The 72,089-nt window shown below is 42.3% G+C and overlaps 1 long non-coding RNA gene across 1 annotated transcript; it reads right to left on the bottom strand.

The window, feature by feature from the left end:
- Positions 1 to 26,482: 26,482 nt before the first annotated feature.
- Positions 26,483 to 44,733, bottom strand: LOC138629801 (uncharacterized). The gene is made up of 3 exons (XR_011311582.1): positions 44,654 to 44,733; positions 27,576 to 27,618; positions 26,483 to 26,554 (listed from the first exon to the last, which is right to left on the bottom strand). It is a non-coding gene; the product is annotated as an uncharacterized lncRNA (long non-coding RNA).
- Positions 44,734 to 72,089: the final 27,356 nt, after the last annotated feature.

Here is a 72,089-nt window from a genome sequence, read left to right as displayed (position 1 = left end):
TTTTTATCATATTTTAGACGACATGCTATAGTATGACTTTTTTTTTTTATCATATTTTAGACGACATGCTATAGTATGACTTTTTTTTATCATATTTTAGACGACATGCTATAGTATGACTTTTTTATCATATTTTAGACGACATGCTATAGTATGACTTTTTTATTATATTTTAGACGACATGCTATAGTATGACTTTTTTTTCATATTTTAGACGACATGCTATAGTATGACTTTTTTTTATCATATTTTAGACGACATGCTATAGTATGACTTTTTTTTTATTATCATATTTTAGACGACATGCTATAGTATGACTTTTTTTATCATATTTTAGACGACATGCTATAGTATGACTTTTTTTTTATCATATTTTAGACGACATGCTATAGTATGACTTTTTTTTATCATATTTTAGACGACATGCTATAGTATGACTTTTTTTTATCATATTTTAGACGACATGCTATAGTATGACTTTTTTTTTAAATATTTTAGACGACATGCTATAGTATGACTTTTTTGTCATATTTTAGACGACATGCTATAGTATGACTTTTTTTTTATCATATTTTAGACGACATGCTATAGTATGACTTTTTTTTATCATATTTTAGACTTTTTTTTACATGCTATAGTATGACTTTTTTATCATATTTTAGACGACATGCTATAGTATGACTTTTTTTTATCATATTTTAGACGACATGCTATAGTATGACTTTTTTTTTTATCATATTTTAGACGACATGCTATAGTATGACTTTTTTTTATCATATTTTAGACGACATGCTATAGTATGACTTTTTTTTTATCATATTTTAGACGACATGCTATAGTATGACTTTTTTATCATATTTTAGACGACATGCTATAGTATGACTTTTTTTATCATATTTTAGACGACATGCTATAGTATGACTTTTTTTATTTATCATATTTTAGACGACATGCTATAGTATGACTTTTTTTTATTATATTTTAGACGACATGGATAGTATGACTTTTTTATCATATTTTATAAAATAAAATAAAAATAATTTTAAAAAGAAAGTTCTACCTTATACTTGTGGGACTGATTGCTATTTTCTTAAAATTGGGGAGAACAGGACCCCCCAAAATGTTCGTGGATAGGCCAATGCAATTAGTTATTCCTTCTTTGTTATTAAAATTATTCGACATAACACTTAACATGTCCAAAATCATTCCTTTAATCTTAACCGAGTGCGTGTTAGTGCAAACGTGACAACATGGTTCCCTGTTATTTCAACACGAATCATGATCGCTCCTTAACCTCAGGTAGTTATTTTAAGAAAGCTATATTCCTAACCAATTTGTTTTAATTCTAAAGCATTACCTTAACAATACCACCAACACTTCCATGTTGTAAGTATGAAATGAGAATTTGTGACCGTTTTAGATGGAACTGACAAATGATGAGGTTCTGCAAATCAGAGCGTCACTTCACAGAAGCAAACCTTCTGTCTGCTGTGTTTTGCACACAACCAGCTGTGTTGATCTTTCTGTGGTAAGAAAGTGCTGCACTTTCTAGATTTGAAAAAAAAAGTATTAATAATGAAGGTAATAATTGTGTTTTTGTCAAAAAATATCTGTCAAAGGAAATTAGTACTGCATGACCATGTTTTGTATGTAGGTAAGGGGATCTTTAAAATGTTCAAATTCATTGCACCCATTGTGTGTGTGTGTGTGTGTGTGTGTGTGTGTGTGTGTGTGTGTGTGTGTGTGTGTGTGTGTGTGTGTGTGTGTGTGTGTGTGTGTGTGTGTGTGTGTGTGTGTGTGTGCAGATTTGGTTCTATGTTTTGGCAGATTGGATTCAACTCCCTTCTCATTACTTCACACTTCAATATACGTACACTGCATCCAATCTGCTTTCCCAACAAAGCAAAAAGGTTTTATTTGACGCTGTCCTCTTCCCTCATCTTTTATGAAAACACAATCTGACCCTCACCACCCTCCATCAGCAGCCCCACTGATCAAAGACACTGACATCACAACTAAATTTAGAACAAGCACCTTCGACCACTGTACTGAAAGTGTGTGCATTATGTTTGTTTGTGCATATACAAGAGCATCCATGTGTAGGCCACTAGATTGTCGGTGTGACACGCACACAAGTATTGTGTTTTTTTGTGTGGCACAAATTGCATCTTATTGTCACAGCAGCTAAAGGTATAGCACACACACACACACACACACACACACACACACACACACACACACACACACACACACACACACACACACACACACACACACACACACACACACACACACACACACACACACACACACACACCATCATCATCGAGGAGCTGCTTGATTTCTATTGAATGGAATTAAATGTTACATATTTTGTGATATTTTTTTCTGTATTTCTGAAAATAATTTTTTTAATGCAGCAACTAGAACAAAGTTGTGAATTGGCCAAGAAATAGTCAGAGCTTTTTGACATAATCTCATTTGAATCTCATGTATGTGTATGTGTGTTTGTGAATGTGTCACTTCAACCGGTGACACGTTGGCAAAGGTCTTATGAACTTGGCCTCCACTTCCATGTAAATGCTACTACTCATATTTTGGGTTGCCAGGGCAGCCAACTGAAACCAATTCATAGCTCCCCAATATTCTTTTCCCGCAGAGTAGCCATTGTGCACTCACAAAGCGTACATGCAATTGAATGACCTTTCTAATCATGACCACATTTAAAGATGAATTGGCTGTACTCCTCATGTCCGTGGGTTGTATTTGGCTGAACCACTCCAGTGGATGGAGGCCTCCTTCTGCTGTTTTACTGTGTTGCTCTTTTGCAAAGATGTCTCTGAAGAACCTCAAAAACATCTGGGCCCTGTAAAGACAGGTCTGACGATATAAATTAATGACAAGTAGTGAGCAGGTAGGTTGTGTTGTTGTCCTGGATAAAATGGGAATATGCTTGCTCGGATGGTGGAGTGCTTTGCCCACTGAACGTAAGGTTGGTGGTTCAATTCTCCTGTTCACATGCAAGGTCGTTGGGCACTTAGCGCCAGAGCTGCTCCCAATGGCTGGAGAGCACCTTGCATGGCAGTTCTGTTACCATTGGTGTGAGTGGGGGGCAAATTGTAAAGAGCTTTGGGGCCGCTAAGACAAAGTGGTGCTATATAAGAGCAGATCATTTACTTTTTAGTAATTTATAAATAATTCTTTGATAATGATATAAAAGCGACTTTTAAAGGAGTTAATGCTGTTAATCTCTGCCGTTATATAACTCCTACTTTTACAGACAATGGATCATCAGATTTGACTTGCATTGAATTTGACAGCATGTATCTGTAGCCTGAGGTGCACAGAGTAGTTGACCTGACAGAAAAACTCCCAGTACAAATTCTCCATATACGTGAATCTGAAAAATCCTACATATCCTGTGAATGGCCTTTACTCAATCAATGCTGGAACTTCCAGCCAAATGAGACCTTTTAAATGGTTCACAGGGATAGAAAATGGATGCATGGATAATGCAGATTTATGGGAGTATGGTGGCTCAATGGTTGTCACTGTTGCTTCACTGCAAAGGCATCTTAGCCTCAGGTTTGCATGTTCTCACTGTGTTCTCATGGGTTTCTCACGGGTCAATTTATTCAGCCCTGCTGCCAGACAAGAAATGCTGATCACAGTTTTTTTTTTTGCAGATTTTTGCAAAATCAAATACATTAAGTTACAACTAACGTTAGGGGAAGACTATGGTCATGACTAAATGGAGTCAACTGCAGGTCAGTGACAGAACTTAAACTCAGCTTTTCTGCATGAAAGTCAGGCATGCTAAAATCCACTCCACCATCCTGACCTCAACACCTTTACTTTACACCTTGCTACATAAAAGGCACATTACTTCCTGAACTGGCACTGAATGCAGGCAGTGGATGTAAATTATGAGGTGTTGAATCAGCCAATACAATTTAGTTTATTACAACTTGTCCAGAATGTTACCCGCATAGACTGAATATAAAAGATGATTGGTTATACTGCACTTAGCCACACTTGAAATGTGAGGCAACATAAAATTAATGAACCTTTATTTTGATGATTACTTTCAAATTTTTTACGGGTGAGAACAAATAATACTATCACTGTTTCTACCAATGTTACGATTAGAGTAGATCCTTTGTGTCCTGGGAGTGCTATTTCATTTATTGTAGTCGTGTACTGCACTATATGAATACAAAACCTTCTGATGGCCAAAGAACTAGTGAAAATAATTTCCTTTACTACCACTACCATTAGCATGATTCTAAATCTACTCTGTTTTTCTCCTCCCACTAAGGTGGCACATGAGGGAATGAGAGTGAAGACGAGCAGAGTGGCAGTGAGCATACAGGAGGCTAAAAGCATGTTCCTTTCCCCCACTCCTTGTCTTCCTACTTCAGACCTTGGGGAGATAATGAGGGCCTTGGCTTTGTAAACATTATTTCTGGCATATTGCAACAGCAATCAGCTATTATTTATGGCCTGAATTTTAATAATCTGGGAGCTAATATGCTTCAGAGAGAAGGAAAACACACAGTGAAGCCCAACCTGCAGCCAAACATTGCTTTCCTACCCTCAGCAAAGGAGGCCACTCAACAGGAACATCAAACGCTCGCTCTCTCGTGCCTGGTTCACGTTAATTGCACATCTATTGTTCCCACGTAGGTTCCTGGGAAACCAAAGAAGGAGAAAATGGGCAGAGGCAGAGAAAGGGGGAGAAAGAGGGAGCGCGAGAGGTGAGATGAGGCTTAAGCTGAAAAAATACGTTCTAAAACAATATCAGACCGACAAATGTCGTGATAGCTTCCTCTGAGCTAACTACAGCATGTTAACCCCATTACTCACCTAAATGACAAAAGATGGCTTCTTAGAGCAATGTGTTCTACACGTTTGATGCACATAAAATTGTTTAGCTCATGCATCTATTAGTAAGTGGCTTAACTAGAATGACCATATACAAACCAGACCAGTGAATATTTAAGTGAAAAGATATCTGGGCTCTGCGAATGTGACAGAATTCTGACCAGTCCCAAATAAACCCGTTCAGTCTGTTTGTACACTGGAAAAGAAAGTGGAAAAGGATCTGAGTTGAGTCAGACTATTTCCTTTTACATTGGTCTGTTTCATTCCTGTGGAGAAATGTGACATAGTTGATCTTTTCTTAAAACAATTCCTTAAAAACTTGGTTAGGGAAAGGGAAAGTGTGTGGTTTGGGTTACTTTGTTAAGGTTAGGGAACATTTGTTGTAATGGATTCAAATCATTTGGTAATGGAACAATTGCGGCCTTGGTCAAAATAAAAGAAATGCTGGCCTTCCTTGGTAGTGTCCCACATTTTGTTGACACACACCCCAGCTCCAACAGAAAAAAATTCATAATCACTATAGCCACTAGAGGGCTTCGTAAGTTAAAGTCGTAAACTTTAGAGAATTTTTTTTTTTTTTAGCCACTGTGTCTACAATGAGAAGTCAATGTCGAAGTGCTGTAAAGTGTAATACCACTGAGCGCCACGGAGGTCTAAATTAGGTCTGAATAATGTGTAAATTAGGTCCCGATAAAGGTCTAGATACGGTCTAAATTAGGTCCGGATCAGGTCCAGATAAAGTGTAAATTAGGTCTGGATCAGGTCTAAAAGGTCTAAAGGTCTCAACAACAGTAGTTCACAAACTAGTGGAGTACATCACGGTATGTTATCAAAAAGATACAACATTGTTTTTGTTCAATGCACGAGATTTTTTTCAATGTACTACAATAGCAACTGAAAGTCAAAGGAAGGCTTTTGCTAGCTTTGCTCTGCTAAAGAGCCACTTGAGGTGCCAAAAACAAAACTGCCTACCCAGAAGACAAACCAGTAAATAGGCAGCTGCTTGTTTCCCACTCTGCCAAGCAGGCTGCAAGCGAACAACCCAACAGGCAGTCGGCAGCAGGACGAAGGTGACTGCAAGTTTAAAGGGCAGGGTTCAGAAAAGTAACCGACCCTGTCCTGCCTCACACACTCCCTTAGCTGTCCATATTTACGAGGTGTAATTTTTATGTGAGCGCCAGGCAACAACAGGTTTAAGAGGGCCAGTGTAACCTTCCTGGGGCCCGGGGTGACCTGCACCCTGGCTACAATAGGTTCCCTGGGCCACAATTAGGACCAGGGCTTCACTGAGTCACCCGAGCGTCATGCTTCTATGGAGGCTCATTCTGGCTCCGACTCCCTCCAGCCCGCTCACTTTGCTGGGTTGAAACTGTCACATCTCTCTTCTCTAACTAGGGAACAATTCATACTTCAGAAGAAAACCAAATGGCAGCATACCGCTTTTAACCAAAAAGTACGATAAAGAGTAAAGAATGACCAGTTAGACTTTGCTTCACTTCTTCCTCCCATCCATCTCTGGTTTTCCTCCCCTTACTGCCCCTTTCACTACTTCTATCTCTCCGGCTTGGTGAGCTGTGACAGTTGCTGCGATGCCCTGCGACACAGTGAATATGCAGCAGGGGCTCGCTGGGTCTGGCCACGCAGACTTGTCACCACCATTCATCATCAAACCCCAAACTACCAATTAACTCCTGAGCCCACCCCCACCTGCCTGAAGGCACAGTGACCTGCCCCCCTTCAGTCTGCTCCGTTCCACACAGCGCTAACCCCCACCGCCGCCCAACCCCGCTCTCTACTCCCTAAACATGCCCCATGACTCTCTGACATACAAATGCTCAAAGATATTCTTCCCCATCTGCGTGTGTCTGTCTGTTTGTCAGACCCCTGAACTTTAGAAGGAAAAAAAAAAGAGGATAAAGTCAATTTGTCTGTGCTCGATCCAGACGGAGCCCACTGTGGCTCTAACAACTTATCCTTTGAGGGGTAACAGAGAAAAACATGCTGGCTTTAGCACTGAGGCTACAGAAGCAGGCAGAGTCCAGCACAGAAACAAGCTGCAGTGCATGAATGTGTCAAAGAAATTCAGGTCCAGGTGGATTAACTATAATTCAAATGGAAGGTATTCAATCTAGCTTGAATGCAAAAATTGATTTATAAAAATCACAAGTGTAGTGAAAAATAGCTTTTACTTCAAAATCTGTCCTTCAGCACATACCTGAATACAAAACCTTTTTTTCTGAAATAAGTAAATAAAAGCCATTACTTGAAAATGTGTGGTGGAGTGTGGCCATATCGCAGGTTTCACATTATACCTGTGAAACACCAGACTGGTGTTTGTAGTTTAGGAGCAGAATCTTTGTCCGGCTTTCATGCGGTGTTTCTTTCTGCTCTACCTGGTGATTACAAAAGTAAAGTAAAAAAAAAAAATCAGAATCTCTTCATTCTAGTCAACTCAACAGTACAGTTTGTAACTCAGTTAAAAATAAAGTTTTATATGCTGTTTTTTGAAATGTGTGACCCAGTAAAGTTGAAACAGATCAAACACAACTCACAGTAAAAGTTCAGGGGCTTTCATGTATTTGACAATGAAAGCAGAGCAGCAGGCTGACAATAAATTGTGGAGGGAAAATGGAACAAAATGAGGAGAGAATTACTGCATCAAATATATTTATCAGAGGGAAATGTCCCTCCTACAATAACCCATGTTTTACCTTCTCATAGCTCACCTCTATTTTGGCCGCCAACCTTGAGGCAGAGTGGCAAACGTATTTGAGAAAGCTGAAAGCAGAGACCATAATAAAGTCTAATGCTTCAGTCAAACTAATATTGCACTCTCTCATGTTTAGCTGCCTCGAGTGGCCACACCAAACATAAGGCCTTGTTCAGTTTTTATTTGGGCGTCCGTCCACGGACTGCTGTCTTCATCCTTAGCGCCAAAACTGACACTCTCTTATAGCACTGCGCTGTTGGTTGCATTGATTCTGCTCACTCTGTCACGCTGAAAAATTACGCCGTCGTTGTGCATCGCAAGTGTTGCAAAAAATTCGATCATTCGTCAGAGCATCCGGAATAAGATGCACTTGTCGAAATCCGAATGGAAATCGGATTCTACAGATGGAGACTCTCGGTCCAGACTTTCAAAAGTCAATCCAGGTACAATCTGGATATGATAATTAGATTGATTTGGGCCGGCAGTCTGAACAAGGCCGTCGACATCAGATGTTAGACACACCTGTTTTTAAAAGGGATAAACTGGCTAAGTAATAGAGACAGTGTCACCCATGTGAAAACTACTTAGAGAACGGTAGTTTTCCGCTCTGTAAAATAAAATAGGCTTACATCAAATGTACTCTAGCTGAGAGTTAGCTGTGGCTCTCTACACAGATTCTGTGAAATCATCAGCCTTGACTGCTGGGAGGAGAATATTTCACGTAAAGTATCATGAGCAAACCGCTGATTCTGCAAGTCTACCGGGTTCAGTCCCTTCCCTGTCCCTCGGGGGACATTTTGCATTAACATGGACACGTCACATGACTGAAGATGACAAACTCCCATAGCCGCAGTACTGGCGGCAGCTTGCACGTCCCTCCATCCCCCAACATCCAGGAGGTCATCCCCGTAGCAATCAGCAATCACTTTCACCCTCTGTGTGGCCCTAATTACAGGATCTCTGGGTTTGAAGAAATGTGTCCTCACTGAACCATGTTGGAACCACTCAGTCCTCCTCATATTCTGATATTTGTTGAGCACAAAATCAGACAGCATGATTGCTTTAATGTGGGTTGTGTAGAACATATCTATGTACATGTTTGTAGAGTCCTGTAATTTTTCATGTGCAGCCACGGTTTAAATTTATTTGGAGAGTGTCTGTTGAAAGGCAAACTGGTAAAATCAATATTGATGAGTGCAGAAAAAAATAGGGTTTTCTTGATGTCATCCATTAGCCAAGCTTACAGTACCCTTACCCGTCTACATTCACTGAGCAGATAAAAAAGGAGGGACAAGAGAAGCACTTGAAAGGGCATGCTGTAAACAGATCACTAGAAATCTATTCCCATAAATGATTCTATTTCTGCCACAAATGTAAATGATTGCCTTGTTTTGGGTTCATGTCTGAGGCACTGTACGCCTCGTATAGTGCAGGTGGATGGTTAAAGCAAATGAGCCACGATTTCACAATTTAACTATAGGTTTATTAAACTTGTATCATCATCTGACTCAGTTTGTTGCCCCATCCTGTTATTATTTCCACTGTAATACATGATGGCTATATAAAAAGGGCCAAAACTGTAACAGACATGATGTTCTATTGTATTTCTTCAGTATGGCTATAGTAGTGACCTTTCCTGCACTGATTATATATCCGCCTTTATCTTCCCCACAAATGTGTCCATGTGATTCATAGGAGACATGTGTTGGGTCAGTTGTTCACAGTGAGCTGAGATTTGTTTAGCTTTGTGACATAAGGGTCTGTCTGCTGCTCTGTACAGCTTCCTGTGACACGTAGTTACATCGCTCATCCAAAGTACTAACTCACTGGAGGCTATATGAAGGCTGAAGTCTTTTGAGTGAAAAATGAAGTGCAGTTGGCTTAAACCTTACATTGTCATGGGGTATGATAATCAAAAGATTATGAAGAGCAGGTATTTGCTGCATTTTACTTTGAAAAGGCTTATTTTAGAAAGATCAGGGTCATGGTAATCTCAGCTACTCAGCTGTCGTTTATCTGCAGAGGTTGAACCAGAGAAAAGTGACACGGCATTTTATCAAACGTGGACACCTCTGCTGACAGAACAACAATAGAATCCAGATTTCTCCTCCCATCTGTGGACACGTGATATCAAGAACGAACTTTCACTTCATGATCTCCTCTCATTTCCTCCTTGTTCCACAAATCACCTGTCAGCTCTCCCACAATCACCAAGAGGGTTAAAGGGCATCTGCTCACACTTGTCACTCTCAGCAGTGTCTGACTTGAAGCCCTGAACAGCTCAAATCTTATAGTCCAAGTTGAGAGAGTGAGAAAAAACAACACACAGTGGCTAAAAAGGGAAGCAGGAAGTTAGATACAATAGAAAAGACCTTTGATCCATGATGAGGGGGAAGACTTCCCTTCTGGGTGCAAACTATTAATGTGAAAGTGACTCTGCCCATTGCACATTTGTTACAGCAAATAATGGGCCTAAAATTAGCACACAATGGCAGGCAGACGGGCGACACTCGCACCCAGCCATGCGCAGGAAGGGAGCGGGAGGTAATTGTATAAAAATGAGTGATTTGTGAGGTCGGTGTTGGTTTGGAGCGCCGACCGGTCGGCATTTAAGGGCAAAGGAAGAGAAGGGAAGGTATAAGTTGAGGCAGCAAACTTTGATGAGCAAGCTGCTCCAGCTTTGCCTGCATATTACTGTAGCTGTGTAAAACTAGCAGGAATGCAGATCCTTTGCTGCTTAAAGCATTTCCCTAAAGGAACTTAACTGTTCTGCCAACTGTAGGTGTTGAAGATTCACAATTGAAGTAGTTAGAAACTAAATGTGTGCCTGTGCTTGTGCATATTTATATGTCTTTTTTCTTCTTATTTTCAGTGTCAGTCAAAAGTTGGGACAGATCTATGAATTCTAGTTTTTTTAATTTATCTTTCTTCCCTGTTGAACAATACGGAACACATCAAAACGATCAAATAACACATATGGATTTATATAGTAAACAAAAAAAGAAAATATGTTTTAAATTTTTGATTCTTCAAAATAGCCACAGTTTGCCTTGAAAACAGCTTTGCACACTCTTGGCCTTCTCTCAACCAGCTTCATGACAGGGAATACTTTTACATCAGTCTTGAAGGAATTGCCACATGTGCTCAGCACTTGTTGGCTGCTTTTCCTTCATTCTGTGGTCCAATTCATCCCAAACCATCTCAACTGGGCTTCGGACGGGTGATTGTAGGGGCCAGATTCTCGGATGCATCTGTCACTCACTTCTTGGTCTAACAGTCCTTATAGAGCCTGAAGGTGTCATTGTCGTGTCAAAAAAATCCATGGTCTCACTAAGCACAAACCAGAGGAGATTAGGTGTTGCTGCAGAATAAATACTGAATAAAATGCCAATTGCAAAGCACCATCAAGCCACCGCAGCTTCTTTTTAATGTTTCACACATGCAGATAACATCTGTTCAGCTTCTCTGCATCCCACCAAGACTCAGACGGTGGCACCAAAAATATCAGAGAGTGCAGGGGAATGACATTTAGCAAACGTCCGGCCAGCCAAGAATCAAACCAGGGAGAGCTGAGGGTGTTTCAGCCCATGTGGTATGCTTCCTATCCATTCGACCTTTGGGTCACCCCTGTAGTGATGTCTTGGCAGCAGTATGACCATGAAAGCCTGATTCAAAAAGTCTCCTCTGAACAGCTGTAGTTGAGATGTGTCTGCTACTTGAACCCTGGGGACCCTGCAGCTCACTGATTTTGAGGCTAACAAACTTCACTGCAGCGGAGGGAACTCCTGGTCTTCCTCTATGGGGGTTTTCCACATGAGAGACAGTTTAATAGTTTAATAGTTTTTGTGACTTCATTTAAAAAAAAAAAAAAAGTAAAAATTTTACAGACTGACTCATCTTCACGTCTTTAAGTAATGCCGGACTGTCATTTCTCTTTAATTAGTTGAGCATTTCTTTTCATAATAGATTTTATAACAGTAACTGAAAAAGAACAGAGTAAGAAATTTCACCAATTCTCTTTTGACAAATCACGCCTGTTTTTGTTTTGTTTACTATTACTAATTCCATATCTGTTATTTCAGACCGTTCTCTCTCCCTGGGCGTCAAATACAGACATTTTGTGAGTCGTTGGCATCAGAGAAATACGCACAGGGTACATTGTGTCTTATGCGCTGCGACGAGGCCGATGAACAGGTGATGTGACGAGATACAAACTGGGGAAAGTCAGTGTCGGTCGGAGGTCAAAGGTGGTCGGATGGAAGAAACCCGCAACTCTCACCCGGGATACCACGGATTTCTTTTAAGTAACCAAACTATGATCTTTTTCTAACTTAAGACAAAAGATGAAGCAGCTAAACTTTGAAAGGAACTTGACACGCTAATCTTACGGGTCGTCCTTTTTTTTAAAGAAAAGTCCAGAGACCTGTGAACTCCCTTCGTATCCGGTGTGGATTCTGACATAAACTGCTCACCATTACAGTCGGGCTTCACCACTCGTACACGGCAGCGAATAACAATATCCAAGCAGCAGCAGCAGAGATTATATCTAGCTGAAAGACAAGCTATGAAATCTCTCAGAACCATGTTCCCCTAACAAAAACAACAATTACAAAACCGTGATGGAAAGCGGATTTGATTTGGGAATGTTTTACAAGGCCAAATGGAGACAAAGAGGGTGAAAGAGAGAGAGAGAGAGAGAGAGAGATCTGTTGTGCATTAACTTTTTTGGACGGCAATGAGTTTTTCCCAGGTGCTGAGGGATTCCAGAGATGTTAATGTCAAAGTATGTTGGTTTGTGGTTGTGTTTATGTGTACGTACATATATGTGTTATTTGATTATTTATTACAACCTTGAGGATATTGTTGAGGAAGAGGGCAACGTGTACATCCACATACACTTCCACTCCTTTACCACCACTTCTTCCCACTCCTAGTTTTATGAGACTCACCAGCAGCAGAGATTATAAGATCTAATTTCCAGTGAGCAGTGGTTACTGAACATTTCTGTTCAAGGAGGCAGGAATGATGCATGCATATGCATACACAGCAACTGAATTACAGCACAACGCTCAGCAAGGCTGTAAGTAGTTTGTTTATGCCGGTGGCTGTGAAACTGTTGAATGTTGAAGTTGCAGTGCATGAAACCAAAAAACGACAGTGCAATGTAAATTCCAGTTCTCGCTGAGGAAGGGGCCCCGAGGGACGTCCCCACTGAGGACACTCTCCATGACCTCCTGTAATGAGAACAGCAAACTACGTGGTACAGTTTGGTTTTGGAGGCAGACAATAAGGTCTGTTGGGGATCATAAAATACCTGAGCCAGACTGATTAGGAAGAAAGCAAATATTCACTTATGGGTGTATCTCTATAAACAGACCACTATTTACTGGCAACACTGTAAAAAGTGGTGTTTGTTATCCATTAGCTTTGTCAACAGATGACCTTTCTGCTCGTTACGGTTGGCATTACGTATCAAAACCAAAGCTAGAATCAGATGCTCCCCAACAACGGTCTGCTAATAAAGAAATTCTTTGGAAAAATAAATGGCCAAATGAAATGTGTTGCATTTAAACTGAGACAGACAGACAGACAGACAGACGAGACCGACCGACCGACCGACCGACCGACCGACCGACTGACCGTTTTCATGTCATAACAGACCTTTGCACTGGAGATAAATGCTAAGACAGAGAATGGGAGAAAAACAGAGGTGGTGGAAAATATTGTCCCCCAGCTGGTTTTGGCTATCTAATAAACATGTAAACACTCTGCGTTCTCTACCTCATTAGGTGATTGCAGAGGCCGCTTGCTCTCCATAAATCAGGGCCCAGGTTATCAAGGCCTCTGATCTTAACTGTAGTGGGCGCCCAGCTGTCTACAGCCGCACTGACTAGGAACAGCAGGCTCGGAGGAATCCAATTCCCCACCTTTCTCATTTTGCAAATAAAAGAGGAGATATGCTCGTAAGTGTGTGAATACACATGCGAACTGGTCATCAAACTCAAGGTGTGTTGTTTGTTCTACTGAAACGCTTCCAGAAAATGTCAGGTGAACATTTTGGTGGATAAGTGCTTGTGTTTTTCCCAGTAGATCCCAGAGGTGTTACAGGGACATCAAGGAACAATTTTCCTCATCACAGTCATGAGAAAAGCATAATCTCCACAGAGCAAGCTTGACTGAAAGATGAAAAACTTAAACGAATGAAAAACGGCTGTGTGAGTTTGACTTTAACCACCTCTCATACCACCATAAAGGTTACTACATGCCAGGTTCAAGCACAGTGTCACTCTCTTATTCCCTAATGTAAAACACACTCTGTGCTGTGTGCTTTGCCAGCATGCAGTGCTGACTTTCCACAGATAGACTTTCTCACGGCATCTTCACAACTGTCTTCTATGCTTTTCTGGTGTCTGTCTGATTATTCCCTGTTGTACACCTCACAGAGGTGTTAATTGAAAACAATATTGACAATAAAAGCATAAATAATTAAAGTCACCTGTCGAGAACAGCTCTCTCACAGTAGCCACCAGTGAGGCTAAACTAATTAGATTTAAATTATGGATAATGGTCTGAAAATAATTCCAAGATGGTTTGCAAATTGCCTGCAGTTAAGAGATGTAAAGTCTTTATTGCCACAATGCAAGCAAAAGGAAGTCATTTTGTCACAGTTTAAGTGAGACTCAGCTCCAAGTCCAATGTCAAAATCAATACGAAATAACGAAGAAAATCAAAGCACAATATGCAACAGATAAAATACTAAATGGAATCAATGATTATGTATATTTAAAAACCTCATGTGAAGCACTGATGAAAAGATATTAAAAAGTCCTCAGGTCGTCGAAAAATCAACTCCAGTCACAAGACCAGGTGTAACACGTACCTCCTACCACTGGTCAGCACTTCTCGGAGAATTTCTAATGATCTGTAGTAAATCAAAGGCCTTTGGGTGGATTTTGAACAATCTGGCAGTGCCGGATGGCAGACAGAAGTGGGAGTGTGAAGGGTTGGTGGCGATCTCGGGGCCTCCTTGGAGCTTGAAATCTATTTAAGAGCTGTAGATCCCCTTTGGTTGAAAGCCTCCCTCTGTGGACTTAAAATTCATGGCTCAGGTTTCCAGGCAATGGGTGTGGAATAAACCTTTCTCTAAGTTGAGCCCTGAGACCCCGTAATTAGCTGATGCAGAAACAGGTGGATGGGAATGTTAACTGCCCGCAGTGATGGAGCCATTTCCCCGGACGGTTAATTCAAGGATAGAGACGACCTTTATGCCACGAAGTGTACATGGTTGCAGCTTCAACGAGGGAGCAAGGAGTGTTTACCACCTTTAATTTGATAAAGAACTGAAATGTGAGCTGAATCGCAGCAAACTTATGAATCCTATTGAAACAGCGAGCAGAGGGAGAGGGTTGAAGTTGATTAGGTTGATATTTGTGGCCTTTTTGAGTTCTGGTGCGCTCCTCTTCAACAGCTGTGCGAAGTTGCTCAGTATTACCAGGAACTTGAACTGGGATGTTTTCATCTTCCAGGAATTCGGCAAAGATCCTTGCAACGTGGAGCTGTGCTTTATCATGCTGCGAGATGAAGCGATGGATGACGTGACAATAGTCCTCAGGATCTCGTCACGATATTCCACGAATTCTTGGAAACAACGCCGGGCGACGGAAATGAACATTCAATTCACAACCGACAGATCTGGTGGACATTCCTGCAGTCGCCATGACAACTGCTCGCTCTGTAAAAGGTTGCGACATCTTTGGCTTTGTGTTTTGTGATAAAACAGCCCATTATAGAGTAGCCTTTTATTGTGCCAAAGATGAAGTGCTCACTTACATGGATTTGACCAAATCTGTGAATAAAGAAATAGAGAAATAAATCTAGATTTGTTTTTTTCTACTTTAACTGATAAAACATGGGAGCAAAAACAAGTGTTCCATTTATATTTTTGTTGAGTATATTACATTAAAAAACTCAATAAGGAATGAGTAGTCAGAACACTCATGATGTAAGAAAGTCTATACTACAACTCTCCTGGGCAGGTTTGGCAGCTCCTATATCTTGAGAAGTGGTAGCATCTGTTTCCCATAGCAGCAATTATATGATAAATATTCATTTAATTTCCTGCAGTGCCAGTTGCATATATTCCATTGTACATATTCACAGTGTGATTTTAAAAAGAGAAACTATGGTAAATACATGCTGCTGTCAGTGAGTTCAAACGTTCAAGCATCTCACACCTCTGGCTGCAACCGAGCCAGCGTTGTCACGGCAAGTGTTTTCTGTGGCTGTTCTCCATTTGGTTGTGCTGTTTTTTTTTTTGCATAGTGAAAGGGCAGGGTTAAATGAGGTACTAAGTATGACTATGAATCTCTATTAGCTGATAGACGGACAGCAGCAGGTGGTTGTAATGTTGTAAAAACATTTAATGTATTTAGTGCCTGTAGATACAAAACCTTTGATAATTGGACTCAGCCAAGACAAGCCATGTGAAAAATGTTGGAAACATGTGATGTTTTGTTTATGAGCCGGTATTAGTCGGGTTTGGAGTGCATCCCATCAGCTGTCCAAACCCAAACACCTGCTGTGACATCATTGGCTGCTGATGTGTGGCTGAAAGTGCAACGTAGACAGAAGTTGAATAACATAAAGAAGAGTGCAGCGGCAAATATATTTTGTCTAAAAAAAAAAACTTACCCTTTAGGTGCCTTTTTTAGATAAAGCATTCAGTTCATTTCTCCAAACAGCATTTTCTACACTGTAATAAAATGATTCATGTCACTGAACCTCTGATCAAAAACCTGGGTCTGCTTGCTGCGGCTGCCTCCTAAATATAAACAGAGATGTGCATTTAAGAGCATATGCGTATGCCAAGGTAGCAGTAAAGGATAGGACATCTGATATTATATAAACATGCACATAAATTCTTATTCATAAGTAATTCCAAGGGACAAATGCATTTGTCAGACAAGATCTATGAAAAGAGATGTACCGAGAAAGATTTCTGACAAGCAGATAAGGGCCATAAACACACACAGAATCCTTTACAGTAACTCATGACATCCTTACTCTTTGTGATGTGATATCTTCTAGATAAAATTACAAAGAATAAAGGTGTTTCTCATACAGAGACGCCTACATCAGAACTACTCTTCTGATGGCGATGCTAAAACTAGCTGGACAGTTCCAGTAACATGGTTTCACTACGAGCTTGACGGCTGAGCACAGATGTTGGCCTGGCAGAAAATGAAGAGCTTGATTGTAATCTGGACTTCTCTCATTACTCACTTAAAGCAGTAAAGTGTTGTAGAGAGGAGAGGAGAGGAGAGGAGAGGAGAGGAGAGGAGAGGAGAGGAGAGGAGAGGAGAGGAGAGGAGAGGAGAGGAGAGGAGAGGAGAGGAGAGGAGAGGAGAGGAGGCCAGATGAGCCCTTCTCGGCATGATTAGTTGAGCTGGTGGAGGTGAAGCTAACAGCTATTGACAGGCCAGGCAGGCCTCGGCTACTCTTCACCTCTAATCAGCCTTAGTCTTTAATCAAGTCTGAGGTTGGGACACGATCTCCCAACTACTGATGAACGGATGGACTATTGGATTACGACATGACCTGGATATGGGCTGCATCGAAACTTATGTCCTCTGCAACGCTAACAAAATGCACAAATACTCTAAAATCTTAACACTAATGCTGTTTACACAAATTTGAACCCTCATCCAAACAGCATTTAAATGCATTCTTTCCACATTCGATTCAGCTCCTGTTGTTTTTCAAGGAATTAATAGAGCCTGTTGGTGCATCTGGCAACTTGTAATGTATGTAATTTGATGGGGAGGCTGCAGAACAAGGAAGCAGGGAATATCCTGGCCACATCTTTAACCTATTGAGGCGGGATGATGTCATGATTAGAAGAGGAAATTGGGATCCCTCCAGAACCTAAACACCCAAGGCTGTCGGGCCAGCCATCCAGACGGCTGCAAGGAGGGAGACAGAGCCAGAGAGAGAAGGGGGGGGGAGTGAAAGATAGATAGAGAAAAAAGAGAGGAGAGAGATGGGGGCTTCGGTTGACCCACAGTGTCGAGATCAAAGCGTAGCACCACTTGGCTGACAAGGAGGAGCACACTCCAGGGATAAGTGTCTGTATGTGTGTTTGTGTGTGTGTATGCACACAATATGTCTGCCATGTATCTCATCCAGTCGGCCTCTTCAGCCACGGCTTATGTCAAATATGCCATGCTATCAGGTATATATCGTCTCATCTCTCCTCTCTGTTTCTCTTTGACTGATGCGCTGTCTCCCGCATGTGCACACACACACACACACGCACACACACACACACACACACACACACACACACACACACACACACACACACACACACACACACGAATACACACCTCATATACAAACTCGGCCCGTTAAACAAATCAGGCTGTGATGCTCTTCATGGCTTCCTTCCCTCACAGTGGTGAGACACTGAGAGGTGATGAGGTGAGGGAGACAGAGAGCAGAGACGGGAGGGGAAAGAGGAGAGCCGGGGAAGGAGAGCAACAGAGAGAGTAGTTTGCACTCTGAAAACATTCCCTCGCTCGGCCCCCAAACATTCGTACATATACAATATAATCACATGTGTGAAATCCCTTAATGAGCTGACCACAAGGCTCTCAGCTGAGGGCACAAGAGGAACAACCGACGGGTTGTAAGGATCCGGCCTGTTTTGACATTTGCTCGTTCCTGGTAACACTAAATCTTTCTCACACTGTGATCACTGGAGCAATTATCTCCCTCTTGTCCGAGAACTCAGCTGAGTTGAACTGGAGGAGGGCCAAGATGGGCACAAGGGATTCTGCACGCACACACAAAGCAGTCACTACACTACAGTCGTTTATCTGCCCTTTATTTTGTCCCTGGATGCTTTTTTTCCCCTTCTGACTAGTCCAACAAATTGGGGTTTCTGTCTTACTCTGACTCGTGCAGCAGGAAAACCCCGACTGTGCTTTCCCAGAGATGTTTCTCTTTTTCTCTCTCTCTCTCTCTCTCTCTCTCTTAATATAGTGATAGCAGTAGTTTATCACTCAGAAGGTCTTGTCCCTAAAATGAACTCTGTATAAGCTGAAAAAGAAAGAAAGAGAGCTATTCAGAAGCAGATTTCAACGGGTAAACATCATCCTGTATTTGGCAACGGACACCCATGACCTACAGTGTAAGCAGTGCTCATATCCAAACAATATGATCAGGATGGAGCAGGTGACTGTAGGTGTGCGAATCTTTGAACCTCCTGATCTCATATAAAACACCCCATCATTTAATGTCCTTCAGTTTGTGACCATATGCTGCCCCGAACAACACTCACAAATCACTTCCCTGCTGATGTGTAGCTTTGGGCCTTGTTCAGTTTGGGTGTGTTGAAACAAGTCTCGCATCGCCCGCGGCCAAGACAGTGAGAGAATCACTTGAAGAGCTTTAAAAGCTCATATTTCCTCTCCTAGCCACATAGAATTTGACTTGCCTTATGACCTTCAACACCATGAAATATGTTCTCGCCTCCAACTAAAACAAACATAACATAATTTTTCATCAACATCTCCTGTAACAAGCCGAACAAGGCAGCAGAAGGAGAAGGAACGACAGAGAAACTGTTTTCACGGGTGAACAACCCCCAGTATGCAATCACAGGCCCATCTGGGAGAATCTGTGTCGGTTTTAGCTGCGTGTCAGTGTTCGAGGTAATTTACAACCTCACATGCAGCTAAAGAGCAAGTTCATTCCCTCTTTCTGTAAACATGTCATCCTTTTCTGACAATGGAGCAGATATGCAGGATGATTTAAGGAATATGACAAACCTGGGTTAGTTTGGTTTTTTTGCAGGCACACAGCCGGCCTGCAATCCTGTGAAAAAAAAGAAACCTGACACTTCAGAGATGAGAGAGCATACTGAGAAGTCAATCACTGCCTGAAAATCTTCACATGTTCAGTGGCAAACATTTCAAAGGAAAGCTGCACATGCCTTTAATGATGAGCAACCTGACAGTTCATATGACATCATAGCGTTATTGAATTAATCACTGATGGACGAAAAAAACAACAACATATTTCTAAGTCAATTTACTTTTTTTTGTTTGATAATATTAATCACAGAAAATGTACCTAATATTTCCCCCAGAATCTGATTTGGCTTCCCTGCGCAATTATCTGGGCAATGTGGATGCACTTGAGGAGGACATCCAAGACTTTAACTAGCGCTCATCAGAGGTCACCTGATCCCTTGTGGAAGTGTGTTTTAGGACCCGCGCTCGCTGGCATACCGAGTTTACTTAGGCCAGAACTCTCAGTTCCTTCTGGTGTGTCTGTAAATTGGAAAACACATGATAGCATTAATGTGTCGTATGGTTACGACCGCACTTATGCTGTCAGAATCTCAATCAATGCGAGGTTGATTGCTTTGATGGGTGTGTGTTTATGAGGGTGTGGGTATAAAAACGTGTTAGCCCCAGGATGAACCCCATCCTGTTTTTTCAGCTTGGCCAATTTCACCTGAGTCTGCACAGGTTCAGCGCAGGGAAATAATAGGCTTGGCACAGCTCTGGAAGCTATTTACCATCAGAGTCAATTGATTGGCGCCCCATTCTGGCCCCTGTCAGCCTGGTGGAGGGATGGTGGAGAGAGGTTGCTGGAGAGGTTGAAATTAGTGAGAGGCATGAGGGGCCTCTGGTCTGGTGTCAGGTCTGATTAGGAGGATTCTGGGCCCCTAAAACACTGCAAACAGCATGCAACCAAAAACGTACACATGTGTGTGAGAAGTCATGTGCATACACGCATGTACACAGGACACGGCGCCCGGGGCTGCATGGAGAAGCAGTCTTTCAACAATAAACTCACGTGACTTGAGAAGAGAGTGTGTCCGTCGGCTTGAAGGATGATGATACCTGTGCAGGAAGAGGGAAAGCCGATAAAGGAATTGTCACTGATTGTCACCGTGGATCCCCATCCCAGATCAACGCAGGTTGTGTCTTAAAGATTTGCTCGGCTGAAGCCTCCAGCCTCGACAGCGGAGGGAGAGGGAAATAGATGTGAATGTCGTCGGGATCTCAAGAGCACCTTTTTGTCAGCAAATCAGTGAAAAGCTTTTTACGAAAAACGTGACACGGCTGCCAAATGTAATATCACTCGTGACGCGTGAGTGGAAAGCACTTCAACAGCTAGCCCATCAAAACCCGCTTGATCTCACACTTGTTGCGATTACATGACACATTAAAGCCATTTCAGTGCTGACATTTTTACCCCCCCCCCCCCCTTCCCCTCCCAGTCATCGCAGACATTTTTCACCTGTAAGAACGTCTCCTTCTTAATATTATGCAGTTGGGTTTTGGTAAAACCAAATTGAGCTATTGGCTACATTCCAGTGCAGTTCAGCAAAATGAGGATTTAAAAAAAAAAAAAAAAAACCTCTCATTGGTTAGATGTTGTTATGCTATAGCAAACATTTTTACAAAAAAATGTGTAAATAAAGTGGTCTGTATGTGGCCTTAGGTTGCTACTTCCCATACAGCCATCTTACAACATCCTCCATCAAGGCCACGAATACTTTCTGTTAACACTTCTGCACGGACTCCTTCATTTTAATATTGTGCTGTGCATATCGGCGTCTAGCTTGGGTTTTAGTGTTATTGTCAATGAAAGTAAATATAGGCTGAGATGGAATGCAAAATTAGGCAAATTAATATTTTAACCAACTTCGAACAACAATTAGTTTTTTTTTTTTTAAACCCCCAAACACCAAACTTAACCCCCAAAACTGGTCCCGATTTTTGTATTTATATGCTTTTCTAATCAAATTTTTTAAGTGTACATGTTCATGACAATATAAATGATCTCTCTACTATATTAGATCCATTAAAAATAAATCTAATAAATTGTTAACCACAAAATAAAACCAAAAGATTTGAAGGATACCGCAAAAGCCTTCCTTTTTTCAGAGACTGAACCTTTTTCCTTTCTCTGACAGAAAAGTAGGGAAACAAAAGAAAATTGATCTAAATGTCAACTGAATCTCAGGAGCTTTTTGTCTGGAAATCAAAGAAAAGCTTTTTAGAAAAATATGACACAGCTGCCAAATATAATATCACTCTTAACACACTAGTGGAGTGCGCGTCCAACTGTTAGCCCATCAAAAGCCCGCTTGATTACACTCGTCGCGATTACAGGAGACATTACTGCCATTTCTGCTCAGACGTGAATCAAATATGAATGGGTTTTCTCTCTGAAGGGCGCCGAGAGGTAGCGGATGTCTCTGGAAGGAATTTGGAGGTGAAAAGTTATTCTGAGTTGATTTCAAGGAGATGGTTCTTCTGAAAGATGAGAGTCGATGGAGAGATGGAGATGACCCAGTAAGGGCAGAGAGGGAGAAATGAGGGAAAGCGGTGACAAGGTGGAATGAGGGCTGAAATAAGAGAGCACATACTTTACTTCTGACTATTCACAGAGAAACATTCAGCAGCAGAATTTAAGGTATCGCAACTCCACCTGTTGTTACACTTCATATTAGTTTAAAAAACATTTTCCTGCTTTCTTTGAAATATCAGAAATTCAGAGTCACACATGACGTATCACATCTTGATACTTGAGTGTGTTTGTTTTATGTGAATTGCGTCTACATATTTTAACAAACTGCTGTATATGACATGTTGAATCTTCGGGACCGTGCATGCAGTCGCACATTTGATGTCATTTAGTTTTGATAAAGATGTTTTGTTTTTTAAAAGTATGCCCTTGCATGAGTAAATCTAAATTTAATGTGCAACCACTAAAACCAACAACGTGCTGGACCAGCACTTACAGAAAGGTGTGTAACTCAGATACTGATGATGATCAAGTGATGAAACTTGGTACACTTACTCACAAAGGTTATAGGTTCCTCCTGCTCCATGCACATCATGCTGCTATTTAACATTCATGTGCAACAGGAGCAGTCTCTGAACCCTTTTGTTTTGGAAAATAAACCATTGTGTCTTTAAGTTTGAGGATGTATTGGTCCTATAGAGGGAGGTGGTTCAAAAAAATATATGTCGATTGTAAATAGAGGTATTGTGTCGTTTGGCTATGAGGATGGGTTGAGCCGGAGTACAGCCTCACAGAGCTGCTAGCGTGGCTCTTGGACTTCTTTATCAGATGCTCAATTAACAATTGAATGTAAATTTGATCAAATTTGTTTCTCCTTCTGTACATGCATGTAATCTGTGTGTGAATGTATTGCTCCTTGGTGTACAGTATTTGTGCTCCATTGGCTCAGGTAGCTGAACAGTATATGCCATCCACCTCAGCAGCAGAATGAAACTGTCATTCAGACAGGCAGCGCAGGCAAGTCAGTTAGTTTCTGTCATGAAATATTCAGCAGTAGGTGCTTATCTTCTGGCTTCACCACCACTGAACGAGGTAGCAGAATTAAACCTAGTCTATTATTCATTCTTCCCCCTTTCTCCATTTCCACAGCGATAATGTCATGCTATCCTCAACCCACTGTTTCTTTTGTTTTCTTATTATCCACCTATATATTGGACGAAGCAGCTTCACCACATTTTCCTGCTGTGGGGCCTCACTGATTTATGTGTGGTGAGCTTGTGTTCAGCAATATCAGAGGCAATAACAGCCTGTTGTGCTTGTTTAGCTAAAACAACAGCCTCTGGTCAGCTGAAAAAAGAAAGTATGTTGCTTGTTACACATGCAACCTCAAAAGAAAGAACCTTCCACGCTTCCTTTTGTCCTCAACAACTTACTCTTTTAATGTTTTCCTTTCTCTTTCTCTTCAGCAAATACCTCACACCATCTTTTGACTCCTCTCTAGCCTTTCTTCACTGGTCCTATCTTTGATGGATTACATGGAGGTGCTAGCCTACTTTTGATAAGCTCCATTTGTCAACACACAGCAATTTCCATACCAGACACTAACAAATGCCTGAGAAAGTCATTTACTTACAGCAAATTCTAATTAAACTATGATAATGGTTCTTTTGATTAGCTAATTTTGGTTAAAGTAACATGGTAATGGCTCTTATCTGAAGACAAAGGTCTTTCTTTTCTAAACAATACTCAGTAAGCAAAGGCTCAATCTTGAAATTCTTTTTTACTCAACAATTGGGAACTGGGTTCTTTTGAAGATACTGTATTTAAATATTGTAATTTGAATATCACTCTATTGTATTCTTGTAGCTGGATTATCACGAGAAAAGGAGTTTGTAATTTTTATGGTCAAGTAATCTCAAACTCTGGCGACTATTTTTTTGCTTTAACTTCAGTCTTCCTATCTCTTGTCAGTTTTGAACCTCCTTAACATATCGATGTGGTGTTAGAAGACATGACGAGCATAATAAGTACTCAACACCATAGCTAAGTATTTCTAATGCAAGGTACCAATGACAGTCTCAAAAACAGGGATTCAGACAGGCAGGGTTTCATATGTCACATACCTGAGAAGCCAATGCCATTAACTTGATGGGTGGAGCTTTGCATATCATCGAGCTGCAGGCCAGCAGCGGAGAGATGGGCGGAGATACAGGCAGGGACTCCTTCTATATTCATAGATCCACGCATCTGAAGTGAAAGCAAAGATGTGAGCTACTCATTTGGGCACTTTAAGGTATTACAGCATTTCTTTCTTGGAAAAAATTATAAATATGTAATTTTGGAGTTTGCGGGGTTTAATTAATGCCGGGAAAGGAGGTTTAACAATCACAGTAAATTTGTTGGACTGGAAACAATGAGCCTTAACCAGCCATGCTGTGGTAATGGGGCTATTGAGTTGGTATATAGTAAGCATTGAGCCCTCAAATCCAGTAGGGTCTGTGGATGGCGCCACTAGTAGTCAGCCAGTCTCTCCCCACTTCCACCCTCCTCCCACCCCCCTAGTGAGGAGCACTCAGAGCCAAGGTCCAGGAATTAGCCCCAGCACCCGGCCAGACAACAGATCAATGGGCCCGGTCCTGTATTGATAGGGCCACTTGGGCTCCAGAAGTGTCTGCTAATCCCTGCAGTTTATCAGCCACACTGGCTGCCTGTTGTCTGGTACAGTTTGCTGTTGAGCAGACAGGCTTATGTTTTTGGACACACATTCTCTTACACACACACACACACACACACACACACACACACACACACACACACACACACACACACACACACACACACACACACACACACACACACACACACACACACACACACAATTTCTTGAACACTTTACGCCAAACCACCACTCTCATCATCCCCTTTCCCCTTGAACATGGCGTCAATTGCATTACCCTGGGTGTTACGGACGCAGCTATAGAGTTGCCCTGTTTGAGTTAGCCTGGGCTGGGTGGCTGTAACTATATCCAGTGTCCTGCAAAAGGGGTAGGAGGCTGACTGGCTGGTAGACACAAAGTCTGACTGGAGTGTGGACCATTGATTCTAATGGGCTTTTTAGGGGGCCTAATGATGGGAATCTGTTCACGCCTCGCTTGTCACGCCTAATTAAGCCAAAGCAACAATGAGTCCATTCACACTGGCTCAAGTTACCTCTCTCACCCGTCCCGTTAGAGCTGGCATTGCTCACTTTAGCCAGGGTAACATTACTGGCTCCTGACTCATGCGGGGCTCCAGACTCACTTTTACATTGGTTGTACTGGTCTACCTAACTTTTTCATTCAGGTGCACCAACACATAAATTAGCTCGACCCAACATTTCTCCCCGTGCCTTTTGGCAAATCAATAATAAGTTTTAATACATTTTAGATCAAATTAAAAAATGATAATACACATCACTTATGAAATTATAAATTTCAACAAGTGAGCACCATCATTGTTATAAGGCTGGTAATAGCCCATAAGCCATCAGGATGTTTTAGAGCATCGTGAGGATTCCGCTCAAAAATGTCTGTATTGACTTGTGTTAATTGATTTACAAACAACGGCAACCAATAGTGACCTGACCCATTGGGTTGTGAACTGCCGTTACGAAGCCTCGAGTTCTGATTTTAGCCGTCAACCTCTTACTATTGTGGGGCCAGAAGCAGAAACCCGACTGCACCACAGGCCTGTCCATCAAAAAGACACGCTCCCAAAAATGACACTTTTTAAGGCCTAATATCTAATTAATGACAGATTATTTTCAGATGGACCGCCAGAAAACTAATAGGGAGTGACTTTAGGGAACGACAGCGTGAAGACCAGCGGAAAAAAATTATTGATTTGGTATTTTATGGGAGAAGTTGAATGGGAGTTTGTGGAGCCAGAACCTTTTTGATGCCAGCCCCTAGTGGCCCTCAGGGGTATTGCAGTTTAAGTCTCTTCTGCACACAGAGATTTTCGGTGGCACGTGCCACGACACTCTGGAGCCCTGTCATGCACAAACTGGGTGCTGGATGTTGTGGAGCCATTTTGCCAGCTTCTTTTTATGTTATCATTTTTGTTTTACGTTGCTATTCATCCACTCTTTTTTTTTTTTTTCACATAAATTGTTTTTTTTGTCAACTGCGTGCATTCTCTCATGTTCCCAAACAACTCATCACATGATGTTTTTTTTAATAATAATATACAAGATTCAAACATAACTTCCATTTACTAACAGGAGGCCTCTGTTGGCTTCAGTGCAACGTTTTTGGAGGGCTGTGGCCAAAAATTCCTTCAGCCAATAACAATGTTTCTGAAGTGATTACTCACAGGCTGATTGAACTGACTGGGGATTTGGATGAGGTCGCCTACAGTAGTACTCAGCGGTACAGAAACAAACACTCTTATTTGTATAAGTTGGATGACAGACTGCAAATGTGCCTTCTGCAATGTTGTTATCCATAAATGTTTGTCTGTTAGTATGATGGTTTTAGCTCTACTCACCTGAGGTCAGAGTGAGTTGCTTCCTGTCAGGCTTGGCGAGGGCCATCTATCAGGTGTGTGATGGAGCTGACAGATAAACGGCGTGCACAAGCTCGCTCGCCGGACCTGTTTGTGTACACATGCTTTTAGCCAGCCACTTAACAGCCAGAATTAGGCCTGCGAGGAGATAATTGCAGGGTTAATGTAGACAGGGGTTGGTGTGTGTTTGACTCAGAAGGCCCAGAGACACCTTTTGTCAACCTTTACCTGTGCTTTTGTCTCAGGGCGGTGTGTCTCTGTATGATGGGATAGGGAAGAGAGAAAGAGGCTATACTTATGTCTGTGTGAACGTGTAGTGTTGTGTGTGGGCTGGACATTATCTTTGCAGTTTGGACTGTTTGTTCGTTCTAACATGAATGCTGTCTGAAGCCAGGGAGTGTCTGTAAATATTGATCTCCTGTCTGTGACTGCATGAGGCACTCTGCCGCAGACTAACTCACTCTCTAGCTTTTGTCTGTTCATCTCCCGTTCTATTCTTCAGGTTGTTTGACATGGGGACAACAGTTCAAATATGGCATGATGAGACATACAGTATGTCTTACCCAAGACCTCAATGTAATTTCAGCAACAACAAAGAGTGCCTCCTATACAACCCTATTTTATTGGAATAACATTAATGACCTTCTGCAGTCTTGAACCTTCCCTAAATGACTCTTTTGTTGAAGCACTTCTGGCCTTCAAGCATAATTTACTAATTGATGAAATTATAGTGGCATTTCTATAAAGCTCACCTAACTGGTCTGGATACAAGGTGTTGTCAGGGAGAAGATGAATGAGACATCTGATACGGTAATGCACATGAAAGGATGCTGTAGCACTTACTAGCAGATATGTAGAGCACAGTGTGTGTGTGTGTGTGTGTGTGTGTGTGTGTGTGTGTGTGTGTGTGTGTGTGTGTGTGTGTGTGTGTGTGTGTGTGTGTGTGTGTGTGTGTGTGTGTGTGTGTGTGTGTGTGTGTGTGTGTGTTGGCACTGAGCAGTGTCATGCTTCTGCAGTGTGTCATCTGACCTTGCACCAACACGCCTCAAACGCAGGTCGTGTGATTGGTGGAAAGACAGGAAGGACGGCCCCATTCAGGGCTCCTTACCGTGACTTCAACCTTTCTCCTTCCGAGGCAGGATGAGGAAAGACTGAGAGGAGAGAAATAAATAACTGGTAATAGCAGATAATAATTCATAAGACCGTGCAGCTATCATTCAACTTTTCAATCAACAGCAGGCTGCGATTTAACAAAAGATGGCTTTTATGTAAACACCAACGCGGAGCATGAAAGAAAAGGGCTGGCTGGGAAAGGGTGGGAGTTTTTCTGTATGTTAACGGTGTGTTTGTCACCAAATCTCAGCCTGTATTGTCTGTTTGTGCATGTTTTCACTGAACAGTAGTCGTCCATTCGAGGTGAATTGTGTGACGTCTTTGTCAGTACCTGCTCATGCAATGCATTTGGTAAAGTATAAACGGGTTATATTTTGATGTACATAAGCTTATGACATTATTAGCCAATGGGCAGTCCTTCTATTCAAAATGTCCTTGGTAATGTGTCATATTTATACTGTGGGTATTTTATATTTTCATTTTCTGTGGTTTTGAAGTACAGAGGACCAGAGAGAACCAATACAAATACGGTTATCGATGTTCAAATAGAACTGATGTGTCCCCAAAAATAAAGGCAAAGATTCAGACAGTAAATTTGAATTAATCTCAATATATATAAATTTGCTTAAAAACAAGATCAACACTTTGGCTTAAATTCATCGCTTGGTTGTCACTCAAACCTGAAACTGGTCATCCTCAGGTAACACCAGACAGAGAGTGACATCGATTTGCTTTACTCTGCTATTTAGACATAAAATCAGCTGGATGAGGGCAGAACTTTTGGTTAACCCCTGGGGATGCTTTAAAAACTAATATGCTGAATGCAGCCTTTGAATAGCGACTCACAAGACAAAAGCCTCTTTTTAAATTTTGAAACATCATGAGAATCCTTTCACAAGAAACACATTGAGCAGCCCAGCTAAATTTCCACTATTTTCGATTTTCCATTTTATTGGCAACAGCTCGGCTAAATCCATTAAAAAGCTTTGCAGAAGAGTTAATCAGCAATTTATCCAGTAAGGACGGTTGGTTCCTTAGGCTTTGAAGAAACAGAATATTTAAGGCACGGAACTGTCAAATAAACCCATACGAAGCTCAAACAGTCACGTCATTTATCTCTTGTATCAACTGATGACCAGTAAGGTAATTCATCCAAACATTTACTCTGTTTGTGAGCACAACAAGGGATCTAATGTCTTGCAGAGAACTTTCCAAACCTGAAGCTCATCAAATTGCTAATGCGTCACCATTTTTTAGATCCACCCCTTTCTGCTAAAGGACACTAAAACACAAGTCATGCACACACACACACACACACACACACACACACACACACACACACACACACACACACACACACACACACACACACACACACACACACACACACACACACACACACACACACACACAGACAGACAGACTCCTCATCCTTGAGATGCAACACACACCCATCAGTGCCATGCAGAGACCCTATTCACGGCTGTCTCGGTCAAGCAAAATCAAAGATGGTGGCGCCTGGCCGACATGGTGAACATGACATCTTGTCCTTGCGTTTTCTTCCTGACAGCCCCTGGTTCTTGTCACCCCGACGCCATCCTGCCTGCTTTCATAACCTGTTGGACCACACGGCATGTCACAGGCCCGGCCTCTCGGCGTGTCACAGGGCTGATCAACCCTGTGTGGCAGCTACCTGACGCCCGTCTGGCAGCTCACCTCCATCACTGTCATGCGCTCACATTCCAGTTTCTCCAGGCCCCATCGCAGACATGATTTATAGCTCGGTGGATGGCGAACACAGCAGCAACGGTTCAGAACGTGGGCGTCACGTCCTGTTTTTACTTCTTAGGCAAATTTATACTGTACTAATGCATGAGAAAATTTGATTCCCTGAAATGATCAAAATTTCCCAAACTATCAGGGTTTTCAGTAATTTGTTGTAAAATCACTCTCGCTGGCTCTTCAGCTACGTGATAATTGTGGAGAATGGATGTCTGGCCGCGCGGCTCCGAGCTTAGAAAGCTTCTAAAACATCTTCGTATTTCGCTGTTTGACAATCAGGGTCATCTTGATTGCTGACCTCTTTGTTGTTCAAACCTTGCTTGAACAGCAAATACGTGTATTGAGGTGCACCGTTGGACGCCATCCGCAGACACTGAACAGGCTAGTGATGACAGATAAGTAGCGAGACGAGCCCTGACAGGTCGCAGCTTCTATCCTGACGTGACACCTAATAAGAGGTGTTTTTCTCCCAGAAACACACATGCCGACACGTGCACGAGAGCCGGGCTCCGAATCGGCTCTCAAAATAATAAAAGAGGAGAGTTTTTGGCGGCACGAGATGCAAACGGAGAGGAAAGGACTCAGTGAAAGCTTTGTTCCCTCGAGTCTCAATATAACAATGTTTTGAGCGGTGTGGAAATAGTTTGGCTTCTCTCATTTTGTTTGTTTGATTTTTTTTAAACAGTCAGCAGCACTGACAGATATTTACTCTGTTTTTTCTGAATCCACTCTTTGATTTTATGTTTATACGTCGTTCCCAAGTCGCATGAATGAAAGGAAAGAATTGGGAATATGGACTAAGTATTGTGTAAATTATGGATTATGATTTTGTTTATTCAATCTGGGTTGTATTGATTCCCGAGGCACATGTGAGTCGACAGCGAGAAGGTTAGCAACTGGTCATGCCTCCGCGATGGTTCACATGATTGAGCCAGTGTGAATGGTGCTGTTTGTTGGAGATGGGCAAGGAATAGGCTCTTTGTCAGATCTGGGGGAATTTTGAGAAGAGAGCACAAACTCAAACGTTCCATCATAATTATGTGTTTTTGAGAAGCAGACTTGTAATAACGTTCAATGAAGATGTTTTTATATAAGAGATACAACAGATACGAATTTTACAAGGCAGAAATAAATGCTCTTATAAAGACACCATTTAAGTACAGGATCTGAGGATTATTTCACAATGGTCTTGTGTATTGTAAGACAAAATATCTTTCCTCTGAAATGTGAGTGAAACTAGCGAGTGAAAATGTTTCTTGATTTTGTTTCTTTGCTGTAATAATTCATTATTTTTAGAAAGGCGCGTTATGAAAATCATTCCACATTCTTTCACTTCCTCTTGTCAGAAACATTTAAATTCGGTCTTCAGACAGCACAGTTACAATTCCCCCGTGGTAGCACTGATCGATGATTTCAGTTTTACTCTGTAATCTAAGCCTGTTTTGCAGTCAGCAACATTACCTGCTTCCTCACCGGCCCTCTGAGTCCAGCTGGCACTTAGTGCACCTGACTCAAGGGAGATGAATATGAAATGCCTCTTGCTTTGTTTCGCTTCGCAGCTATTGTTGCTTCTGTGATTAGATTTGAGATTGAAGTGCCCTGTAAACCAATCTGTAGGTGGAGTGTAAGACTGTAACCCTTCAGAAAGTACCTTGCCATGATGCACAGCTGAGTTTATGGCTCCTGTCATGTGTTTCCAATGGATCCACTTGGCGTTCATATTAGAGCTGGTAACGATTGTAAAATACTCATTAAATCACAAAAAACTTAATCATTTATGCAACTATCGTCTTAAACATATATTTTCCCTTGTTTTTACTGACACATGGTATTATCGCACTACCGCCACCAGAAGATGGCGCTAATGAACCCAAAAGCTGTTTGCCAACTGCCGTTAAGCGGAAAAAGAAAAACACAAAAAGGAAAACGTGTGCGTTGCTGTGAGATTAGCTGATACAGTAAAAACTGAATAAACATGCAAAGACGACTTCAGCCGTCAAAAAATTTTGTTTGAAAAAAAAAAAAAACAGTTTGCCACAATTAAGCACATTTAAGAGTGAAACAACGAGCAGAGACCATCTGCAGACCAACAATCAAAGGCTGACTTTGTCCACTGGGGAAGTAAGATGATGTTAGACGAGAAGACACAAAGACATGCTTCTCATCAGCTTTCTCAGTGGTTTGTTAGCATTTGTTGAGCCCAAGTTGCATGAATGGGTCTATATGTCTCTATGTGTGTGTGTGTGTGTGTGTGTGTGTGTGTGTGTGTGTGTGTGTGTGTGTGTGTGTGTGTGTGTGTGTGTGTGTGTGTGTGTGTGTGTGTGTGGGGGGAGGAAGACACTTTAAATAATAATGAAATCGTTCCCCGTGAATACATTTTTGGTTTAAAGTGCCCATCCCTAATTTAGGAGAAGGAGAATATTCTAATTGTATTTAAAAGTTTTATTCTACCGATATAATAACAGAATGGTTGGGTCATCTCAATGACAAAACTTTGCCCATGCTCTCACAGATCAGTGAACTTTCTGAACTCACTGATATCCAGCTTGCAGCATCCCCCTCTGCTGTCACTATATTATCCATGAGGTCAACAGTCATAATGATAATGAGCTCAATCACAGGGGACAAGTTCTGTCCAGAAGCTACAGTAAGCAACTAGCTACCCATAGGTACCTTTTACACCCCCCCCACCACCCCCACATGTAACTACAGCCATACCAACTCTCTTTAGCTTATCTGCCCCCAAAGAGACTGCTTCAGTGGATGGGAACTGCATCTGTTAAAGCATGTAGCTGTCAGAGCAACTTAGCCACCAGCCTCTCAGACGTGGCCCAGGGGGAGCTGTCCTTTCTGGGCCAGTGAAGCCCGATTTTGTTTTAGGGCTTCGGCTATGCTAGCGTCTCTGTAGCTGGATGGGATGATGGATCGTATCGGTGTAAAAAGACTAATTTTGTCTTCTTTCAACGCAGATCACAATGAATTCTAGTCTAAGAGTGCCAGCTGTGTTTGAAATTCGATGGCGCCTGGAAGTAAAGATTGGCTTAAGGGCTGCCACTGTTGGCAGCAGTGAGATTGGTGCCAGTGCTGGTGTGTGTGTGTGTGTGTGTGTGTGTGTGTGTGTGTGTGTGTGTGTGTGTGTGTGTGTGTGTGTGTGTGTGTGTGTGTGTGTGTGTGTGTGTGTGTGTGTGTGTGTGTGTGTGTGTGTGTGTGTGTGTGTGTGTGTGTGTGTGTGTGGACGGAGTGGGGTTTCTGTGGTTTGGTTGTGTTGATCATTTTGTGGTTCCCTAACTCCATGTTTTAAAGACACACGGGGGCTTTGGATTTCCAAGTGTTTTCAACTGGAAATTTAACACTAAGCTTTCTATTCAGTGGCAGCAATGAACTGTGATTAGATCTTTTACCTCGGCACAGAGAAAATTACAATGTTGTCACTCTAATATATATTTCCGTTCCTTTTCGGGAATGAATAATTTGTATTCAAGCTGCTTCACCGCATGTGTTTGAAGTGTGTCCGGTTAAAGCTAGGCTCCTTTCCAGTGTTTTTGAGGGATATGGGTTACACAGATTTATTTTAGGAAAAAGGGTGAAAGTGGCAAACTGACTGATAAAAGAATGACAGATACGTAAACAGACAGACAGGAAAAACACACAAGTACAACTTGACCTCGACAGATTGAGATAAATTACTGCTTTTTGATTCTATTTCCGAAGACTTCTTTCTCTCCAGCGTCTTTCTGCTCTGTGCTCCTTCAGGAACAGGTGTTAGCCAGCAGATACGGTGGGTGGATTAGGACAAGTTTGCCAAAGATTGTCAGCGAGGGTTTAGATTTTGAGATTACACATATGGGCAGGGGCAGCAATAACACAGGAAATTCACACTTTAATCCGCATGTCGAAGCTCTACCGAGGGGATATAGCCTTCCAGAGGATATATGCATATTATTAAGACTTTTCTGTTTGTGCCGGAGTATTAGTGAATAATGCCACCTAAACTGTCAAATCCACAGATTTATGTTGATCTGTGTGAATGAAAAGAGCTTTTCACATAATCCCAGATATGGACTCAAACACACAATAAGCAGGTATAGATATAGAATAGATTTAGGTTGTGAAACCATTTAATATCCTCTTATTTGTTTACACTGTGATTGTGATATTATGCTCCTTACGCAGGCCGCTAATTGCAGCTATATGATTACAATAGTTAATGTCATTATGTCAGTTTAATTTATTCGATTGACTGGTTTGTCTCTGTATGAACTGATGCCTCCAGCTCCAGACCGCCACGCACTGAGTTCTTATAAGAGCCTGAAGTCGAGGAGGGTCAATATCAACATATTACTGGGCTCTAACAGAGCTGCAGACAGTCACAATGAGACAGGATCAGCAAGTCAGCAGCACCTGCCGCTCTCTGCACGAGGCGACACACACACACACACACACACACACACACACACACACACACACACACACACACACACACACACACACACACACACACACACACACACACACACACACACACACAGAGCCAAGGATGCATAAGCAATATTCTGACAAACAAACACAGATGAATAAAGACACAAAGATAGCTGCACCCCCACACACACACACACACACACACACACACACACACACACACACACACACACACACACACACACACACACACACACACACACACACACACACACACACACACATAAACAGAGCTCAGGCTCAGCTTAATCTAATCAAGTGCGATGGCTAGCTCGATTAATAAAGCCAGCTATTGACTTCTAATTGGCGCCGCTCTGCTCTGCTAATTTCCTGGGACGAAATTACACTAATGCGGTTTGCCTGATGGAGTACTTATAGTTGGCTCCCAAGAGAGACAGGCCTCAGAGACGGATAGATAGCAAGGTTGGAGAGAGAGAGAGAGCGAGAGAGAACGAGAGAGAAAGAGAGAGAGACATAGAGGGGGGAGGGGGGATGCTAAACTTTGATAAAGATCGGAGACTGTTGTTTCAGTGCAGACCATTTTCTAATCAGTGGTCTGCTGTCTTTGGAAATGTCATGCAGGCTGATGTAGCTTCACTGCTTGTAGAGAGAGGGAATCAGAAACAGAGAAACAGAGGGTGAGAGGAAAGTGAGAGGGTGGAGTGCAGGACAGCTCGGGCTGCTGACTTTCAATAGTAGAGTGTAACACTAGCCACCTGTCTACACACTAATGAATTCTCTCCAAACCACTCCATCGCTGCATGCACACACACTCAGACCGACACACTCTCAATGCTCTGATCACATTATTTCTGGCAAGCCAACCTCAGATATCCTGTCACAGTCAAAGGAAGGTGTGAAACACAAATTATAGGAGAGCAAACATCTATATTTTGTAAATCAAGTACTACAGACTAAGATACAAGTTTATTTCCTACTATTAAAGATTAAATAATACCATTGATACGTATATTTTTATGAAGGCTGATAATGTTTTGATGAACATTCAAGAAGGTCAACACACACACACACACACACACACACACACACACACACACACACACACACACACACACACACACACACACACACACACACACACACACACACACACACACACACACACACACACACGTTAATTCTGTTTTCATACAAGTCATATTTTTGTCAAGGCAAATTATTAAGACATATTATCTGGTGAGTTTAGCACTATCTGCGCCTTCTGCTCCTAATCCATATTTGTAATCTCAGTTCCTGTGACGGTAATTCTTGAGTTGCGTTCACAATCCCTCAGCAACACATGCTATAATCCCCAGTTGACACTGATCTCTGCGACCAGCAGCACCTGTTCTGTCTCAAGATGAGAGAAAACACACTGCACTTTCTTTTGTCAAATTTTGATCTGTTTTTTTTTTTTTTATTCATCTGATTAAACACCAGATTAAAGATTCATTCTGTAAAGGGCACTGTTGGAAATAAACATTTGGCTTATGTGATTTGTCCAGTGTGTATCGTCTATAAATATGATGAATAACTCAATAAAAATTAGGTATTTTCATCAGTAGCTTTGTTATTCTGTGTTATTTTGTAATTTCCGCTTCTTCCAAATATCAAAACAAGGTCACAGATTGCTACTCTGTAATGTTCATATCTTACTGTTTCTGCCTCTGGTGGATTTGGAGGAAACAAATAAATTATTCATGTTAAAGTTAAGTTAATTATCTTTTTCATCACATATAAATAGTCCAAGTTTTAACAAATCTCTTTATAATATGAAAAATTACGATAATATCCTGCATCATATTCATTCTCCTAAAATATATAATATAAAGATCTGTTTACTACTTGTGTGGCTGGGACTTTTATATCATTAGATCACCTGTGGCAGCTACAGGTAAGTGAGGGAGTAGAAATTTGTACTTCTTACATGCTACGTTCAGACTGTCGGAAAAACAACACATTTAATGAATTAATGAAAGTTGGAAAATGATGAATTCTCCTTTTTCTTAATCTTTCTTAACCGTGCTGGTGACCTGGATTGTGGTGAGTTGTCTTGATCCAGTGTTAAGATCCCATGTTAAGGAAGGGATTGGTGTTTCTTTGATGCCCTAGATTACCAGTAATCTTATCTCCTCAGATTAGGAAAGATAAGAAGAGTGCAAAAAATGGGGTACTTATCGGGCCAATAGGGATTCACTCTTGACTTTAAAATGAAGTAAAACAATAAACACATCTTGTTAAATGTGACAGAAAAGTACTGGACTAAACTGGGCTTTATTCATATTTCATTTCCTGTACTGTTTTTTTTGTTTTTGTTTTTTGTTTTTTGTTTCTTGTTTTTTTTGTTTTTTGTTTTTTGTAAATCAAAAGCTGATTACACTCCACAAAAGTCAGTGAGCTGAAAACAACATATTTTGGTGATATGTTTGTTTTTCTTTCTTTCTTTTTTAAAATCGGCTCAGATATTTATTGTGGATATTAAGCATATGAAACTGGCAATCCGTTTAATATTTATAACGGAATCTATTTAAAAAAAAATGGACAAATATAATCACCACTGTTTGTGTTGATTTAATCTGCCTGTAAAACAGATTCGGTGACGGGTAAGTTCCTTTTCTCAGGGTCTGAGTCGCAGCGTGTGCAGACTGTCTTACAATACATGTGATGCTGAAGTTTTACTGTAATTGAAAGAACAATCTGAAGACACAGAGTGTCTCTCACACACACACACACACACACACACACACACACACACACACACACACACACACACACACACACACACACACACACACAAACACACGCAGCACCGAGATCCTGCACGTACTCACACCCACACGCACACAGCCGAGAGACGCTAGTTCCTCTTGAACCTGGTCCAAACACACACTCTCTCAATTAGCTGGGGCCGCCAAGGCGACGTCAACGCGAACTTCCAAACAATAGGCACAAGGGATTCATAAAGCACGGGGAGGAAACATGAGCTAATACCACTATTCCAATTAAAGAAACATTTGTTGCCTCTGACACCTAAATGTGATTCTCCACAGCTGTGGCGTGCTCCAGTACAATAGTAGGTCTGCAAGGGCAGGGTTTGTTGCATTGTTGGCCGTCGATTGTGTGAAAGGTTGAGTCAGGCCCAGGCCCGGTCTCTTGAGAGGTATGCTTCATCACAACAGAGGAGACCTTTTGTTTTCCCTTTTCAAAGGATTTCCAGCACTCCCTGCTCCAATCATAGCCCCTATTCATAAAAAAAAGAAAACCCAGAAAGCTCAAGTGGATGGTGATGGAAGATATAAAAGTACTTCTGTGGCTGTGATGTTTACTGATGGTCGTTGTCTGTGGTGAACGCTATGGGAAGACAACCCACATGTAAAATACTGTGTTCTTTGTTAAATACTGGAGGATGATTCAACTTGTGCACACAGTAACATTACATTAATACTTCAACTGTCTGTTGATAATCTGCCATCATAATAATCTTCAATTCAATTATTTTTAGAGTAATTCATGGTCTCAGTGTTGTAGTACTGTATACCTTGTCAGCAGCGGGCTGGTGTGTTGGTTCTTTAACAGTAGGGGTCACTCTTCTCTCCTCCGTTGTGAAACTTTTAGATCAGTGGCCTGACACACACAAACCTGTTGGCCAAGAATCAATCATACACACATGCATGTACATTTGCAGCACATATGCATGCAAGCATGCACACAGCCACCGACATCAAACAAATTCAAACACAAACTTGCTGTTCTCTCAAAAAGAAAGGTCTGCATGCCTTGTATCACAGTAACATGGCCTCCGACAGCGACAGCCGTGTTGCTTGTCTTGTGGTAGATGTGGTTAGTGTCATACAAGACCAGCTACTGAGATGCCTATGGACTCAGAGAAGCTTCCTGCCAGGACCCTGTCACTTGACTAACCCAGGACTGGTGTGTCAGCATTCCCTGGGTGTATTACTGTGAGGAGCCATGGCTCCAGCACACACCACACACCAGCCTCCAGCCCAAATCACTAACCTGGCCACGGAAACCACAAAGCCCTGTATCCATTTTAAAATGACAGAATATAAAAAAACAAAAAAATAAAAAAAAACACTGACCATCCGACTCCAATGATATATTCAACATCAGAGAAACCCTGAAAATGAATATGTATCAAACATGTGCTTGTGTAACACTGCAGATATGCTTTAATAGCTGAGCAAGCCACCATCTGGTTGCCTTCTTTTTGCATTTTCTAGAACCATAAGAAACAAACAGCTTCAAGCATGGTTTTGATTTTCACACATAAGGGAAAATCAATTTGGTTGTTTTCAGGAAGAATTTTTATAAACATATTAAAGGAAATCCACATATACAAAGTAGCCGACACAGAAAGCGACAATGGGTTGGACTTTCTCTTGAATTTTACCCTCCTGACTTTGTGCCTCTGTTAGCAGTGAGGCATTGATGAAATCCAGAAGTAAAATAGCTTTAGTGGGTGCTTTCCTTTTCAAATCTTTCATCTCAAGCTGGCTAACCTGATCTGAGCAGCCAGACTCTGAGCCGGAGATCTCTGCACTTCCTGGTGTCCCAGTAATGATTGTTAATGATGTCATCTGATCAGGAGGAGAGGATGTGTGCGGGCATGTGTATTTGTGTGTTCAAAATGCGGTCTGTGTGTGCGCCTGTGCAAATAATAATGGGTGAAGATACCTCACCAGATTGAGTAGGGGGTCATTTTATGTTGGCGGGAGGGAGGGGGTCAGGAAACGTGGAGGACAATGAACTCCAGTGTCTGTTCATACAAACATAACTGTCTTCATCTTCGAGCTGAGCAAGAAGCCACCCCTCCCCTTCGCTACCCCCCTCCCCCCCATCCACCCACCCACCCTATATACAGTGGCAAGAAAAAGTATGTGAACCCTGCATTTACCTAGTTTTAAAATCATAAAATGTGATCTGATCTTCATTTAAAGTGTAGAAAAACAAAGTGTGCTGAAGATAGTAACACATAAACAACTGACAATCCCCTAAAAAAGATATAAAAAAAAAAAAAAAGACAGCAAGCTTATCTGGAGACAGAGTTGAAACTCAAATTGCTCCTTTTTAATTCTTCCACAAACAAAACTTAAGCCGAGAGAATTATTTGAAAGATCTAATAAAGATCATATTTACTGTGAACTAGCCATTGACACAACTTAAATACTGTAGCTATACGCCAGCTGACTAAATGTATTGTTCTCTGCTGTCTTTTAATAACAGGTCAATTTAACCATCTGAAATGGAAACCTTTACATATCCTGTATATATCAGAGAGAGACTCGACTCCCAAATCAGCAGCAGAATGATGATCCACTGAAACAACAATTCTTCCACAATATCCTTCTTCTTTTTTTTTTTTTCCACATATTTTGCAAATACATTTCATCTGGGTTTATATCAGTCTAAACAGTGAAAGTAGCCTTTTAATGTAAAGCCAAGACATACAGGCAAACATGCTCGTTCCCAGTTATAGACGGTGTGAACGGCACGTCATTGGATGTACATACAGAGATAACATCAAAGCAGCATTTCAAAACTTATTTGACTGCTGCTCCAAAATGGAAATCAAAACACTTTCCATATCTTCAACAAGGACCCCAGAGGTTATGGCTTGGCTGTTAGATAGCCTAAAATGCTGCATGTGTCTGACACAAACAATGCTTAATGATTTCCTCTTACAAACGTAAAGATGTGGGCAGACAAGGCTTTATAAAAGCCTTGCAGATAGTGCTAATGGAGCCGTGGTTGTTAATGGGCCAGCAGCACTCCCGGTGATAAATGATGCTTATCATACTCAAAGCACCAAGGATTTGTTACACTTTTCCCAATGCCCATCCTTTGATGCAGCCACAGATATCACTAATGATCTGTGGCATTGCTGTGGCTTACCATGTATGGTGTAACGTGGTGTCATATCAAGAAACTGTTTTCCCATTTTATCTCTAAAATACACTTTGAACGTTTAAATTATTTGTATTCAAGATAAAAGGGCAAGACAATAAATAAAATCACAATTGTTGAATAAAAAGCCAGACCACTGTCTCCACTAACTGTCTGCGGATCACCAAGTAGACACAAGAGGTCTGCGGATGACAAAGACAGGTCACGGTCCTTGTTGGAGTATCTTTGTCTGGGGGGACAAGAGACGGCGGACCATTTGACAGTGCTACATTTAGTCCCCAGCCGAATGGGTGTAATTACATCATGTTAGGCTCCTAACTGGTTGGTAGGGGTGAAGGTGAAGGGGCGTGACCCCACACTTCCAGAACATGACCTGGGAATGTAGACGTGAGGCTGGAGTCTGCTTGTGACAATAGCTCGTGTGATGACCTGGCTAACGGGCCACAGCTGATGTCCTCCAGCATCCATCTGTTCATTTCACCTCCATGACTCCGACGTGGTGAAGATGTCCGGGTGGAGCAACAAGACCAATTTACGTGACATTTTACATACTGTTTGATATATTGTCTAAGCTATAACCCCAAAACAGGTACATCTTTACGTTCTTTACTGGGAACAATTAGCAATTTAGATAGAAAAACACTAATCTAAGAACAATTTAAGGATTTTATATATAGTATATATAAATATTATTTCTGTTGTTTTGGAGCAGGTGAAGATATCTGCCATTCAATAACGTTTGTCTACAGTGGCATGAAAATCCATCACTTATGATGTTCTGCAAAATATCATGAACCAACAAAGAGCACAAATGCACTCATTCATCAAAATGATATTTCACTATATCTGCTCTGATACATAAAACATATATCCTCATTAACCATAACCTGACCCAGGAAATTTATATCATCCTGGTTAATACAGTTGTCTTTTGATCCTAGTCATTAATGCACCATTAGGACTATATTTTATGTACTGTTTTACGCAGCACTCACTACCACAGACCTTATTATGAGTAAAATGATCAATATCCAGATATATGTGGTTCTGGAAAGAGAGAGTGTTTTTTAGTTAGAAAGTAAATTGAGCCCAAACTTTTCTGTCAAAGCAGTAAAAGACATCTCGAAAATTTGTGGTAAATCAGAGGCAGATGTGTATGTTTATAAAGATAAATTGAATTAAAGGCTAGTCCGTATTTTGTTGGCCAGACACTGGGTCCTCAGTGGCCTTCTAATCATGCTGTCGGTGATTTAACTGGCTTCAATAGGTAATGCCATTTAAGGGGAACTAAGGCAGGCACCAGGAAATGAAACACGGTTGCCTTAACATGGATTGTTGAAGTAGTGACTTGCCCACCCCCACCCCCCCACCACCTCCCCTTTCCTCCCCAGCCCCCCACCCCTTCACCTCCTTCAGTCCAAGAGAGAACCATGGCTAAATAGCAAAAAACTAATGGAGTAAATTGCTGGCCGTGGAAAGTATCTGGCTGTATCTGTTACTCTGAGACCTGAACCTGTGCACAAACACAACTGTGTACTCAAGAAGCAAAACAGCACACTCGCATCCACATGGACAAACACGCAGGTTTCACACACACATGGACAAACACAAGGATGGCTTCAAAACCGAGCGGGCGTATTCTCAAAATTGGGGATGTTACACAACAAGGTTTTGACTCTGTGATTGGGTGCCATTTTTCTATCTGTAGGTTTTTAATAGAGATTACGCAGGCTCATCAGGGACGTGCCTTGTATGTAAAATATTAGCAATAATCTCCACATTAGTCCCGAACATACGAACGCACTTTCACAATTAGCGTGACACCAAATCACCTTTAAAAACGTTAAAAAGCTGATGTCTCATTAAATTAATATTAAATAAATTAAAGGTTAATCAAATAACAAATGTAATTTAGAAAGGTAAATAATACAACATTAAATATTAGGAGAATAAAGATTAACAGCCATAATATTAATGATGTTAAACTTTCGGTTTTGAATTTTCTCCGTGTCAATTAGTATGTTATTACCTTGTTTCTGCTAAATGTGTCGTCAAATTCAAATGAGAAGCACTTTGTCTGACGTTGGGTATTTTATGAGTTTTCTGTGTAAAGTGAATGTATTTGTATGTGCGGGCATTAGCAAAGCTAACGTTAGTTAAGCTGCCGCTGAATCTCGCCTCCATTAGATCAAACTCAATTTACAACTGACCTGTATTTATGTGCAAGGTGATGTAAAACTGAAATATTTGATGTTGCACTTTCATATGACAGGCGGCTTTTTTTCTTTGGTTACGAGAGGTTTTTGATGTTTGCACACCTGAGACCCTGGAGTCAGACAGCGAGCCACCCGCAGGAGAAATCACCTTTGATGGACATTTTGTGCAGGATCTACCAACACTTCACCATTAAGGACAGATTCACACATCTGAGCCGGTCGGACACAATACAACTCACCAGTGTTGCTGCAACAGCAGAGAAACTCACTTTGAGCAACCTAACTCAACGACTGATTACATGCTGAGGTGGAGAATCTATTTTGATCTGTGACAACTCTTTCTTGTTTTGGTAATGTGATTCAAGTGTTTTGAATTTCTAATTCACTGGTTAAAACACTGGTTACTTAGCAGAGAAAAGTGAGCTCGACTCCTAAATAGGACTAACCATAATAAAAAGAAAAAAAAGGAATCTAAACTTAAGTTAGGAGAGATAGGAGTAACTAAACTAAAATTTAAAGGAACCTAGATTGAGAAAAATAGTTTAACTACTAAGGTGAAACAAAAAGAAAATAAACAAACTGAAGTGAATCAGAAGAAAAGGGAAATTGTCGCTGGGTTAAAAGGTTATTTTCATTTGCTTTAAAGAAATTTGTATTTACATTTCATGTGTGTATTATGTGAATTTTGGTACCAACTTTTGTTTATAGTTTTCTATCTTTCTACATAAATAAAGCGGCAAGTTTCTGGTCTTTTACTTTAAAGTTCCTAGTTAGTAACTGCTCCTCTGAACTAAGTGTCTGGTCTGAGCTGTCTGCTAATATCTGCAGGAGTTACACATGCAAGTTAAAACAAGTCAATGTGGACTTGTTTTCACGCAGGACAGTTTCCTCGGTGAAAGTCTTCTGTTTGACTTATTAAACCACCCCTGATCTCCTCCTTTCATGGACTTGGTCACCTGACTTCTTCTTCTATTGCCACCATGATGACTTCAACCTCTTGAGGTCACAATAAATGCCGGTATTGGTCGTGATTAGCTGCTGGCATTGATGACATGTACAGTCGTGTTTTCAGGGAGGACGGTTTGATTAGTCGCTGACTGATGTTTAATAAATACTGATATATGTTTTTCTTTGTTGCTGATGAGTTTTTAAAAGATCTCTTGTTAGTTGAGGAAGTGCAGACAAAGAGACACTCTGCAGTTTTCCTGACCCCGGACCTCCATCGTGTGATTGTGGTAGGAACCGTCTTTCACCATGTCTTGTCTAACAACTGGAAACCTTTTGGCAACATGCCAACACCACAGTTTCTGGTCATGATCAAAACATAGCGGAGTGCACATACCACAATGCTTCACTTAGTTTCTGCATCAAGTAGTGGCATCAGTCTTCTCATCTATCTCAAGAAAGCAAATGTATTTTCAACTAATCTTAGAAATGGATGACAAGTATGTCTTACTTCACTGTCAATTACAATATCCTAAAAATAGTTCTATAAAACAACATGTACAAAAAGCAAAAGTCCCTGAATAATTCCAGAATTCTCTCTTATATTTCTTCTCAAATAATTTTGAAATGGATATTGTTAATATTTGGATCCATGATGTCCCGTCTGCAGCCTCAAGCCAGGTTCAATGCTCCCTGAAGCAGCTTATCTAGTCTCAAAGCCCCCATCCCTCCCTCTGCTCAGACAGACCCAACCCTTTTTCCAGGGAAAGGTCCTTCATTATTCCCCGTCAGGTCTGCCATTTTTCACCTTTGTCTAAAAATACAATGGAGGAGGTGGGGAGGTCTGAAAGATTGCTCAAGAATTGCCGGAACAAAGCGAACGAACTTGGATGGGCTAAAAATACAGCACAGCGTGTGAATACGATAAAGGACTACAGGAGAGGACGCTGACAAAGCTTTACTGACTTTCAAGTGGGAGAACAATGTGGCAGACACTTTCAGGGCGTTTGGCTACACACTGTGGCGGCTGGACAGGCTGTGAAGCAGGATGTCAACATCAGCCCTCATGGAGAGAACTGAAGGCTGCTACAATAAAGCCCATAGAGCAAGATCGGACAAATAATAATTCTTATTAAAGCTATGGCAATAAAAAAAAACAAAAAAAACCCGACATGCAGTCGTACATACAAAGATATTGTATGTGTTTATAGGGAAATAAAAAGGTAGAGAGAGGGGCTGAAAGGGGTATAACAGGAAAGTGCAATGTGAGAAGGGCCTGCGACCCCTCAGCTCATCGATTCAGACAAGGAGGGCTGGACTTAATTACCCTCAATTTCCCCCCAGCCATCACTTTCCCGTTGATCACTTTTCCCTTCAAGTGAATGTGCACTAGGAATAATGTGTGTATGTCAGAGAGGAAAGAAACAGAGAAAGCAAGAGGTGTATGTTTTCAAGGCCAAAGCATTTGTGGTGGATGCGGTGCTCTGGAAATTGTGGGCTCCCTCATCTGTAATCTGATTTCAATGGCACTGCCTTTAGAGGTTGAGTCAATCTGATTTTCTGCCTTGACTGAGTGACTGGGTTGGTTTGTGTGTGTGTGTGTGTGTGTGTGTGTGTGTGTGTGTGTGTGTGTGTGTGTGTGTGTGTGTGTGTGTGTGTGTGTGTGTGTGTGTGTGTGTGTGTGTGTGTGTGTGTGCGTCCACACTGCAGGAGGTTAAATACTTACAAGGCACCACTCAGTCAGTCGGTCTGTTTCCTGGTGAGGCATCATGGGAGCATTTGATTGGGTGAGTTGCAGAGAGTGGAGTCAATTAGACAGCGTGGAGACGTGAGACTGTGGGTAAAAAAAAAAAAAAAAAAAAAGAAGACAGGGAATCATACAATTACAGGCCAAATCAACAGGTGGGTTCCTGCTTTCATCAAAATATTTTCGGTGACATCAGCCACAAATGACACATGAAGACGAATACGGTGTTGAGTATCCATTTCATTAATTCAAGTTACTGGTACCGGAGTCCCTGACACCCAGACACAAACACAAATGATTAAATGCTCAAAAGAGGAAGTAAGAAATGTCTGAGAAGCCTGAGCCTACAGCCTCAACACTCCCCACCCAAGACGATCAACGTAAACAATTAAACAGTCGTGATTGCTGCTCGGGGCTGATGTGCAGACCTCCCTTTTCCGTGAATTAATCCTGTCCAGTTTCACCACTTGCATGCATGCATTCAGACACACACGCTCTAATGTGGTGCTGTTTACTGTAATTAGTATCAGTTCATTTACAGCCCACTGACCCAAGGTGACCTGCTGGATGTGGGTCAGCAGGGACGACCAGCCACGGTGGAGACGGGCGGTGCTCAAGGTAAGGCGGGCTGTCCGTGTGAGGGTGTGTTGTTGTGTGTGTCTGTGAGGAGTGGACGATGGATGGTAATGTCTGTCCGACCGTGTGTGTGTGTGTGTGTGTGTGTGTGTGTGTGTGTGTGTGTGTGTGTGTGTGTGTGTGTGTGTGTGTGTGTGTGTGTGTGTGTGTGTGTGTGCGCGTGTGTCAGCAGATGACACAAGCTGGTGTGCGTGTCTGGGTGTCTCAGCACACGTGTGCGACTCGGTGACTGTGTGCATGTGTGTGAGCTTACTCCTCATTGTGCTGGACTTCAGAGGCCCAAGCTTCTCCTGCTTCCTCTCGGAGGCAGTGGGTTAAAAATAATGTGGTGTGCAATGAGCGGCGGGGAGCAAGGCGCAGACAGCAAGGAGCCAGAGCGTCACACATACACTCAGTCTCACACACACACACACACACACACACACACACACACACACACACACACACACACACACACACACACACACACACACACACACACACACACACACACACACACACACACACACACACACACACAAAGCCATAGCAGCGGTGCTGTATGGATTTTTTTTCTTTCTCTTTTATGGATATCTCATTCAGGGACTAAATAATAACCCCATAAATGTTAGCATACACAAACAGAAATGGATGGCCATCCATTTACCCACACTTCATCTGATTCCTCTCTTCCAGAATAGATAAAAAACAGATTGAACATCTGTCTCACCTTTTTGTCTTCACTCGGTACTGAACTCCCATCTTTACCCTTTCACCCTTCTTATGTTTGGTTGAAAACCTGCAATTACTGCGATGTCGCGCAGCATCGACTGCAAATACATTTTCAATTCAATATGTTCTTTGTTAAGGGAGAGTCAGCTCATTGATTCAGCACTGTTCCAACAGATAACCTTGTGGATTAGTGGAGCTCATCCTCGATGGTCCGCAGGCCGGGTTTTACCTCAAATTCAAGGTTATTGGATACTTCAGTGGGTCAGATCTTCAATCGGCAAACAAAGAGACGTCTCAGCGACACAAGGTGGCACTGAGATCTTGTTGGTAACGGAGTAAACCTTTGACACCAGTGTGACATGCGCCAGTTTGCGTTGACTATCTTGATAAGCAGTGGAAGAAGAGACTGATGACTCACAGGTAATTGGCCTATCGCAGCCTCTCCCACGTCTTCCTCCTCTACCCCCCTCCCTCCCTCCGTTGCGTGAGGAAGCCAGGGCGGCTGCAGTCCTTCCCCGCCCCGAGATAAGACTGACTCCAACCGGCCTCATGCACCTCCTGTCATCTGTCTACTCTCCTTATCAGCTGCCCTGTGCAGCACAGTGGTGTTGACACTCTAATTAAACCCACGCGGTCTCACCTGCTCCCCCCCCCACCACCACCCCCACCACCACCACCACCACCACCACCACCTTTGGTCTAAGCAGAAGGTTCTCTGCTGCTCTGTAAAGTACTGTATAATTTTGTTTTCCACTGTAAGCAAAAAAAAAAATAGGAATATTTTTCTTTATGCTTTATAATAGCACAAAATCGCCAACTATCACTGTCTTTATATTTATCTGGTACACCGCACTGTTTATATTAACAATGAGATAGTAGCTCAATCTGTGCAATAAATCACAGTGAGACACAGAAATACTATAATTAATATACTATAATTATATATAATTGATGCACTATATTAACATTTAATTAAAATCCAGGGAAAACAACACGATAAAGGAGCAGTTGTTTGGACTCTTTCAGTTGTTTCAGGTTCTCGGTGTTGTCCCGCCAGATATAAGGTCCTGTCTGTCTGGAGTTCGTCCTCAGACAGTCCATTTACCCCAAGGTGTGAATATGTTGATATGTTTGCCAGCAGAACTGAAGCTTTCTGGCTCCCTGATAGACTGATGATCTGCCCCCCCCCTCCCCCCATCCTCCTGCCTTCTGTCACATTACAAATGACAGGTGAGTCATCAACTAGAAAGGTTCCTTCAGTCGTCAGTTAAATGTCGGTTATTGTTGTGTTGAGCATTGTGATGTGGAGTGTTAGCTTTTACTGGGGAAGTTCATGCGTCTTTGTTTCAAAACCTAAGTTTTGTTTTTCTGTTATTTTTCTTTTACTCATCTTGTTATCTGAAATGTGCTGCAACATGCATGGCTTGACCCTAAAAAAGGAGTAAGCAAGTAAAGATGAAAGAATAAATAAAGGCTCAAATAAGTGAGAAGGTTTAGCTACATTTTAAATGCTGAATTGTTTTAATACTGCAAACAAACATCTGTTAGTTGTCTGGTGCAACTGAATTTTAATTAAAGCCTTACTCACTAATGTCAACGTCTTACAGTATGAAGTGCCTCTGACAGTTCTGGTTAATAGCCGTGATGACAGGAAAGTCCACATCACTCAACATGTTGTCCTTTAGCTTTATCTGATTAAAGTGTTTACAAAGTGGGAGTGTTGTAAAAACAGATCTCTTGGACTATTTTATATTCCTTTTACTCAGAACGAATGTCTCGTGTTTTCTAAAGCAGTGTTTTCACACCTTTCTGTGGTCTTATCAATGCCTCTGACCCACAACAATTCAATCACCTTGGTAGACAAACTCAGTACTCAGTGAAAAGACACTGGTCTCAACCAATAGGTTATGTATTCAGCTGAAGAAAATTGCCCATTTTGTCTCCATTCACTGTATCTGTGCGAGATAAGGAGGCACTGATAGAGGTCCGCAGAGATACTCGAGTAGAGAGTTGCACACAAAAGGTATACTCATAAATGTTTACAGCTCGCCATTAAACTTTGCTTAGATGTTGAATGTGTCACTCGCTGATAGCGGAGCCTGTCAGCTGATTTATGGTCATCCCTGAAATTGCCTTAGTGACGCCTGGAGAGGATGACTAACCAACTCAGGTAGGGTCAACAAGCTCGGGCAGCCAGATAAGAGAGAGCGAGGCAAAGACAGACACAAAGACAGAGACAGAGACGGAGAGCCCGTGGGATGGACGAGAAGAATGAGGGTCACTCCACGTAAACATGGCAGACATCTCTCGATCTGCCCTGAAGACACAAGACCAGACGCAAACTGTTTTAACTGATCATGCTGCTGTTTGTTCTGGATTGATATTAGTGAGCAAGCAAGTTAATATTTAACATTTTCAAATGAATACAAAAACATCTCGTATGTAATCTTGTGTTAGCTATCTGTTTAAAGTATGTTTCAGTATGTCTTTGCAGGCAAGAAAGGAACTAATGTGGCATTTATCCAGCATGATATCATTACACAGAGTGTGTCTATCTTTTGCACTCTTTCTCTCTCCCAGTTGAGATTTCAGGCCTCGACACCATTTGTCTCAATCAGCTGCCACGGTTTCCATTTGACCTGTACGCCCATTCAATATTGAAACCAGCAGCTCGTAGTTCAGACATTAAAACTTGTACACACATGCAAACAGACCCCACCAGTAGCGCATCATCATGTCTCGCAGCCACACATCCCACCATAATGCCATTTAGAATAATAGCACTGTGAGCAAATAGCAGTTAACCGTGTTAACGTCTGAATCTGGTCCGCCGTGCCTGTGCGAGCATCTGTCATCTTTATCAATAAGCAGAAGGTCTGACATGAATCCAATTTGCTCCTCGAAACCTCGTGTCCCTCTGTCATCTCCATTCATATACAAACACATGCAGTCACTGACAATGATGTCACAGGTGCCTGCGCTGTCCTCTGACCTCAAAAGTGTGTGTTTTTGCAGAGATGGACTTCCTCTTCCCCCGATTAAGGCATGCCGAATCTTGTCAGCGTGCCCCCAGTTGAACCCTGACCATAAAAAACAACACTAATTTTTTGGGAGGTGTGGTCGATTTTTTTTTTTTTGGAGGGGGGCGGGGGTGGATGCTGTTGCTTTCGAGGGTGGAGGAGCCGGGCCTTCCCTCTGACACTGACCTTCTGACCTTCTTGACCTGCGGGGTGGCTCGGACAAAGGATTCCTTTCCCTTTTAATTCTGCCCAGAGAGCGTTATATGGGACCTGACCCCGTGCTCCTCTTAACCTTTTGGACCTCCGGCCTGATGTCTGTGATTTAGGGCAAATTTCATTACATGCATTCTCCGGATGAGACTGTTGGCTAAGAGGATGTGGCACTGCAACAACTCAGCCTGATTAAAATGTCAGGTACACGGGCAGACGGCTGAGATGACATGTTCAACTCACAGGGAAGAAAAGCACGCGTGTGATCTTACTATTGTTGCTATAATGTGACATGACTGGCAAACTCTTTACATTATTGTACAAAACAATAAAACCAGCGCAATTTCAGTTTAGCAGACCTTCTTGTCAGCGATGTTCAAACGTAAATATTGTAGTGAATTTCAACTGTAAGAAAAACCGAGTGGATTCAGTTGTTGCATCTATCAAATGCCCATTCACTTTGTGGGAAATATATGTAATGTGACCTCCTGCCATTCACACACTCAGAGTGATAGCCATCGTACTCTCTGCAAACAACTCAGCGGTGGAACTTGTGAAGCTTTAACAAGCAGAGCAGAATGCCAACACCATGGGGGACAAAAGATGAGTGAGAAGCATAAGAAAGAGAAGACTCTTGAGAATGGCTGCCATGATAGGCGCCTGGGCCTGTGTGCTGTCTACCTGTGTCTCTTCCTAACTGCCACGTTCTTGTCAGTGTTGACACCCTGTCAGCCCCACCTAGCCCGGGCCCTGTGGGTAGCAGGAGGCGGTGGAGGTGGAGGTACACAAAGCAGGCAACCTGAATGGGACTGACTGGGCTGGGCTCTAATGGAGCCAGCCTTCCAGACGCAGACAATAGCGGGGCCCGAGGCCGGGGCCTGAAACCTGAAGCCTCGGCCTGGTATTTTAAGAGGCCTGAGTGGCTCTGGAGCCAGTTGTCAATCAATAGGTGCACACAATCAGGCAAAAACAAGACTTGGAATGGTGGAAAAAAATTGAGACGACGACAGAGGATGGAAAATATTGACAGATTTTCTTTTTCTTCCTTTTCGGTGAGGCCATCTTAAGAGTCACCTTTGGGTCTTTTCACACACACCACACACACACACACACACACACTGCTACTCTTTTCAGGCCAAGGTTGCTGCTCACAGACTGTAGTCTTCATTGTCTAAAGTGCCTCAAGAAGGGGTTGGGTGGAGGATCTGTGTGTGCAGGGGCTTCATCAATACACGATGTAATGCTTTCACCATTCTAGACTGTTGCTGCTGCTGTGTGTGTGTGTGTGTGTGTGTGTGTGTGTGTGTGTGTGTGTGTGTGTGTGTGTGTGTGTGTGTGTGTGTGTGTGTGTGTGTGTGTGTGTGTGTGTGTGTGTGTGTGTACATACCACAGACAGCAACTGCAGCAGAACTGTTCTCCCTCCTCCTTTCACAAACACTTGCATCATTTTGTCATGAAGGAAAGGGCCTGTCTCCTTTTCTCTCCTGCGTTCTGACACCTTGCAGACATCTGGGTGGATAGCGAAGGGTTTGATGATGCCGCTTTTGAAAGCCAAGCCATTGTCCGTCCCTCTTTGTGTTCCCCCTCTTTCAGATCAGTGTGCTGTTGTACCTGTCCACCAGATGCCCTCAGAGGGTTCCCCATGAGCAGTCCGATGTGCACCTTTAATTCAGCGACCAACAGTCAGATGACCCTCTGCAACTATCAGATACATAAATGTAAGGGTGGGGTGGGGGGGGGGGTGCAGTTGCGATATAGGCCTGGCCTGGTAATTTAGGGAAAAGTACCACAAAAAAAAAATCTAATTAAGGGTGGTTTCATTATGGGTTATGGTATGCATTGTTTTTTCTGGACAAAAGTTAAAAAGAAAGAAAGAAAAAAAGTCTGAATCTCCCTGAATTAATCTGAGTTAATGCACCACCTGGTAATCACATTAAGCGAGCCAAAGCAAACACACCCACGCCTGACCAACAGGTGCAGGCTGGTCTCGGGTCGTCACGGTGGAAGCAACTTTTACCTTCAGTGAGGTGTGAAACACACTTCTGCAGTTTTTGATTGTTAATATTTGTCACTTTTGGGACGACAGAGCATCTTTCAGCTCAAAAAGTGTTTTTAAAAAGGCCACTGATGAGTCAAAATGTGTCTGTTCTCACAACATATCAGTTGTAAAGAATAATTTGGTTAAAAATGTTTTACTTTCACACCGTTATCATGAATGCCCACGAAGAGCACACCAGTTTAGTGTCAGCCCATTCACCACAGCCAGAAGCTACAACTGTCTGTTGTTTTGTAGGATTTTCTGTTATACAGCTCCATTAAAAAACTGCTGTCAAACATGCAGTGGTGCTTTGAAGAGTGCAGCACTGTGTACTGTCGTTTCTTAACAAGGGTAGGAAGAAAAAAAAGAAAGTATTTGCATTACACAAATGGAAACTTAAAGGGGATGCCAGAAAATATTGCAATCTCAAAGAAAAGAGCAAAAACTCCACATGTTGTTTAGCTGAAAAGAAATGCAGCTATTAAATTGTATGTTCCTTTGATTATAACAACATTGACTGTCAGTGCTGGATGCAGCTAAATATGTGAGCTATCAGAGGATTGGTCAAAATATTCTGTCAAGAGCCAGAGTCAAGTTGAGTTGGGTGTCTGAGATTACACATACAAGTCCTGACTGGAGTGTTGCAACTCTGTCTGGCAGTGAGATGCAGATTAGAAGTGACCAGTGGTACCATCAGAGAGCGGCGCCTGCCACGTGTTTGTCAGTGAAACATGCGTCCAGACACATCTGCAAGCAGTTGACGGGGCCTTTTCCTGCCGCGCTGTTCCTGAGAGGTCTGGAAGGGTGACACGCCGATGCTGACCTTATTGTGCCCCACCTGTCACTTAACCTTCATGTTAGATGTCAGTTCCCCTGCCACCGCCATTCAATCGCCCCAACCCTGACACCAAACAAGATGCATGCACTCTTTAAAGTTGTGACCTCGAACTCGGGGAGGTAAAGAGAAACAGTCGCAGAGCAGCCAACAAGCCAGTTAAATAATAAGTGCAAGCTGAAGAATTTGTACAAAGAGAACTAGAAACTTTAAATAATTGTCAGCTTGCAGGAAGAAAAACAAACCTGCATGTGATATTAAATAAAGAGCTTGGAGTTCACCTCCCCTTCAGGGGCAGTTACCCTTCTGTATGTTCAGGCCTGCTGAAATGACACCGGCTCATAAAGATGAAAACCCCGCGAACAATCAATTTCTCACCCAAAGCAGCTATGATCTTCAGCCTTTGAAACAACACTGGTGCCTGTGATAAACTGTTTCAAAAAGTTTACATTTTCTTTGCCTCTGGAGCCCTAGAAACACAAGCTTGTGCTGTATAAATCTGTCAGGGCTGCAGAGTTGAGCATATACAGAGTCTTGATTTACACATTCCAGATGGGAGATCGGACTGTGCTGAAGCAGTGGAGCATCGCACTCACCCTTCTCCATCCGCTGCCTTGCTCCCCTTTGATGGCGGTCCCTCTTGTCTCAGTGGTGAGCATTGTGATCCTCCTAACAAACAAACAAAAGCACAAAAGACATTTTAACGATGGCTTTTGGGGAGGTACAGCACAAACAATCAAACACATTTGTACCATTTGGGTTAGACACAGCTTGCAAGAAATGATTCCAGCCCATGAAAGTCGGAGCATGTGTCAGATTCTGAATATATGAAGATTCCCCTTTGGTTCAGCACAATAAGACATTGTTGATTATGTGTGCAGACATTTTTCCACAGTTGTCTCCTGGGTGAACTTGCGTAATAACAATTTACAGAAACAAAGGACTTACAGAGAGGAGAAGAGGGCTTGTATTGAGATGTGTGTGTGTGTGTGTGTGTGTGTGTGTGTGTGTGTGTGTGTGTGTGTGTGTGTGTGTGTGTGTGTGTGTGTGTGTGTGTGTGTGTGTGTGTGTGTGTGTGTGTGTGTGTGTGTGTGTGTGTGTGTGTGTGTGTGTGTGTGTCTGCATGTGCATATGTGGTGTAGCCAGCACACTTTCTTCCCGTAAGGGCTGAGCCAGGCGTACATAAACAGTGATCCTATGGTGCTAGGCGGAACAATTCAGTGTCAGGGAAAAGGTCAGCTATCGCTGTTCAGCTCCATCAGGTCAGAGAAAAACACAGAATGAGAAGGAAAGAGCAGGCTAAAGTGGTGAGGGCCCATAGAATATGTTTCCAATAGACCCTCGTCAGGCTGTGTTAGCATCTGTGTCCAACACGTGCACCGCAGGGATCATGACCCTCCACTTCCCCTTCCCTTGCACTCCCCAGTGGGCAAAGCAGCCCTGCAAGGTCACCACCGAGCTGAATGGGGCAGAGGAAGGCACAATATAAACTGACTCGCAGCAAGCACCTTCCCCTAAACAACCTCCCCCAAACACACACACACACACACACACACACACACACACACACACACACACACACACACACACACACACACACACACACACACACACACACACACACACACACACACACACACACCCTGGAGGAGAGGACCGGAGAGGTCCTACCCCATCCCTGCCCGGGTCACTGTCAGCCTGCAAAATCACACCAGCGCCTGGAGTATCAGGCTCGAGGGAGGAGAGCCAGCGAGCTCGCGGTTTGTGCTTCTGCCCAAATGGCAGTGTGTCTGTGAAGCAGGTTGAAAGTGAGTTTTGGGGCTGAAATTGAGCAAAAATATGCCACTTAATGTCACTGGAGGCACCCTGTTGATCACACAGGAGTCGGGGGTTCTGTCGGCCGTGATCACTGTACACGCAGGTCGAGCGTGGCTTAAATGCAGACGGACCACAGAGACCTTTATGTTGTCTTTACCTGCAGTTACACGACTCGTGTGTGGCATTATAAACCATAATAGAAACTGAAGGGCTTACAAAGAAGATAAAGATCATTTCCAAAGTATCGTCTCTTTGGTTGGATAAAAAATATTATTTAGATATGTATGCATACTTAATATTCACCCCTGCAGTTCATAGCCAATAGTCAAATTAATGATTAAGTGTGATGGTGTTAATTTGTGTAATGCTTAAGGTCTCTTTTTACAAATGCAGTACAATACAAAGTATTGAGCTGCAATAATGTTCATACATGTATCCACAATCTTACATCAGCAAGGCCCATTAATTGAGAGGAAGTGAAGTAGAAATGGTGTATTGCCATTATAACAAGACATTGATGAGTCATGTATTTTACCATATGTGTTGTATTTGATCACCAGAGCATTCACAGATTCAGTTTAAGTATTACCCTGAAAATATTGATAGAAAATCATTTGTTTTTATTCGTAAAGAAACCAAGTATCTGTTTGTGTATATTTAATATTACCAGATTTTTTTAAACATTTTTATTCAGATTTTTTTTTAACCTCAACATACAAAATAGTCCACAGTTAATAAAATATAAAAATCACCATTTATGGATAAAATAGTTGACATGTTATATATAGAGAGACAAAAACAGATTATTCCGCTTGACAGAGGAAAAATAATTATTAATTAGGAAGGACTGCCTCATTTAATTAGTTCTTTTGTTGTGGAAATGTGGAAACTCTGATCGAAATATGTGGATGTGTTTTCCAATGCATGACCATGAAAATAACAGGAGGGGCTGGAGGAGGGGAAGAGGAAAAAGAGAAAGGAAAAACATCCCTGGCTAATTTAAATACAGTCTTATTAGTCTAATGACCAGAGTCTGTGATCACTACTCATCACCATTAATGCCACAACTCTCTCCTGCTTTGATTGCCCAAGGCTTAGCTTTTTTTCCCCTTAGCCCACATTCGGCTGGAGAACCAACGCGTTTTCCCTTCCGCTACACATGAAATGTGACATGAGGACACTAATGTATGTGGAAAAGGGACGGAAAGCAGGGATGTGAGACACTCTGCACTCCTCCTTTCGCGGCTAATGATATGACGTGCTGCACGGAACCCAAAAACTCCTCTCCTTTTAAAAGCCATCAGCTCTGAGGCATGTTTCTATTAAGAACACTCCTAAATGTTATAATAGGTGGCCCTAACGAGCTTTGGCCTCGCTCTCCTATCTGCCTTCCTCAACTACCATATTGGATGCATGTTGATGCTTATCAAAATGATGAATGCAGCATTAAGTTCAAATCAGTTGGAAGATTGGGAAAGGGGGAAAAGTTGTGTTTATCATTGCATGATTTGGTCCTGTTTTCTGCTTCACATTGCACAAAGACTGCTTGTTATTTTAACCGCATGTTTTCAGATATCAGCAATTGGTGTAATAAGACTATAATATACAAAAAAACAGGCTGGCCTTATGTGAAAGATATGGGGAAATTGAGGAAGAAAAAAAAATCCATTTAGTGAGAGAAAGATGAGCAGAGAGCGGAGAAACAGTGGTGATTAGCCAGAAAAAAAAGATGCTGACTTCATAAAGGTGAATCACATTTTTCAACTCTACTCTTTCACTTCGATACGTCCAATTTGGTGAATACTGCCCCGTCTTTGACCTTGCTCACGCAGCACCTCATCACCTGTATTCACTGATCATTATAAGTATTTTTGAACAAACCCCAGAATGGTCTCAATAGGACAGAATGCTTTGCCTCTTGTTATTGTAATCAGATTTTTTCATGGACACAGATGCATTGCTCCAATATTATGGAATGTATTGCTCGTGGTGTATTTTATTATAAGAGATTGGCTCGCCAGCAGCTTTATAACCCTTATACAGCCGATATGAAAGAGGTGTTGTCAAGGGCAAAACCCCAGTGAAAGAAAACCTTGGTCATTATTATGACAACAAAATGATGTCTAAAATCATTACATGCCATGTAATAAAAGTTGCGGTTCGTTGACGAATGCTTACATGTCACTGGCTCACATATATTTGCACCACATGACAAACCAAACAGGCCACCAAACGTGAGGTGAAAACATGAAAGTCACACGTCTAATGCCCTGCATCACCGGGCGTGAATCCACTCTGCCAGACAAAGTGGCACAGCTGGCAGAGAAAAGAGCAAGCAGAAAGCAGGCAGCGTGTTAAATGACCCGGGGATGTGAACAACCTTGGTGACTGGGGAAGGCCAGCACTAATTAACGCTGGGCAGCAACGTTAGCTGTCAGGGATTGTCACAGGGGCACAATCCTTAGATTCTCCCCCATGGACGTCCTCGTCACTCCCCTGCTTCCACCCCGATCAAGACCCTCGGGAGGCCTGTTCACCCCCTCTCACGCCAGCCTTGACCCCGTGCATGATAATGAGGGGGATGTTTGTGGGAGGAAAAGACTGACCCAAACTGTGTCAGTTAAATGTTAGCCTGCTAACACCCCATCATCATTACTGTCACCTCACTTTACCACCACGCCATCGATGATTCAGCGTTCTACTTTTGGAAATTCACACCTAGAAAACTTAAACTGTGAAGCTACAGCTACAATATACATTTTCTTTAGTGTAAAATATATTTCTGTGTTTATGCATTATGTATGACAAATGAAAACAGCATGGGCAACATTTTGACTTCTCTTACAGATAAAAAGCGGCGAGACTAATTTCGCCTCAGCATGGGTGTTGGAAGTGAGAACAGTACTTGCAGCCAAACATGACTGTCAATCATTTATTGAGATTCTGACACGCTGCCTCCAAAATATGGACATATTATCATAGTATCGACGATCCTTTTGCACATGGTTTAGCACAGTGCCAGAGCACTAAGGAATTAATATTCATCGCAGGCGATTTATGGATTAATTTATCACCCACATCTTATTTGTTTCCTTTAATCAACCCTGGGGGTCTGACTAGGGCCTTGGCTGGCCACCAGTGCTGGAGCTTTATTCCTCTTCACACAGGCCTAGTGTTAACGCCGCTGGCCAAGTTCACAGATTTGACTGACTGTGGACTTAATGCTGCTTGCCTTGTTTTCAGCACTTGTCCCTCCAGATTTGCCACCCTGGCTGCACAATTTCCTCCAATTCTAATTATTCATCAGCTCGTTATGCCTGTGCCTGGGCGCCTCCCCTAATTAGAGGTGACGCAGGGTTTGGTCCCAGGCTAGCCCCAAGTGAGGGAACCAGTTCAGAACCAGTCCACGCCGTGTGCTCATGGAGGACTGGGTAACTGCCAGCCTCTGCAAGTGCACGGGGGGAAATGGAAGGGCCTGTCTTGACAGTGTGATGTGACGTGCCTTTACACAGTTTCTCTCCCTCACGCAACACACACACACTAATCATTCTGCTCTGCCCCATATCTATTAGCATAACCTCTAGATATTTATAGGCACCCTGAAACAATGGAAATTCTTTGTCTCGGTGGTGTTATGTATTGCCAGCGTAGTGTGACTTTTTTTGTGGCTGTTGTTGATTTGTTATTTTGCCGTGAAGCTGAGACGGGGAGGCGGGGCTGCTGAGAACAGTGTCAGTGGGCAAGGAAGACGAGCGTGAATTATTAAATCATTGTTCCCTAATTAACATCAGGCCTTAGACACAAAATAGCCTTTCAAGCTGAGAACAATTGAAATGTCTTGTTCATGTAAGAGCAACATTAACTTCGATAGCTGCCAGTATCAATTGTGCTTGTATGTACACACAGATGCATAGCGGCAATAAGTAACAGCAACTGAGAAAGAAAACTCTTATAGTGAACATTAGATTTAGCCACAGAAAAGAATTGACCTTATATGAACCCGTTAACATTATCCTGCAGCTACTGAACCCCAAGATCTCTTCAGCTGCAGCAGGTTTTACGTGACGGTCCTTTGAGACAACGTGTTTAACTTATTGTAAATGCAGTTCGTGCAGCCTGCCGTTATTACTATACTATTACTTCAATTATTTATCCAACCATGCGGATCGGTTCTGAGACCAGCTGCACAAAAGGCAGAAGCCAGCCCTAAAACTGTTAGTCACGAATTGACACTTCCACTAAAAGATCTGGCAAAACAGGATTAATTAGGACATCTCTGAGCGTCCCTGTGGATGCCTCGGGTTTTCATGTGAGCCTGTTTCATGTGTTCACATCTGTGTGTGTGTGCATGTGTGTTTTGTGCAAAGTTTTTTGCACATTAGCAGATCTGCTACCACCGTTAAGTGTGATTTCCCCTCTTTTTCTCACCTTTTACCCCCCCCTTCCCTCTCCCCTTCCCTCTTTTCCTCCCCCATCTCGTCAGCCCTCTCTGGCCTGGAGTGTGAGAAGTTACGTTGTGCAGAACGAAGGGATCTGCTGGGTCCGCAGGCTAACGCAGGTAAGAAGGCAAGTGATCGGTTGCAAAAGTGTACATGACACATACCTCCATACTGTAAACTGACACAAAGTTATGCATGTTTACCCCCCCCTCCTCCCCCTGCCTATGCATGAACGCACTTGCACACCAAAGCAAAATCACACATATATGCACACAGTAGTGCTAATTAAAGCCCTCAGTGTGAGCGGAGAAATATGTAATCCTGACATTTAGTCAAGGGAGATTTGGGGAGACGAGGAGAAATTCTAGCGCTCGGCTTGAGCTGGGCCTGGGGCAGGCTGGCAGACAAAAGGACAGCGGCAGGCAGAGAGGCTGGGATAGGGAGCGGCGGAAAGGTCATCTCCGTGAAAAGGCTAACGTGTCAGTGCTTTTGTTCCTGGCCCTCGGAACATATGTTTGGCCCTCCTCCACGGCTGCCCCTGCTATCAGGATGAAATCTAACCCCCAGCCCCCCAAACGCAAGAACAAAACACACTTACACAGACGGACACACACACACACACATCCACACACTGGACAGTGGTTATGTTACTATACCACAGTTGTTTCGGGAAAATGGATGAAAGTTGGGTTGAAGGTGTTGCCTTACCACTCTCGGTGCTGGAAAGCAACACCAATCAGGAGCACCTGTCTCGACTGTGCTCACAAATCAAGATAAGAAAGAGGTGACAAAAGAGGAGAAATTAACAAGAGTAATACTCAGATTGAAAATCGGGTGAAGGAACATTCACACACATCTTTAGGTGAAGAAATCACTGATGTCCAAAAACAGATGGGCATGTTTGTCTGTCCTACAATACATAGATAGATAGCAGGTCTAGTCCAGGTGTGTAGGTGACACATGCACTGTGCCTATTTTTAACGGTTATTATACTGTATGTCTATATCCTGATTGTGTGAGCTCAGTTCACAGTGGTGAACATAAATCTATAGAAAACACCTTGGCATTCATTGCAATGGCAACGCAGGTGATATCACATATTGTAGTACGCAACATGGCAGCATCTGCTTCCTGTCAGATAGGCCTGATTAGAAGTCTTGTCTTAATCGTTTATGCTTGACAATATTTGTTCTATGAAAAAGTATGATCATGCTACGATCACACTATGTTGTACAGTCATTAGTTGACTTTAAACTGAGCCTGACATAACTTGATAAAAAAATAGCCTCAAGCAGAATGAGTCAATCCGTAGATTGGTTTACAGGCTGCTCAGCCAATACTGTAAATTTCACATTGTATTGGACTGATGATGAAACATAATGGTACTTCCTGTGAGGGATCTTCAAGTGAACATGTTAGTACATTTCCTTTTATCTCAAGAATGCTTTGTGCTGGTCATAAAACGTCATAACCAAAATATTCCTTTGTCCAAAAGTGTAAAGTGTAAAAACACATGACTTACTACTTCCTGTGTATTTCTTCCTTCCTTGTGCTCTTGTTTACGGCCTCTTTTATCCCTTTCCTCATCCTCTCATTCTCACTGACTAGCTCACTAGGAGTCAGTGATCTGGTCAGTGAGAATGAGAGGATGAGACTTCCTCTGCTTCCTCCATCACACTGCCAACACAGCAACCTCCACCCCCGTGAACCGTCCAACTCACCGACCAAACAAGATGTCACAAAGCATCGAGAACGAGGCCAAAATGACGTCTTTGTGTATGTGTCTGTTTGTCAAGTAGAAAAGTAAAGAAAAGGTGGGAGGTCACTCTCATTAGTGAGCCACTGTCACTTCAAGACTGTAGATAGTCACCAGATCACCAAAGTGCACCAACCGCTCAACTCCAATCTCTAGCTCTGCTTCCATAGCACCCCCCCCACCCCCACCCCTCCACCCCTTGGCACCATTTGCATGTGCCAAGCATGATGACCTACATTTGCATAAAGTCCCTGTTGGCGGATTGGATTGGTCAACAAATCCATCTACTTATCACTGTCTGGTGGTCAACAAGCACACCTGTCAGAAGAGGTAACAGTATGAGGAGCGTTAATTGTCAGTGATGTGGTGCGACTACAGATGAGGCTACTGTTCGCTCTTCAATGTGCTTTTTCTGAGCATGTTTGTGTGTGTGTGCATTTTCATTTTGCGTGTCTTAGACCTCGCCTTCGGTGCTATCTGGGTCCTCTTCCCTACAAATCGGGAAAAATCTGAGTGCTGAAAGCAAAACAGGGCTTGAAAAGGGGTAAATAAATAAATGATGGTGTGGGGACAGAGTGCAAATGCGAAAGGCAGCAGGAGATGCGAAGGGTACGAAGAATAAAGAGAAAGAAAGTGATTAGGCAAAAGGAGCTCTGGTGATAGGCCTCTCTTCACAGTGTCTGCGGTCCCTGGAGATGAGCCTGAGAGGCGGTCGGCAGCCGACATGGCAGCCTCTCAACCCACATCAGGCTGTCGCCGACTGTGATGTCCACCCAAGAGACCACGGTATGCTCTCCATGAGAGGGAACAAACTCATAAAAGCTATTATTGCACAGATGGTTTGTGCTCTTTTTCTACTCAAAAGCTGTCAGTGACAGAGCTCAGCATTTGGTGGCAACTACGGAGGAATAAAGTGAAAACAGGGGCAAGAATTTCAGGAGTTGTAGTTTAAGGTAATAAATGTTCAAGTTCTCGTCTATTCAAGGTCATCTTGGTCTAATCATGTCACTGACTGAGCGCCCATTTGTTTGTGCGTCTGAGCCGGTATGAAGAGCTGAGCGTGGTGCTTAGCGTGACCAAAGGGGTGTGCGTGTAATCCTTGGGTACTAATTCTCAGAACATGCTGCTGCCTCAGTGTTGTGTGTTGACCAAAGGAGCTGTCTCACAATCAGGGCGTGAAATGCTAAAGAGCTTCCAGCCAACACGCCTGCATGGTGTTTTCTCCCCACTACTGTTCATTTGACATTTAGTAAATCATTACTGCAGTCATGCCCTCAAGGTACACTCTCACACACTGAAAACACACACCACACATGGACATGCACACACACACACACACACACACACACACACACACACCCTTAATGATAACTGTTTATTCACAAGTTAGGTGACCTGATTTCATTTCGTTGCCAAAATTATGTCATCCAGAGGTGTGTGGTTAAAGCCCTCGAGCGTGCTGTCATTTTATGAATCTATAAAATCTATATTTTTCCTCCTCCTTGAAAGTAAAACTGGATGAAATCTGTGTAATTTCCTGGCAGTAACTGTCAACATACCAGCCGTGCAAGTCTGGTCTAAAAGTGTTTGAATAAAGACATCAACTAATACTTGATCTTCTGTTCCACGTGGTGTCGCGGCCCATGTGGACAGGAAGGCCCTGTCAGAGTTTCCCACATCACAGATGTGTGATGTGAAGCTCTCTGATGATTGCTGGGTAGGGGGGGGGAGATGTTAAAGTCCCAAATGATATGGTGACCACACATCTGTCTGCTTGCCTCTCATCTCCTCCCATCCACACGCTGTCAACAGCTGATGGACGCTTGATGGCGAGAGAACGTTTTGAGATATTGACAGGTGACCGAGGGAACTCTCTCACATGTTAAATGCCTATTTGAACCCAGTAATAACCTTCAACGTGTTTGTGGTCCTCTACACACAAACACTGTTTTTCATCCACTTGATGTTTGCCTTTGCTTGCACATTATAAAAGTAATGTCCTAATTCTACAAAATGCAGACTTATCCTGGTACCATCTTATCATCTCTACAAGTAGGCCCGACCCTCAATTTATCAGCAGCACTCTCTTAATTGCTACAATACAAATCATCACCCTCTTAATTAATGCAAATGGAGCAAGCAAGCATTGAGTTTTACAAATAATCATTTTGCCTTTGTCATTATATTGTTTTATAGAAGCGCTTTAAGCCCATTGTCTGTATGATTAGCTAATAAAGAGCTCCTAATGTCTTGTCTTGCACTCACGGCACACATCCTCCTTTTAATCCATAAGCTCTTAAGGCGGCTAATAACTGCCTTATTCATGTCAGGCCAAGAATGAAACCAGTAAAGGGTACTGAAGGAGCCTTTACAGTCCACACACATTCACACACACTTTATATAGAGGAGCGAAGAGCAGAGAATTGAGTGTGTGGGGATGAGAGCAATACCCACCATCAAATAAAGATGAAGATGGGAAGCAAGACATTTTAATGTTGGCCTTGAGAGCCTTGAGTGGGCAGAGACGTAGAATCAATAGCATAAGAAAACAATATATTCACCGTGTGTATTCCATGTGAAGGGCAAAATACACTTTGGAAATTCAATAAATTATAGAAATATGAAAATGACTCCACTTTTTCCATGTTATTGAGAAATGGAGAACAAAACAAGGACAAATGGTCTCACTGTCCTGCATTTACTTCATGCATTGTGGTTTTTTTGTTTTTTTGTTGCCTTGCAGCACTTTAGAACTGAACTCGGTCTGTAGTCCTCAAAGATGTGACGTATTCAACCCTCGGTAACCCGCGATTACCTTGACGCCAGCCATAATAGACTGCCCCAACACCTCATCATCTCTTCGGCTCAGACTAAAAACCCCGAGATGATGCTAGATGCTGGCTGAGCTCCCCGTTGTCCTCTCAGTGCGTATTATTTGTGGGCTTCCTCTGTCCGACACACAGGGCTATCTGGACCGGATGAAGCAGAGGAAGAGCGCGGTGTCCGTCTTCGAGCCCCAGAGGCAGGATGAAGAAACACGCTGAGGTGGGGACTCAAGAGCAGAGATGCCACGGCTCACACATAGTGGACCTATTTCACCCTCAGGGTATGTATGAGTGTGTGTCGTTCGGGAGTGGGAAGGGGTGTGTTTAGCCGTCTCCGTTGTTGTGGAAGTAAACTGGGGGTAGAGGGACTGAGCAAATGGACAGAAAGAGGGGAGGGGAGGGGTCAGGGGTGGTGGAGGAGAGGAACTAGGGAAAAGAATAGAGGGTCATTAGGATTATTGTGAGGGGCTGAGGAGACGATGCTGCCAGTGCCTCGAGCCTTTGGTCATTTTCTCAAAACAGATTTGAAATTAAAGGGGAGAACCACACCACAGAGGACAGACAGGGGCTTATCTGGGTGTTTAACTATGTTTGACATGGTATATTTTCACTACATTTACCTTGAGGGCAGAGTGATGAGAAATTCTCTGTGTCCGTGCATCCCTTCCTCCTCTTCCTCCTCCTCCTCTTCCTCCTTCTCCTCTGCTGAAGAAAACCAAGCGTCCTGCATGCACAATAAACACAAATCATGATAAAATCATAGCTGTGATTTCAACAGGTCACATCAACCAAACTCAATTGAACTTCATGAGGTCAATTTCCAACCTTTTTTTTTTTTTTTTTATTCTAAGTGTTCATCCATGCTAGCAGCATGGCTGCGGGATGGCCTGTCTGTGACTCGGTCCACCTTTCAACAGCAGTTGGATGGATCGGTACTAAATCTTTTTTTGGACATTCATAGTTTCCAGATGATTTATGCTAATGACTTTTTTGATCCACTTGTAATTGTTTTCAGTGGTGAGTCTCAAAACTGTGAGATGGATTGCCATAAAAGAACCCTTAATATTTTGTCTGGCCAACGAGATACCCGACTTTCTCATCAACCTCAGATGATAGGAAATATCAAGGTCAACATCATATTTGCTAAATATCAGCACGTTAGCATGATGACATTAACATATTTTCTCCAAGCACCACTTTGTCTAAGTAGATAACTGGCTATGCAAAGTCATACATTGGACAAAGGTCAGGGACGGATGTTAAGGCTCGTTGTTAAGTTTGATACTTGTAGACTGTTTCCAGATGCAGCGTGTGCTGATCGCTCCTCTGAGTAAGTCGGCAGTTCAGCTTCAGCCTGCAGCCTTGGGGGACAGTTGACTTCCTGTCTGGGGATCGATGGCTGTCTGTCTCACATGCCTTCATCATACGTTGGCGTCAGCTTTGTGTCCCTGTATCTGATCCTGTGATCTGTTGTTTGCATGTGTTGTTTGTGGATGTCAGTGTTGGACCTCCGTGCCTTGTTGTATATACAGTGGTATACTCAGTGTTACAATGTCCTGACAGACTGTTAACTCAACATTGTGACCTTTGACATACCACATGCTGTGCTGCGTTGGTCCTTTTTGTTGCATTTCATTGGGTCAGGATTTCAGTGTAACCATCATTGTCTAGAGAGGCTTGATGTGTATTTTAATAAGGCTGAAACAGAAGAAAACCAGGTCTGTTGTCATAAACAGCCAGAGAATTTACTATTCCATCACTCCCTGGTCACCTAGATTTGGTTTCTGCAAACCTCAATGTGGCCTTTTCTTCTATGTGACTAAGCTAAATGCTGTCTTTCAAGTGTTTGTAACCAACTTCATGGGCTACAAACCACTGTTCCCGGGGGTAAGACCAACATCATCGTTGGTTGCAGCTTCGCTGTTAATGATTAGGGATGCACGCTATTGGATTTTTGGATTGGACCGATATCCAATATGCCAATATTTTCTAATTCTTTTAGTCGTTGGCCGATATCGATATATGTACATTCTACCATCAAGTCTCTCCTGTAGTAGGATTAACACATTTTTATGCTTACTACCATCGTGATGGCCCAGTGGCCGATGCAGACATGTAATATATTCAAAATGTGCACATTTACTGGGAAAAATAAGAAAACTACTTCAACTTAGGTTATGTAAAACATGCTATACATGTCATATTTTTTAAGCATTTAGGCATAACTGAAACATAATTTTATCTGCCAGTCACATCGGCAGAAATGTTCATTTTGAGTCCATGTTGATATTTCATTTTAAAGTTTATATCTGCAAGTACCATTAACTTCCCGTACGATCATGTCTCCCTAATGATGATCTCACACATCGACTTTCGATAACAGCATTCAGAAGCCACCTACTGCTGATTGCTTGCCGGCTTCAGCACTGTGTGGCAAAATCAGCACATTATGAAAAGCTGGATCTCTTGATACATAAAAAAATTCAAAATGTAAGCAATATAGTGCAATTTGGCAGTTCAGCTTTATCCTGATTTTCTACACAAATCCTATATAAATGCTGCAGAGAAAAACGCTGTAGTTTAAGGGGATTAATACTACAAATTTAAGCAGCAAATGTTCTTTGACAATTAAATGGGGGTAAAAAAAATTTTTTTTTTTTTTTTTTTAAAAAAGGTTTTGAGAAGCCCCTAATCCTGAAAACGTATATTTAGGAAAAATGCACAGAACATTGTTTTCATGTGCAATCCGTTTTTATGGGATTTTTGTTGATCTACTCAAAATAATCCATCATAATTTAAAGAGTACAGGTTGGCTGCATTAATTTCTAAAATGAAATGAAACAAAGATGGGATAGGAAAAAAGGAGGGGGCATTTCACAAAGACATTTTTTTCCCCCTTAAAAACTGACATGAAGTCAGTTCAAAGAACTCTTAGTTATTGCTTAAGTTCTTTCACAAAATGAGTAAGTAACATGATATCCTCACAAGTTCCAGTGTGTAATGCATCACAATATGTTTCATATAAACTACTGTAAAGCGTCTGTTGTTTTCAGCTATTCTTGTTTTGTATACATATCAATTTACTTTAAGATTTTATTCTATTGTTTTGTCAATAATCGAGTCAATATATGCACTAACCAAAGGGAATAGAGAGTCTAAATGGAGGGACGCCTGTGCAGTAAATGTTGTCAAAAGAGCAGCTGGGAACCGGACGTGGATTCACTGGATTTCACCTAAACACTCTCTGAAGGTGGAAACCTCAGCACTTGATTTGCCTACAACTCGAGCCAGAACGAGATATGTATGCAACCACACATTCCTACACCCGAGCATGTGTGTGCCGAAACATAAACACAGTAAGGCAACGCATGTGCATTAATACTGTGAATGGACATAGAGACTCTCACACGGAGGCTAAGGAGAGGAAAGCACACCATCCCAGTATTAATTTTTCATAACATCATGCTCAATACAAAATGCAATAAGTGTTTCTTGTAAGACGACTCCCAGGCACTTATAGCACTTGAGTATGCGGCGAGGTTCTCCTCAGAGCTCCGGCCAGCATGTTTGTCTGACTTACTTTGTCTGTGGCAGGATGACATCCGATGCTGAAGAGACCCATGGGCTGGAGGAGAGGAGAGGTGAGGAGAGGAGAGGAGAGGAGAGGAGAGGAGAGGAGAGGAGAGGAGAGGAGAGGAGAGGAGAGGAGAGGAGAGGAGAGGAGAGGAGAGGAGAGGAGAGGAGAGGAGAGGAGAGGAGAGGAGAGGAGAGGAGAGGAGAGGTTTACATACGTGTGTGTATATATACATACACACATATATACACTATACAGACACACTTTCACACACACACACACACACACACATATATGTAAGTACACACGTACAACCCACAGGAGTGTTTTCCCAACCGTGAACCGTGTTATGCTTCAAGCTGACTAGTACTACTATGACTGACCTTCATCGTCACAGCAACAGAAAATTCAAATATTTTAAAAATGTCCTTGTGGTTGGAGTCTGGAAGGAAACATCGGTGTTCTCCGGGACACCAGATTGTCGTTATTTATCCGACAACTAGAGGTCGCTCAACTTTAAAATGTATCTGTGGGTCGTATTAAGCAGCTGATTGTTGTTTGGAGGGGGACAGAGTGAGGTCCAAAAGTTGGAGACCGCTAGTGAAGATGCTTCTATTTTGCATCTGCGCTGAAATTAATACAAAATCATTATTTACGAATTACGATATCAGTTTAAAATTTTTAGTGAAAAAATTGATGTCTGAAGAAAGTACACGCATTTCAGAAATATGCAACTTTTTGTTATTTCCCCCAATTAACATCAATGACACCATGAACTCGAACCGCATGGCAAGTTTGTGCAAATCCTGATGATCCATTTTATCTGAGCATCATTTGACAATATTCCAAAGAGCTTCTGGTCATGTCAGGAATGTTTGGTTCTTTCCATCTTAAAGTGACCCATCGATGTATAATGAGGTTTGATCCTTTATCCTGTTCACCCTTCTGTAGCTGCCACAAATCTCAAACTTGGATTTATCAGTAAGTAGGGATTTTTTTTCCACCATCCAAATGCTGGAATATCTTCGCTCACCCCGAGAATCTGGCCTTGTTTCACCTTCTGAGAAAAGGTTTAGAAACCACTCGTCCTCTTTTGATGAGACTTTTGCTGTTTCAAGTCTTGAGTTTTTTTATTTGCCAATTCTGGATGTGTGATAAAGTCGCTTTTCTATCTCTCAGTAAATAAAGCATCAGAAGAGATCTTTCCCTGCCTGATGGTGCTTTGAATACAACTGAACACAAAGCGTTTTAGGGTGTCACGCATTGCTCCCAAAGAAACCGTTACTTCAGCCATAATTTAATGGAGAAAGCGCCCCTTACTTTAAAATAAGACTTGGATTTGACACAGCCATACCGGTATATAAAACGGGTGAGCAATGGCTGCAAGTTGATTAACCTCTGATGAGAAGATCATATTTAATAAAAAAAAAAGAAAAAAAAAGAAGTTGGAAGACAGTAAAATAGAATCACTGTGATTATCCAAATCCTTCATAAGTAGATTCCCAGCACTGAGGAGGAACAGCGTTAATCTCGTTGTCCAAAAACATGATACACAAATAGATTTCCAGTCTCTCCATTGTTCATCTGCACAGGTTAGGCCTTCAGTTTTCAACACATCAGCTTCCTCTGACCTGCTCGGTCTCCTGGATGGATGCAGACAGCTTTAATATTCTTTTAAACCCCACTGACCTCCACCTCTTGGAGATTTGCAATCACCAATCACTTCTGTTACAGCTGTCTTTCTCTTACCTATCAGCATGGACATGATAACGATGATGTAAGATGACCCAGTAAAGACAAGACTCCACTTCCAAAGACGAAAAGTGGAACACTTCATGACTAGCATGACGAACGCACGGCAAGATATGATGGGAAGTAGAATGGCTGTGAAGCAAATTTGGGATTAGGTACCAGGAGGCATGTATACCTGGAACTCTGGATGAAATACTGGAGCATAGATTCTGACATTAAATATCTTAGGAAACATCATTACTTTAATTGCCTCAGTTCAAAATGAGGGATTATTTTGTATTTATTGAAGAAGCTTTTTAGACTTCTCTGATATTTGTTATCCAACCTGTTCTCATTGTAGGGGTTCAAATACTGCCTGTTTGTCACAGCCAGCTGGCGTCGCTGAGATACGTGCACGGTTCGTATTAGGTACCGAGAACCAAGAACCATGTGGTTATGTGAAAGAAAAGATCATTAAAATATATAATTCTCACAGACTCTGACACTGGTCTCCTGTGTGAAGTCCTGTGTTTGTTCCATCCCTCAACTCCCGATGTCATCTGGCTCTGGGAATGAGAATGGGATATTTTATTGTATTAGGAAAATACTGTTAACTGTGATCTGACAACGCACCATAACATTTACGCAGTTAACTACTTGCTATCTGTAATCAGTTGTTAGGAAGCGACGGGCGTTTGAAGCAGTCACCACGTGGAATAAGTGCATTTTAAAATAAAACATTTCTTGTTTTGTTTATCTTATTTCAGGTATTTCAACATCAGAGTACAACATTTCTCTCCGAAGTAGCATCGAGAAATTCCTCTTCGCAATTAGCTTTCTGGCTAATTGGTATTAGTGCAAAGGAATCACAGCAATCTCAGGATTTGTACGAGTCAGCTGTATGTTTGGGAAGGCCTTGAGAGAAAAAGGACATTGACATGCAAATGATTGTCTTGAACTTTATTGAGCGGGTACATTTAAGTTAATTTGCCGTTGGGAGTGGCTAATGGAAGTAGGCTGCTCCAGTAACTCTTAAGGAGTCAATCCACCTGATTTAGAGGAAGCTAGTAAATAGATCTCTTGATTGACAGAGCTGTTACTCTGTGTGTGACATAACTGACTGGCAGGGGGGAAGGGAGGGGGGATTGGGAGGTCCACTACTGGTCGTCCACTTCTTGCAGCATATCAGGACCCCCTCATGGGCAGTATGTTCCAGATGTTAGGGTTATCCTGTTGGGAGAAGTATTGTTTTAAAGCCTTCAGGGTGACTCATAAATGTTGCAGGGGGAGGGGGAGGGGGGACTTATGAAAAATGCAGTACATACACCCCCTCAACTAAAACAGAGTCCTGATGGACCTCAGGGTATGAAGCATGTTAGTATAGCATCATGCTACATTTACAGTCATAACAAGGAAGGAGCTTCAAGCGGAGACGTTGGACAAACAGGAAGTTAGTTCACCTCGTAATCAGAATCACTGCAGTGAGCTGAAGGCCTGAACTCAAGATATTCAAACTGCATTCTGCAATTTAACAGAGGAAAGAGTCTGTTTGTGAAATTGTGGTGAAGTTGAGTTTGTTAGTATAAGTGGTATTTTAAAGGCTAAAGCTTGCTAATGCCATGTCACTGATGATGCAGCTGGATCACGACTTTAACACAAGATGATGACTCTTATGACGTGACACCCCACGAAAGCTGTTTGAGACCGTTTGATAAAAGAAGTAAAGCTGAAAGTCGTCAGCTCTCTCTTCAAGTGTCTTTCTGGTGTGTGCGCACAAATGTCTTTTTTTAAAATGTGCTTGTCTGATGATGCTCAAACACACTTGTCTAAGTGTGTGTGTGTGTGTGTGTGTGTGTGTGTGTGTGTGTGTGTGTGTGTGTGTGTGTGTGTGTGTGTGTGTGTGTGTGTGTGTGTGTGTGTGTGTGTGTGTGTGTGTGTGTGTGTCTGTTTGCCCTTTTATAGATGTGTGTGAAGGACCCAGCAGAGGAGCTAAAAGTAAAGCGTCAGGGCATAATTGGGTTACAGGGACCAGTGATGGATTAAAGCACGGCTAGGGAGACGCTGCAGCAACATTAGGGTGTCTGAGATGTCAGGGGCAGAGCGCTCTCATTAATCGCCTCGGCCCTTACATTACTGCATTAGTTGTATTAGCAGCTAGGAGTCGGCAAGCACTTTGGGATTTCTCGCTGAGGCAGGCCACATTCCTCTCTTTCCCTTCTGGTTAGGACACAGAAGTGGGTAAGAGCTCTCACTTTCTTAAAGGAAAGTGGGGAAGAAGGAAGGAACGTTCAAACAAGACAGGAAGAACCATTCATTTTATTTGACGTCTATTTTTGTAATGTTTAAAACGTTTTTATTATCATTATTTTGAGCAAAGTGTCTTGAATATAAACTGATTGAAGCAAACATTTTGTCATGTTTTGGTTTGAAGAATATCTCTAAAGTCTAGAAAGTTTCTGTTGAAACTTATTAAGTAATTTACAGTAAGCACACAAACATAAACACACACACACACACACACACACACACACACACACACACACACACACACACACACACACACACACACACACACACACACACACACACACACACACACACACACACACACACACACACACACACACTCTCAATACAGTTTCCAATCCGTCATCCCACTTCTCAATAACCTAATAGTCCTCCTGTGTGAAAATAGATTTTTAGGAGCCTGCTCCGTGACCCCGAGCCCGGACCACCACGTCACAAACCCACCCCACTTTTTCTTCTTTCACTTCCATCCATCTCCCTCGCAGTACGTATATTTACCCTGTAGCTGTTATTAATAAGCAGAAATTGATTTCTCTGTGCAGTAAAAACACTACATGAGGAGTCAGGGTGGTGTCGGTGGCTGGGCCTCGCTGATTGTAGGTTGGGTGAAGTGGGTGGAGTTTCTGTCTTTGCCTGATGGAGAGGACTGGGTGGGGCAGAGGCCATGAGGGAAAACATAGATGAGGATGTATAGACTAACGTTAGTGATCCTGAACGTTCAACCCTTGTCCGCTCCCTCTTTGCACCCACCCTCAACCGCCACCTCCCTCCATCCTCCTCCAGAAGATGAAGTAAGTGACCTAATCACAGCTGAAGTGTCCCTGATTGTCTGAGAACTGCTGGTGGCCAAAGTAAAAACCTGTAATGTTCATCCAAGCAGACTGTCTGATCATGTGATTAATTAGCCTCACCTTTGCTTTGACACCTGTACTCATGAAACCATCTACTTTAAAGGATCAATACACTCAAATTACAAAACACTTTTCTCTTTTCTTCCTTTAATCGTATAGCTATCAGTGTAGAGCAGTGAAATAATTACTTGCTGTGATGAGTCATGTGAAGATTTCAATCACCGGTCGCTCTGCTTTGACAGGTGTGTGAAAATCACAGCTTCAGTGTGAGAACGGGATTTCTGTGTGCGTACGCTCATTTGAGCTCAGATAACTTGTAATGGTTGTAGTGTAAGGCATGTAGATAGTTTTGAAGTTATTGGCCCAGGTTTGAGACACTTATCTCTGGCATTTATTTCATTACAATAGAGGTGAATGGAAAGTGCTGTCACAATTGAAAAATTACACTCAGAAATTCATGAACAGCATCTCTTCCTATAAACAGTGTCCCAGTTACTCCGCAGACATTGTTCTGAAAAGTTTTCATTCAAACTACTTTCTATAGAAAAAAATAGACCCTATATAAAATGTTGACCATTTAACGAGGATTTAATCTGTGCCCTCTGAGAGGGAGCAGGAAAGGCCATCATATCGTTTTCTCAAAGAGGGATGAATGGTGAGGAGC

Source organism: Brachyistius frenatus, unplaced genomic scaffold (assembly GCF_029030835.1).
Source record: "Brachyistius frenatus isolate BFR_SWC_R1_liver_20210118 unplaced genomic scaffold, ASM2903083v1 Contig_122, whole genome shotgun sequence".
Classification (NCBI taxonomy): Eukaryota; Metazoa; Chordata; class Actinopteri; family Embiotocidae; genus Brachyistius; species Brachyistius frenatus.
The sequence above is the reverse complement of the archived record's forward strand: the minus strand, read 5'-3'. Positions and strand labels throughout refer to the sequence as shown.